This window comes from Daucus carota, chromosome 5 (assembly GCF_001625215.2).
Source record: "Daucus carota subsp. sativus chromosome 5, DH1 v3.0, whole genome shotgun sequence".
Lineage (NCBI taxonomy): Eukaryota > Viridiplantae > Streptophyta > Magnoliopsida > Apiales > Apiaceae > Daucus > Daucus carota.
Genome location: NC_030385.2, coordinates 39,497,751 through 39,550,130, shown reverse-complemented (window position 1 = coordinate 39,550,130; position 52,380 = coordinate 39,497,751). Strand labels below are relative to the sequence as shown.

General features: G+C 33.8%; 5 protein-coding genes and 2 non-coding genes across 16 annotated transcripts; 2 read left to right on the top strand and 5 right to left on the bottom strand.

The window, feature by feature from the left end:
- The first annotated feature begins 1,576 nt into the window (after nucleotides 1–1,576).
- Nucleotides 1,577–5,067, top strand: LOC108224021 (probable protein phosphatase 2C 23). The gene is made up of 4 exons (XM_017398541.2): nucleotides 1,577–3,411; nucleotides 3,512–3,625; nucleotides 4,335–4,599; nucleotides 4,690–5,067. Exons 1-4 carry the CDS (start codon nucleotides 1,798–1,800, stop codon nucleotides 4,803–4,805), a joined length of 2,109 nt encoding a protein of 702 aa, XP_017254030.1. The 5' UTR covers nucleotides 1,577–1,797; the 3' UTR covers nucleotides 4,806–5,067.
- A 9,036-nt stretch (nucleotides 5,068–14,103) lies between these two features.
- LOC108223566 (putative E3 ubiquitin-protein ligase XBAT31) lies at nucleotides 14,104–18,602 on the bottom strand. The gene is made up of 8 exons (XM_017397890.2): nucleotides 18,183–18,602; nucleotides 18,010–18,069; nucleotides 17,842–17,913; nucleotides 16,705–16,826; nucleotides 16,459–16,599; nucleotides 16,251–16,358; nucleotides 15,575–15,833; nucleotides 14,104–15,036 (listed from the first exon to the last, which is right to left on the bottom strand). The coding sequence occupies exons 1-8, from the start codon at nucleotides 18,360–18,362 to the stop codon at nucleotides 14,647–14,649; spliced, it is 1,332 nt and encodes a 443-aa protein (XP_017253379.1). The 5' UTR covers nucleotides 18,363–18,602; the 3' UTR covers nucleotides 14,104–14,646.
- Nucleotides 18,603–27,669: 9,067 nt separating this feature from the next.
- Nucleotides 27,670–28,963, top strand: LOC135152923 (protein TIC 214). The gene has a single exon (XM_064094211.1). It carries the CDS (start codon nucleotides 28,289–28,291, stop codon nucleotides 28,946–28,948), a length of 660 nt encoding a protein of 219 aa, XP_063950281.1. The 5' UTR covers nucleotides 27,670–28,288; the 3' UTR covers nucleotides 28,949–28,963.
- On the bottom strand, nucleotides 27,873–27,944 carry TRNAN-GUU (transfer RNA asparagine (anticodon GUU)). Its single transcript has one exon. It is a non-coding gene; the product is annotated as a tRNA-Asn (tRNA).
- A 2,089-nt stretch (nucleotides 28,964–31,052) lies between the features above and the next one.
- Nucleotides 31,053–35,679, bottom strand: LOC108221223 (factor of DNA methylation 1). 2 transcript variants are annotated; one of them, XM_017395120.1, is made up of 8 exons: nucleotides 35,617–35,679; nucleotides 34,046–34,934; nucleotides 33,487–33,668; nucleotides 33,072–33,161; nucleotides 32,676–32,963; nucleotides 31,978–32,202; nucleotides 31,500–31,745; nucleotides 31,053–31,305 (listed from the first exon to the last, which is right to left on the bottom strand). In XM_017395120.1, the coding sequence occupies exons 2-7, from the start codon at nucleotides 34,932–34,934 to the stop codon at nucleotides 31,515–31,517; spliced, it is 1,905 nt and encodes a 634-aa protein (XP_017250609.1). In that variant the 5' UTR covers nucleotides 35,617–35,679; the 3' UTR covers nucleotides 31,053–31,305; nucleotides 31,500–31,514. The 2 variants fall into 2 exon arrangements, with proteins under 2 accessions (XP_017250609.1, XP_063950272.1); XM_064094202.1 differs by having other exon boundaries at nucleotides 31,508–31,745.
- Nucleotides 35,680–37,680: 2,001 nt separating this feature from the next.
- Nucleotides 37,681–41,045, bottom strand: LOC108222223 (uncharacterized). The gene is made up of 6 exons (XR_010292409.1): nucleotides 41,011–41,045; nucleotides 40,850–40,926; nucleotides 39,554–39,680; nucleotides 38,766–38,795; nucleotides 38,574–38,683; nucleotides 37,681–37,942 (listed from the first exon to the last, which is right to left on the bottom strand). It is a non-coding gene; the product is annotated as an uncharacterized LOC108222223 (transcript).
- A 6,204-nt stretch (nucleotides 41,046–47,249) lies between these two features.
- On the bottom strand, nucleotides 47,250–52,067 carry LOC108220669 (probable protein S-acyltransferase 23). Of its 9 annotated transcripts, none has more exons than XM_064094203.1 (12): nucleotides 51,815–52,062; nucleotides 51,599–51,733; nucleotides 50,383–50,449; nucleotides 50,191–50,287; nucleotides 50,070–50,120; nucleotides 49,539–49,635; nucleotides 49,298–49,381; nucleotides 48,382–48,419; nucleotides 48,167–48,232; nucleotides 48,002–48,061; nucleotides 47,828–47,879; nucleotides 47,250–47,749 (listed from the first exon to the last, which is right to left on the bottom strand). In XM_064094203.1, exons 1-12 carry the CDS (start codon nucleotides 51,972–51,974, stop codon nucleotides 47,646–47,648), a joined length of 1,011 nt encoding a protein of 336 aa, XP_063950273.1. In that variant the 5' UTR covers nucleotides 51,975–52,062; the 3' UTR covers nucleotides 47,250–47,645. The 9 variants fall into 9 exon arrangements, with proteins under 9 accessions (XP_063950273.1, XP_063950275.1, XP_017249994.1 ...); XM_064094205.1 differs by having other exon boundaries at nucleotides 49,539–49,617; XM_017394505.2 differs by having other exon boundaries at nucleotides 49,539–49,647; nucleotides 51,815–52,056.
- Nucleotides 52,068–52,380: the final 313 nt, after the last annotated feature.

The following is a 52,380-nucleotide window of genomic DNA, read 5'->3' as shown; positions in this document are numbered from 1 at the left end:
GAAATCTTTGCGAAAAGTTACATAAAATAGACCCTTAAATCATGTAAAACAGAGTCAGAATGAGTGAGATATATTCAAACTTCATAACCAAACTTTGTCATTAATATCTCACTCATTTTGACTCTGTTTTACATGATTTAAGGGTCTATTTTATGTAAGTTTTCGCAAGGATTTCAAATATACAATTTGTTTTACAGTCTGAAATTAATAGAGAGTAGATCCAAAGTACACGAGTGTACCTTAGAGAGTAAATTAAAAGTACGAGGGTACCACTGGTAGAAGTCAAAAATGAGATGGTACCATTGAGAAAAGTCAATTCTATGAGTGTACCATCAAGAATTTCCCATAAAAATAAGACAAACGAAATTGTTTACTCAAACCTATGTTTCATACCCAGCTTTTCCTTTGGGTATGACAATCTCATACCTTGTAGGTTTGAGGTATGGGTTTGAAGGAGAAGAAAATCTAAGCAAAAATCAGGTATGAGTTTGGAATGAACGAACCAATACCTAATATTAGAAAGACGTGAACCAAACGACCTGGTTTGATATGCTATTTAGACTGGACTAAATTAGTACAAATGTTATTTAGCAAAAAAAATAAATAATAAATTAGTACAAATGTTTGTAATAAAAAAATTTAACTTTTTTTTTTTTTATAATTATACCAAAATCAACTCATTTTTAAACGTCAGCAGATACTACCGGGTGAGTTCTAACATATAGAAATTTAGTCAACATTGTAGTAAATCACTATCATATTGCTCCTGAACAGCGAACATTATATAAGCACCACCATAAAAAAATTTGAAAAATCAACCGAGCTGATATAAATATAATACAGGAAATCAGTAAGCAGTACTCCCTCCGTCTCAATTTATAGGTCCATTTTGGGAAAAAAATTTGTCCCAAAACACTTGTCCCTCTCTTCTTTCAATACAAATTTATCTACATATTAATTGTGACTTTTTTGAAACTCAACATTATTTTCATTTCTCAATGCACCAAAATCCTATATTTATTGTGATTTTTTTGAAACTCAACTATATTCTCACTTATCAATGCACTAATTAATGATACATGAGATAAGATTCTATCTAACCAACATTTTTTCTTAATATGCGTGTTTATTCCAAAATGGACCTATAAATTGAGACGGAGGGAGTAACAATCAACTGTTTATGCATCTACATATATTTGCAATAAATATACAAAACAATAAAGTCCTCCCTTGACATTTTTGATCCCAACCACAATCCCATTTTACATCCTTCCACTAAATTTCAAACTAGAGATAAGAAAATATCCAAACACAATCCCCACGCGCACCGCTCTAACGTTATTACCCACGCAACAACATGGTCAAATGTTCGCTCTTCTTGTCAGACTACGGGCCCACTTCTGACCGTACTGGCTCGAATCTGGGTTCGGGTAAAAAGAGAGTGTAGTGCACGCGCTGTACTTGAGGGTAAAAAGGTGTCGCTATCATAATGCCCAACACACTTGAGTTTATTTAAATGTTACCTATTGTCAACGCCTTTCCCCTAAATAAATTAAATAAAATAAATAGACAAGCTATAGATACAACTATACATACAGCAGAGTCTTAAAAAGCTAGTGTGTGAATGTGTGTTTATGATTTCAAAACCTGTATTTCGCAAAGTCAACGCCTCTCTTTCTCTTACTTTTCCTCTCATATTTCTCTAAATTCTCGGTGTTTTTCTTTGTGATGATTCTTGATTTTCTTCGTATTTTACACCTCCAGTGCGTGTAATCTGTGTGTTTTGTTGTTTTATAGATGGGTAATGGTGTTGGGAAACTCACGGTCTGTTTCACCGGCGGCGAGATTGTTCGCCGGAGAAAAGACCTCGCCGTCGTAATATCTGATCCACTAGACGATCTGGGTCACTCTTTCTGCTATGTCAGACCCGACCCGGATCGTGTTTCTTCCTCGAAAGTTCATTCTGAGGAAACGACAACTTTCCGGTCAATCTCCGGCGCCTCCGTCAGTGCGAACACTTCGACACCTCTATCTACTGCTGATCTGTCTTCTTACAATAGTATTGATCGGGCCTCGGCTTTCGAGAGCTCGACTTCTTTTGCTTCTGTTCCCTTACAGCCTATTCCCCGGAATTCTGTTTATTCCGGGCCTCTTTCCTCGAGTATGGGTCTGTCTGGACCGATGGAAAGAGGGTTCGTGTCGGGTCCGATAGAACGTGGATTTCTATCGGGCCCGCTCGAACTTGAGAAAAGCTCCTCTGGTGGTCAGTTTAACAGGAGCTTTTCTCATGGTAGTTTTGCTTTTCGTCGGAGATCACGAAAAGGATCATCGTTTGTGCGGACGGTGAAGAAGGCAATTTCGAAGACTATTTCTCGAGGGCAGAATTCGATTGTTGCTCCGATGAAAGTGATGGTTTCTTTGAAAGAACATGATTGGGTGAATGCTGGGAATGAGAAGAACAATGAGTTGACTATTAGTAGTGTGAATTTCAGCAGTGAAGGTAGTTTAGATGATGATGATTCATTTCAGAGTCAAAATTTGCAATGGGCTCAAGGGAAAGCAGGGGAAGATCGAGTTCAAGTTGTGGTTTCTGAGGAACATGGATGGGTTTTTGTTGGGATATATGATGGATTTAATGGTCCTGATGCGCCGGATTATCTTCTGTCTAATTTGTATCCTGCTGTTCATAAAGAGCTCAAGGGTTTGCTGTGGGATGATGATAAGTTCGATCTTACAAGTGATAAGAATTCTAAATTAGAAACAGGGGATGTGTCTTCTGTTGATGATACTTCTCGGGTTGTTGAAAATAGTTTATCAACGGATAAGAGTAAGGTTGGATGTTCGCGGGGAATTGAGGTTGAAAGTTATCCTGCTAGAAGCGGGGATGTGAATTTTGAGTTGAATCCAAGAAGAAGAAAGGGGAGGAATTCGAAAATTAGGTATAGAGGGGCTGCAAGGAAGTGGGAGGAGAATCAGAGGAGATGGAGGTGTGAATGGGATCGTGAAAGGTTAGATCTTGATCGGAGATTAAAAGAAGAGGTACATAGAAATGATGGAGGTGTTAGTCATAATGAGGTACTTAAAGCTTTATCTCAAGCTTTAAAGAAAACTGAGGACGCCTATTTAGGGATTGCAGATCTTATGCTTATGGAAAATCCAGAATTGGCTTTGATGGGTTCTTGTGTTCTTGTTATGTTGATGAAAGGCGAAGATGTTTATGTAATGAATGTTGGCGATAGTAGAGCTGTGATAGGTCAAAAGGCAGAACCGGATGTTTGGCGACAAGATTTGGAGAGGATTAATGAAGAAACATTGTATGATCTTGAGGGTTCTGATGCTGATATTTCCTCTACAATGCCAAGCCTAACTGCTTGTCAGCTCACCATTGATCATAGTACTAATGTGGAAGAGGTAGAGGAGCTTATAAATATTTATAGCTTAATATTACTGAAGATTGTAATTATTCTTCTATATTTTAGGGCTTTTGTTGAATTCTGGAATTTTTTTACAGGAGGTGCAGAGAATAAAAAATGAACACCGGGATGATGCTTCTGCTGTGACAAATGAGCGTGTGAAGGGTTCTTTGAAAGTTACTCGAGCTTTTGGTGCTGGCTTTCTTAAGCAGGTGTTGTATGTTATAAGCTTTCCATTCTAACAATAAGGATTAGTGAGAAATGTAGAGTTGCTTTCCTATCCCATTTGATAAACTAAAGTAGATTCCTTTATCTGTTTAAACATTTCATAGATATTTTTTTGGTGACCAAAATCTTATGGTCCTCTAAAGTACATAAAAGCAAGTTGCCTTTCTATTTTAGGAAGAATATTTCTGGAATTGGCTGGTTGTCAATGTCCAGGACCTTTCTGCAACATAGCATATTGGCTTATAATCTTGTTATATGCTTCGAGAAAAAGAACATGGGTCAGTTCAATTGGATTTTCTTTGTTAATTAGCTGGGGAAATGGTCCGAATTACTGTATCCTGCTTGTTAGCTAGAGTGCGCAAAATGTACCTCTACTATGAGTATAGAGGCTGTTTCTTTGAAACTAATCTCACCTGTCGCCATTTTCTAGCCTATTATCTTTCCTTTCACTGAGTGAATTTTTTCAGCCTATCATTACTGTAAAGTTGATGAACATGCACTATATACGCCATGTCGTATTCACTGTGTTGATGTTCTGCTACATGGTATATGCTTGTTAAAACATGTGAAAACTTCAATTGAACTATATCTATCCAGAACTGGACTTTAGCTGCACTAGCAAGAGTGTTCCAATCATATTTCATTGTATAATTTGCTGGATGACTAAAATCCTTTGTTTTCTCTCTTCTGTAGCCCAAGTGGAACAATGCACTTCTGGAAATGTTTAGAATTGATTACGTCGGATCATCTCCATACATCAGTTGTTTACCATCCCTATACCATCACAGACTAGGCCCTCGAGACAGATTCTTGATATTATCTTCAGACGGGCTGTACCAATACTTTACGAACGAAGAGGCTGTCTCTGAAGTTGAACTTTTCCTTGCTTGGTCTCCTGACGGGGATCCTGCTCAGCATTTAGTGGAAGAAGTGCTCTTCCGTGCAGCGAAAAAAGCTGGTAAATCACATTCCAACACAAACTAACTTTTATGCTCTTCCATTAACATCTCGCGGATGCTAATTTGCCATTGCACTTCTGCTGTGCTAGGTATTGATTTTCATGAATTGCTGGAGATACCACAAGGAGATAGGCGACGCTATCATGATGATGTTTCAATTATTGTTATTTCATTGGAAGGAAGAATATGGAGATCTAGCGTGTAATTACTAATTAAGGGAAATCTCCACAGATAAATCATATAAAAGAAATATGCAAAAAAGAAAAAAGAGGGGGAAATCCATTTTTGATGTTTTTGATCCTATAATCATCATTGTAGTGTACCAATTAAGATCTATTGGAGAGACTAGTTGTGCATTGTAAATGGTGATTGGATCTGTAAAGGTCTGAACTTGCTCTATGTTGATTATAAATTGTCATAACAAAAAACTGTAATTTCCTATAATAAATGACATTTTCTCAAAAGAATTCTTTTTTTTCTTTTCATTCCATTATAAGAGTTGCCTCAATGCTATGATATGATGTAGAGTTATATCATATTTGTAATTTTACATGTTCTGAAGCATCTACACAAACAAAGATATATGTTGTGTACATTGGTGTCAGCAAGAAAGCACCCGCTAAATGTGGTTGTTAGTATGGGCTTATGGTGCATATGCTAGAAAATCTGTTTTTTCATATACCAAAAAAATTAATATAAGCACCAATTTCAAGTTTTCGACCATGTGCAATCCTTTGTGCATAGTACAAGGAGGTTAAAAACACAATAAAGATTGTCCTAACTTCCAACAACATGACCATATATCTGGAAAACCCTCCCTTTGCAAGCTCTGGAGTTTGGTCATGCCAGAAGAGAACACGAAGAAGAGGCTGGTATCAGGCCTGTAATCGCTATCAACCTCCAACTTCTAACCAATTCATGGAAATTTCTGGAAGTAAATGCAGATTACAGGTGAATAGAGGGGTTGGGTAATAGTTATCAATAAGACCTGCCATTTTGTCATTAATCCTTGAACCAACTTCACAAGTTGTTCTTAAATTTATGGCTTCTTACATTAAATTCTGGTTTCAATAATTATCCCCAAGAAGGGGCAAAGTACATTCTCACTATATCAGTTCTTTAAATGGCTTGATGTCCTTCTATCCTACTAACTAATAACTACCCTACTGTGTGCTAAGTGATGATGACCTTCGTTCAAATTTATTTTTTGTTAGTCAAAGCAAATTTTGACTATTGCCTGAAAAATAATCACAAATTTCTACACTAGCGCTCTGATCTCGACCTCTTGTTATCACGACGAGAGAAAATGTATATCGAGTCTAGTAATCATTCTAATAATAGTTTTGGGCTTGTAAATGTGTCGATTTTTTGTCATTGTAATTTGCAGAACTCATAGAATTTGATAGAAATGAATATATGGCTATATCGCTGCAATGTTTTTCGGCTAGATAAAAGAGTCTGTGTCTAGTGGAGTTGATTACACTAAAAAAGTTGACATCACCATATCAATAGTCACCAGGGATCAAAAGCTGAACCTCCTACATAAGTTGGCATTGTCACAGACAAAAGCTTTGTTTTTTGAAGTTTTTGTCAAAGTTTTAATACTTGAATTGAATTCTAGTGTCTCATTATTACAACCCACTGAAATGGAGTCAGTGGTGAATTAGTTGCATCTAGATTGGATTAGTTATGCCATATTACATCATCACTCAAGAAATTATCTCATTTTATTTTTTAATTCTATGTTTTTAGTTTCATATGTTTGTCTTCTCGTATCAAATCTCAACCTTGGCAGCAGCAGCAGCAGCAACAATAATTGGTCATACAGGTGGCCATTTTCCAGAAATTCGAGAAACAATCTTTTTTTTTTAAAAAACTAGAAGATCAAGACTGCCTGTCTGCCTCTTGTTCACAATATATTTAGGTGGTGTTTTAAATGCAAACTACAAACTCGTGGTTTTGGTGTTACACGGACTAGTGATTTGTAGCACTGTAAAGATGATTTATAGTAATGCGTTTTAGCTGATTTGTGGACTGTGTATTGAAATTCATACACTAATACTAAACTTGCAGATTTACTATTAAGCTTGGAGAGAAAGAAATGAAATATACTGTACTTTGTTGTGTGTTTGCATACAACTGAATGAATGAATACAGAGTCTGGTATCGTTTATATACAAGTCTACTCTAACTGCATCGTGCCTTACTCTAACTAACTAGGTGTATATACAACTATATTGTATCTAATCATCTAACTAACTATTAGCTGTTGACAGCTCATGGTGGATGATGTGGCAGTTGTAAGTCACGAAACAATACACTTAAGTCTACTAGTGTATCTCTGTGTTGATCTATTATGTCACTGTGGTGAGCAGTAACAACATGTGCTTGATGCTGAGATTCACTATACTCAATATCCCCCCTCAAGGTAGGAGGGGAAGAAACCACTCCTAACTTGGATAAAAGAAGGTCAAATTGAGAGGCTGGCAGTATCTTCGTGAAGACATCAGCAAGCTGCTGTGTTGTAGGAAGATATGTAAGTTGAAGAAGGCCTTCCATAACCTTGTCGCGAGTGAAATGCATGTCAATTTCAATGTGTTTTGTGCGTTCATGAAATACGGGATTTTTTGCAATGGCTATAGATGACTGATTGTCACAATGCAAAGTGACTGGTTTCAGATTTGTGACTCCAAGTTCTTCAAGTAACCGAACTGTCCAAGTTACATCAGCTGCAGCAGAAGCCATGGCTCGATATTCACTTTCAGATGATGATCTTGAAACTGTGCTCTGTTTCTTTGATTTCCATGTTACAGGAGATGAACCAAATAATAGCACATAACCAGTGATGGAACGTCGAGTGTTGGGGCATGCAGCCCAATCACTGTCAGAATATGCTTGGAGTGTTAACTGGTCTGATGCTCGAAGTAAAATGCCTTGATGACATGAATGAGCAATATACCGTATCGTGTGTATCAAGGCTTCCCAGTGTGGAACTCGTGGAGCATGCATAAATTGACTAAGAACTTGGACTGAGTAATTAAGATCAGGACGTGTATTTGTAAGATAGTTGAGTTTGCCTACCAAAGAACGATATACTTCTGGATCTTGGATCAATGGTCCTGTATCATTATTCAGTTTGAGTGCAGCAGGTAATGGAGTAGCTACCTTCTTTGAAACATCAAAAGGCAAGTCGTGTAGAAGATCTTTAGTGAATTTTGATTGAGTTAAGACTGTCCCATCTGGTACATAATCTACCTCGATGCCAAGAAAATAGTGAAGAACTCCCAGGTCCTTAATACTAAAGGCAATATCAAGATGCTGCTTGATTGTTGTGATGGAATCAATGTCTGTTCCTGTGATGATGATATCATCAACATAAACAGCCATTATTGTAACATGTGCGTCGTGCCGCTTAATGAACAAACAACAGTCATTTTTAGACTTAACAAATCCCTGATCAAGCAATTCACTTTGTAGTTTGTCAAACCATTCTCTAGATGCCTGTTTCAGGCCATATAGAGATTTACGCAGACGACAGACAAGATTATATGGATTGGGAATCCCTTCCGGAACTGTCATATAAACTTCTTCAGATAAGTTGCCATGGAGAAACGCGTTATTCACGTCTAACTGGAACACTTTCCAATTCCTGCTAGCAGCAAGTGCTAATATGCAACGTATGGTGTTCATTTTAACAACTGGAGAAAACGTTTCTTCGTAATCAATTCCAAATTGCTGATTATACCCCTTAGCAACTAATCGAGCTTTGCAACGTTCCAAAGAACCATCAGACTTGAGCTTAACTTTGAATACCCATCTATGACCAATCGCTTTCTTTCCTTTTGGCAGAGGAACAAGATCCCAAGTTTTGTTTACCAATAATGCTGCAATTTCCTTGTCCATAGCTTCTTTCCAGAGTGGATGTGCAGATGCTTCTTTATAATTCTTAGGTTCAGTAAGAGTAGAATTATGGGACAAAAAAGCAGTGTGATGTTTATATGCAGTATGACACTGAAAATCTTTAAGATATTCAGGTTGCTTTCGAGCTCTGGTAGAGGTGCGGACAGGATCAACATGAGTGTTGATTTGAGTATTAGTGGAACAAGGAATTGAGTTTGTATGCTCAGAGTCAGAGGCACCAGAATTTTCAGAATTAAAAACATGAGAATTTTCAGAACCAGATGTATGAGGAGAGACAGTATGTGTAGGACTAGAAACATGAGAAGTGTCTGCATATTGATGCACTAAGTCAGAGTAAAAATCTGTGGTAAGTGTGGTCACAGTTGGCAAATATATGCCAGAGTTAACATAATAGTTGGGATCAAGTGCTAAATGATGATATGGAAAGTGTAGTTCATGAAACTGAACATCTCTGGATACAAATAGTTTTTGAGTTTTCAGATCTAGTACCTTGTATCCTTTTTGTGTTGGTGGATATCCAAGGAATACACAAGGTGAAGATCGAGGCTCCAGTTTGGATCTATCAACCTTGCAAGTGGCTACATAGCATAGGCAGCCAAAGGGCTTAAGAGTAGTATAATCTGGATCAGAACCATCATGAAGCAGCTTATAAGGGGTCTGATTGTTGATAGAAGAAAGTGGCATTCTGTTTATTAAGTATGAAGCACAAAGGACACATTCTCCCCAGTATTTGTCTGGAACTCTGGACTGGAATAAAAGAGCACGAGCGGTTTCCAAGAGATGTCTATGTTTGCGCTCGACCACCCCATTTTGTTGGGGTGTGTAAGCACAACTTGTCTGATGAGCAATCCCTTTAGTCTGCAAGAAAATTTTTAATCGACCCTCACAGAGTTCAGAAGCATTATCTGATCTTATGCATAAAACAGGTTTTTTAAGCTGTTTTTCTGCATACACAATAAAATTTTCTATTACTGAAGCTGCATCAGACTTGAATTTAATGAGCTGAATCCAAGTGAATCTGCTAAAGTCATCAACAATAGTAATGAACTGTGTACATCCATAATGTGTCTTGACCTTGTATGGTCCCCACAAATCAACATGTAACAGCTGTAAAATAGCAGTACTCTTAATATTGCTACTAGAAAATGAAAGTCTAGTTTGTCTAGCTAAAGGACAAATCTGACATATAGTATTTTCTCTAGCAGACTTTATGTCACAAGATGGTGGCAGATACTTCAATTGTTGATATGGAATGTGACCAAGCCTCAGATGCCAAAGATGAGCTTCATTTGTAGCAGTAAGACAAACTTTAGGAGACTGTGAGTCTATAGTGTAGAGACCATTTCTGAGCTTACCAAGAAGAATTGGCTGTTTGCTCTGAGAATGGCCCTGTAGAAAACATGAAGTGGTGTTAAATGTGATATCACATTTCAAGTCAGTACACAACTTGTGAACAGAAATTAATCTGAACTGGAAATCTGGCACATGCAAAACATCTTGTAGAATGATGTTATTGCCCAAGTCAACTGTCCCTATATGTTGAGCTTTAATTTTTCGACCATCTGGGACAGTAATACAATTGTCTGGACTGGCAAAGACAGTATATGAAGTAAAATTCTCCAAATAAGGAGATATATGATCTGTTGCACCACTGTCTAAGAGCCAACCAGAATCAAGACAAGATATCATACAAGTTTTACCTGCCAAAAGTGCTTGGCTGGAATCTGTGTCACTGTGGGATGCAATATCATGTTTAGAAAGCAGAGTCATTAGCTTGTTATACTGATCATTGGAGATTGAGTTTGATCCTTCTGTTCCAGTAGAGGATGTGACAGCAGCTGCAATCCTCCTTTCTTTTGGCTTAAAACCTGCAGGGTAACCATGAATTTTAAAGCACCTATCAATGCTATGACCTGGAACCTTGCAGTTAGTACAGTAATAATTTGCTCCTGATTTAGGCTTCCTGTCCTGGCTATTATTGTGCCCAAACTTCTGTGAGCAATTTCCAGAATACTGATTCTTGTTGTTTCCAGAACCTCTTTGATCTGCATAGAATGCCATACTTTCAGGCTTAGCAAGAGTCATTTCTTTGTGATTCTCTTCTTGTGCAATCAACCTATAAGCTTGATCAATAGTGGGAGGTGGAGACATCATCAAGATATTTGCCCTCACTGCTGAAAACTGATCACTCAATTTCATTAAGAACTGTATCAAACGATGTTCATGTGTCTTCTGTTGGACTCTCAAACTGAGACCACAAGCACAACTGTTCTGAAGAAAAGGATCTGCATCATCAAGATTATCCCAAAGAGTGGTAATAGCAGTATAAAATTCAGAAACACTCAATTTTCCTTGAGTGATCTCAGCCAGCTTTTGCTCAAGAGAATAAACTTGTGTGAGAGACACACTTCCAAACCTAGATTCAAGATTCATCCAGATTTCTTTTGCAGTTTTCTTAAAGAGAACACTCCGAGCAATATTATCATCAAGATTAAACAACAGCCAAGTAGCAACCAGAGAATTACAACGTTCCCAAGCCAAAAAATCAACATCATTTTCATCAGGCACCAATATTGTGCCATTGACAAATCCGAGTTTGTTCTTTACAGTTAAGCTAAGTAACATAGATCTCTTCCAATTAGCATATCCAGTACCATCAAATTTGACAGAAACAAGTTGAGTAGAAGTATTATCATTAGGATGAATGTAAAAAGGACTTGAAGGATCCTGATTTGCATTATATGCAGGATTTGTAGTTCGAGACATGATGAAATCAGACAAAATTGAAGAAATGTATATTCAGAGCAATAAATCGATCAATGAATCAGAACAATCAGTGAATCAAAGAATGAATCACTTGAGAAAGCAACAAATATGAAGTGTAGATGAAGCGTAAATGAACAGAAAACACCTGGATCGGAAATTATACTAGAGGAATTGCAGAGATGAAGATCTGAAGAAATTGCAGAGATGAAGATCGGAAGTCGTTTAGCCGAGATCGTCCTGCTCTGATACCATATTGAAATTCATACACTAATACTAAACTTGCAGATTTACTATTAAGCTTGGAGAGAAAGAAATGAAATATACTGTACTTTGTTGTGTGTTTGCATACAACTGAATGAATGAATACAGAGTCTGGTATCGTTTATATACAAGTCTACTCTAACTGCATCGTGCCTTACTCTAACTAACTAGGTGTATATACAACTATATTGTATCTAATCATCTAACTAACTATTAGCTGTTGACAGCTCATGGTGGATGATGTGGCAGTTGTAAGTCACGAAACAATACACTTAAGTCTACTAGTGTATCTCTGTGTTGATCTATTATGTCACTGTGGTGAGCAGTAACAACATGTGCTTGATGCTGAGATTCACTATACTCAATACTGTGGATGCTAAAATGATTTTTAGCGGAAAATGACCAGGCGTGTAAATTTGGAATTATTAGTAAATTGAGCAATTTGTATATTGATCTTCAATTAGTGTTATACTTTTACATCTATTTTCAGGTCTTGATTTCATCTGATTCCCCTGTTTCCAAACTGGAGCTTGTCATTGGTGTTTAAAGATTTGACAGAAGAGGGCAGGGGGCAACAGATGGAACTTCATGCACACCTTATGCGCATAACCTGAAGGCAATATCCAAGGCTTTTCTGAAGTAGATTGTTTCAGGATTCAAAAGATTCTTCATAGCAGGTTTCTTAGTTTGATGTCCGTTTGGGTGTGCGATTTGGTTCAGCACTTGGGATTTAATCTTTCAGCCTAAAATTTTAAAACGTAAATGTATGTGATTTTTGCTTAATAAATTTATAGCTTCAAAATTAAGTTTGATTAAAAATACTGGAGAACTTTCTCTCAGCCTATCAGGCACTAGATTGTAGTAGTCACTAGTTTGATTAAGACTTTAATGTAGGATTGAGATACGCAAAGATACTAATGTTCCTGGAAGAGTTGAAGACGGATCTATTCTAAAAGATGAATGGAGTTGATCCCGCAAAGTGTGTGGCTGTCATCAGCCAAGATATTCTATGTGAACCTCCTGAATACACAACATTAAGTCTCCGCGAAGAGGGATTAACAAGCACAAGGTCTTGGAAATCACATTACTCGCGCGATGTGATTGTACTTAGAGGTCAGAGCCAAACAATGAGAAAAATGTTTCTTTCAATTCTTTTGATAGCCAGCAGCCTGCTGGTTGAGAATATTGAAACTCCACGTGGTTTAAAAGAGAATGGAATATATGCCAGGTTTGAGTGAAAGGAATGCAATGGATACGTAAATAGATGATGTGAATGCTGCTGAATCTAGTCCTTGTATCTTCTTAGAAGAAGATTATCCATATAGTAGTGATGATCAAAGGACCCTGCATTGCAGTCATTTTATGATTAAATGACTGTTGAATTTGTACAGGAGACACCTTGCTTTGAGATGGACAGAGGATAACTCTTTACCATTGACTGTTGTTTGCCCTCTTGCAAAGGGTCAAATGCAATTGTCAAATAGAGTTAAGTTGGGTAAATTTAAAAAATAATAATTTTGAAAATAAATTTCAAATCAACAGTATTTAAAAAAAAGTATTTTTAAAAGGATAATAGTTTGAATACTGAGGGTTTGAATTCCTATCTTTCCGTTTTTTCAATATAAGAGCTTATTTTTGAAAATTTATAGGTTAATCTTTTATAATAAGTAACTAATTTTGAGGGGGGGAAAGTAATTATACATATAAATTTTTTTCCCAAATATATGTCCCTGAAAAACAAAAAACAAAAATGGACCAATGACTCGTTGGGTAGGCAGCTTATGACTGATGAGGAGGCCCGCTGGCAGAACAGCTGTAATGGTTTTGGAAACCAATTTGTCAAATTGTTTGCTAAAATAAATTTATCATTGTCAAATTCATTGATGGACCAATTAAGAAAACACAAATTTTATTAAGACTACCCATACTTCGTTTGCTTGACTGACCGGGTAAACGTTTCGTTGGGCCAAATGTCCTAGGTGTGTAAATTCTTGGATACACAGATAACTGCTTGGCTAAAAGAAAATATCTATGGGAGAAAGTCAATAGCAGCCAAAAAAATACAAAAACCCTTGTGGTCTCCCTCACGTAACCATATATTAAAAAAATTAGTATTTAGATAATTTAAAATACTATTCTGACAAATGAACTTCAACAAAATTTTTTGTAATTATATATTATTATTAGACAATAATAAAAAATGAAAAAACAAGATGTGATTAAATAAATGAAACTAATTATGTATCAATAAAAATAATTTAGAACATAATATGTGATGACATAAATGTCCAGGACATGATGGAACCCTCATTTCTTCCGAATGTCTTAATTTTTGATTTAAAACATCAATTAAATCATAATATAAATATATTGCTTTTTATATTTAACCAAATCATACCAATATTTATACACACCTTTTTGATAAAACCACAGGATCTAAAATTTTTGCGGTGGCTAGATCGAAGTATAATTGGATACAATATTAGCAAATTATCTTGATTATAATTAATACAAAGTAAACATTTAATAAAGAAATTACAAATCAAAATCCAGACTTCAAATCAAAGTACTGTCATTATTTCTTTTAAACAAAATAAATCTTGTCTATCAATTCAACATACAGGAAAGATCAAGAAAAATAAGCATACATTAACTTGTAATTTGTAAAAGGCTGCGGACATCGGAACCTTCTCCAAACCATGCTGATGCAGAAGCTTTCTCAGCTAGGTACAATCTTTTTATACAGGGTAAGAGTTTCGATACAAGAGGGGACGAATTTTCCACTCAACTTGGCTGACTCTTACAGGTAGGTTTGTATAACAGTATTTTCTAAGTAGCAGACATTGTAGAATGGTTCAACTTGTACTTTTCACAAGGAAGAGGATGTAAAGAATTTTTGGTTTTTCCTATTGAAGCTAACTAAAAGGACCTAAAAGCATTACTGCAAGACTAAGCAAGTACCAGACAAAGATTGTGAACACACCACGCTACAATACCTTTCGAATCATACTTGTGCGTATTCTCAATCAACAATGTCGACAGAGATAGGAGATCTATCTATACACGCACCCGTTTTTGTGTCAGAACATTCTTGGTGCTTAAGCTTTATCGACACAATCGTTTTCAGCAGCAATTCTTCCTGATCCACGAGTACCCATTCTGCCAAATGAACCTACAGCTGACAGGTTCTTGAAGCTGCTACTTCCCTCACTGCAATTACGGAATCTCTTTGATCTTTTGGGGTTCGAAGAAGCAAGTTCCTTAGAGTCGGTACTGTTCTCCACTTCAATCTTTATAACAACCAACTGCGCAATGGTGCTTCGGCAAAATGGGCAAACAGGAGCAGTGAGGCATGCTGTTGTTGGGTTGGGCTTGTTGTGGCAGCACAAAGCAAGTGTACAGTGAGCGCACATCTGGTGGCCGCAGTCTTGAACTTCAATTGTGCAGACTTGATCAAAGCATATGCAACATAGACTAGCATCACTGACCTGCAATATAATATTTTCATTAATACAACTTGACACTATAACATTTGTCTTCAAAGCTTTCAAGCCACTAGCTTGCAAATTGTTTTAATACTAATTTGTTTTTAGTTAGGATTTTATTGAAATAGTAGGCCAGCTGAAAGGGACCAACTGCCCATTACAATTCTGATGAGCTAATAAATTTCAAGTTGTTATTTAATATAATTCAAAGTAAGAGCTATTGAACACACACTTGTATAACAATAATAATCTTAGTTTCATCAACTACTAAGTACAAACCTGAGACTTTTTGCCATGAGCACATTAACAATCAACATGGGTCATTGCTACATACTCTTTTTAAAGTTCAACTTTCACACCTCAAATGTGAGGATAGGAAACTTAAGAAATCTTCAACTATTTTGGTCACCATCAAACTTGTAAAATTGAAAACATGAACAATACATACGTGATTTCCACATACAAATTTTGGTTAGACTGTAATACATATGCGATTTCTACACAAATTTTCAACATATACATTTCTCAATTAAGATATTACCTCTGAGATATCATCATCAGTTCCGGCATCAGATTGAGATGGAGATGGAACAGAGTATGCTACACCCTTTAAAATGCTTTTCTCCCTCTCCCTATTAATCTCCATTAGGGCCTTTTCTAATATATTTTTTGCTTCCTGATTAAGCTCACTGATGAATTTTAGAGGTGACGGCCAGACCATAGGTTCAGCAGATGTAGGATTCAGCAGAGCAGCACATTGCCTGTGCTTATGCTTTAGAGCAACTAGATATGGTATCCTCCTACAAATACAAACAAAAAACACCAAAAAGTTAATATGTATACTTTCAGTAAAATCCATTGTACAAGACAAAAAAAACTCAAGAAAGATGGCAACCACATGTTTTACACAAAAGAGCTAGCTTAGCATCCAATGAAGGAATAAAAGCTATATTATTCTCAAGAATAAGTGGCTCAGATCATATGAATATTAGATCAGATTAAAGAGAACTTTTAGCATTGAGCATCAGCATAAAGATTAGCTTCATTTGTGAGATCACTTTATTAAAGTTAATCAATAATATTCTTTAAGAAATGAATAAGCCGGTTAGGTCTATAATTAGTATATCCTTCTTGTCTTCGTAATCATCTATATTTATATAAACATGTAGATATTTCTAATATCTTAAATTTTTTACAAGGAGAGAATTAAGCAATACCCTGAAGAATCTCTTTGAAGCCGGTCTGCACCCCAAGCCAAAAGCTCACTTATGCAATCCAAAGAACCACCTCTTGCAGCTAAATGAAGTGGAGTGCTACCGGGGAAACTGTAAAAGCATAGCCTTTTAGTACAAACAGAAATAAAAGATAAAAACTCCAAAGATGTAAAATTAAAATCTGGTCCAAGAACATTATTTTAAGTGATACCTATATCCACCAGTTGAAGCACAAACTAGGGCTCCGCTGTCTAATAGAATATGAACACAATCAGGCCGTCTTTGACGGGCGGCTAAATGCAAAGGAGTTGCTCCTTTACCGTCTCTAATATTAACAAAACGAGCAAATCCCCTGAAAAGAATATTTAAAATTCATTCAATAGAAAGGTTAGTAACAAGTTAGGTACAACAATTACACTAATGAGAAAAACCACTTAATCAATACACATAAGCTCACCAAGAGAGAGCAACATGGGAGGTACGAGCCTCTGTAAGAATAGCTTCGAGACAATCAGAATGGCCATAATATGCAGCGTAATGCAAGCAGGTTCTTCCATTAAGCGAATCAAACTTCAAAATCTGATCAAAATTTTAAATTGGCAGTTAAATTCACTCATCCGTTTTATATAAGCACATAAGTCAAATTCCACTACAAACTTCACAAATCATTGGTCACAGCACCACAAATCACCTGTACTTCAAATCAATATATCAACAAGTTTATGTAATACAAATCACCGGTTCATAATTTGTCGGCTAAATTAGTTTGAACTTAGAGCAACTCCAGCAGCTTCTCTATTTGGAGTCTTAAACCAAAATATGAGGAATAAGGGAAAATAATCCACTCCAACAGTATCCTAGTGATTCCCTAAATCACTAAGATCCACTAGCCATGCCTTATCTTTAGGTAACCTCTCTCCTCTCCTAACTCTTATTTTAGAGCAACTCCAAGGGAACATCTCCCTTACCTATAATCAGCCTACGTGGACAAAAATAGGGATTTGAGAAAAACTTCTTCACTCCAACCATACTCTCCTTACCTAAATTTTTTAGGTGAGAGAAAACAAAACCCCTTATTTAGGGGATAAAAAAGCAAACCCCTATTTTTTCCACCTCATCTCCCTCTCTCATTTTCTTTACTTTTTCATTTTCCCTCCCTTTTTTATCTATCTTATCATAGTAAAAATTCTAATAAAATATTATTTTTTCAAATATAGGGATGATTATAGAGAATACCGTTGGAGGAAAACAAGTTTTTGCTTACCTATATTTTAAGTCATCATTATTTTATTATATTTTAGGGGTTCAAAATAAGTAACACCATTGGGGTTGCTCTTATAATAAATTTTGAATACAAACATGTTCTCTCTCTTCACCTATTGCAATAATGGCAACTTTTAATAATAAAATAGTATATAAGGAATGAATATAAGGAATATTGTTGGAGGTGAGAATAGCTATTATTATCTTAAGTCACTAGGATCCAATATTTTATATTATATTTAAGGAATGGGCTAAGATGCTGCTGGAGATGCTCTTAAACGATCACACACACACACACACATATAGGATCATAGAGGAGTAATGAACATACATTTGCCCCAGCTTGGATGAGCTTTTCCACACAAGAAATATTCCCATGCATTGCAGCCATCATCAAAGGAGTCTAAACAATCAACAATTAATTAAAAAATTAAAACTTCAATCCATTTCTTCATCAAAAAAGATCAAGAAAACATTAAAAAACAATAATAGTAATCACCTGCTTATTTCTATTCACCAAATCAGGATTCACAGATCTCTCCAGAAGCAAAGTAACAATCTGCAATCCAATCCAATCACAAAACAAACAAAACCCCATTTATAAAACGCAATCAAAGAAGCAATCAACCATCAATCTTGACACAAGTTTCAAGAAAGAAAGAAAAAGCCCACCTCGATCTGGCCATTAGCAGCAGCAATATGAAGAGCAGAGTTGCGATTGTACAGAGTGGATTGATGAATCATGGTGGGGTCAGTTTCCATGAGAGTTTCCACAGTTTTCAAGTCTCCGAACTGAACAGCACTGAAAAGACCATGCTCATATGTTGTCCTGCAACTCATCACCTGGCCCATGTTTGATTCTTCCCCTCTCAAGATTTCTCTCCCTACCAAAATATAGAGATATCAGAGAGAGAGAGGGAGAGAGATAGAAGGGGAGAGAGAGAGAGAGAGAGCCGCCTAAAAATGTGTAGTACCGGCGGGAATAAAAGAGTGGTATGTGTGTGAAGGGAGATTAAATAGTACAAGTACAATAGACTTGTAGTCGACTGGTCCTAGTCGTTGAGAGAGAGTAATAATATCTAGTGTCGCTTTGTTGAAGATTTAAGCTGCCCGAATAGATGAGCGGGCAGGGAACCGTGGAGTCCAATGGAGGAATCAGATTTCACACTCCCTTCCGTCTTAATTTTACCATTCAGATCTCGAGCTTTTCTCATTTATTTTATGGTTCTATGCTAATAGAATAACCGAATTCCATCCGTTTTTCTAGTAACATGTAATTTCATGATATAAGTGTCATCGGGGTTTTCCATAAATTTGACTAGTGGGTGCGTACTCACCACTAAGAGATCGTTTGGTTGACAGGAAATTCTAACCAAACACATTTGTGTTAATCCTGATATTTAATGTAGATAAGAAGTAGAAGTTACTATAGGAAATAACTTCCACTATGATACCAAACAAGCACTAAATTTGATTTATTTCTACAATATGTACATGATTTCACTATAAAAAAAAAAATCGTTCTTCATTACTCTTTTTTTTCTGCTTTTTATGTCGGTTTACTTTCGACAAATATTTTAAGATTTGTATTTAACTAAAATTTAATTCATAAAAAACATAACTAAGCATAATTATTGAAAGTGAATCCTATAAAAACAAAGAAAGTAATATTTAAATAATTGATAATAAGATGGATTGTTTTCGACAGATTTAAATGGCTGGATTTTATTTTATTTATTTAAAGCACATGCATCCCGTAATTATGGAGTATTTTTCTTGTTAGAGACTAGAGCTGATAAAGCAACTCAATCTCATATTGATATAATTTTATAAATATTCGTATTTTATAAATAAATCACCGAGTTTGCTAAAAAAGATTATCACGTATTATAAATTGTCACTATTTAAATCTTTTTCAGCCATTGTATACCCTAGAAACGGTAATATATTCGATTATTTTCGGCCGCTCCGGTTTATAACTTGGAGAGTAGAAACTTGTGAGGTTGTAACTCAATATTGAAGGGCAGGTCGGAGATATTTAACGGGCAGCTTGATAGTTCAAAGAAATACGAAGGTACAATAATACTATCAATTACTATAATAACCGTCAAGTAGTGACTCAGTAATTCAAATTATAAACTGGTCTTTTTCACGAATAAAAATTTCGTTCAACTTTCGTTCTAGGCTGCGAAATGTCTAAAGTTTGTTTGGTCATCAATCGTCTGTTTTCAATTCCTTGATTAACGTTTCTCACCTGTTGGAACTTAGCACCGATTATAATAATCTCCGCTAAGATATTTTACTAATAGCATGATGTCTTTTTCTTTCAGATAAAATTACCATGATTTTATAAATTATAGAATCAATCTATTTTTAATCTTTGTCCCGGCATAAACCAATTTGCAACCAAGTGGTAGGGGGAAAAGTATATAACAAATATAGCTGTGAGATGAAAAACATTTAAAAACACGTCATCAATAAATATAAACTAAATAGCTTTATTTGTCCAATGTTGTGTAATTTCGTTCACAAATAAGAAAAATGATAATGTGTTTATTTCATATTACATATCCACTAAGCAAATTTATGTTTTAAAATTTTAATTGCGTTGATCAAATAATACTTGAGATATGATTGATCTTGTATATATGAACTAAAAATATATGATATAAAGCTGATCTTGAAAATATAAATAATATAGAAAGTTGAAATGCATATCTAATTTAAAATATATATATTTTTAAAATAAACATGTAAATAGAGTGAGAATGATATTTCATATTTATGTTATTCGATGTCATAACATAAAAGCATTATAATTCGATGTCATGATACTACAAACTGGCCACAACAAATTTGCTCGACCAAAAATTAAATACGAATATTAATTAAATATGTCAGGAGTATCAAATATTCATGATATAATAAAAGAATTTCAACCATTGTGATTAGTTCTTTTGCTAAAAAGTTCAGATCAAATCTTGACGATGGTCAAATATATGTGGGTGACTGGTAAGTAATGTCACAGGCAGTAGATCAGACATCAAACATAATAATGTTTTTAATAAATAGTTTTAATTGACATATTCCTTATTTCTGACAAGTTAAATGTCATATTTGATACAAATTCATGGTCCATTTTATATATTTTAATTCTAACTAGCTTATAGCCCGTGCAAGGCACGGGAGCTTTTTAATTATTTATAAACTTTTTAAATATATTGTAAATGGTGTGAAAGAATTTAATTTATAAATAATAAATTTAAATTTTTAATTAACTAAAATTTGAAATTATGATTTGTTTGTAAGTCAAAACTATTGTAAAAATATATAGGATTTACTTTTCAGACTTGTTTCTGTAAAAAAAAAAAAACTTGTCACACCTGTTGGATCATCTGACAGTGGCGATTCGGTATTAAATACACCATCACACTCATTAATGGCTTCAAATAAACTATTGTGATCATGTCATTCCTTCTCTCATATGTATCATGTCAAAGTATTAAATTCTTTCTATCAAATTTTAATATATTTTGAGTAAAATATGTGATGTCAACTTCCATTAAATTATATTCATAAAAGTATTTTATATTAGAATTATTATAATGTGATTCAAATTTGGCTTATTAATTTCAAAATATATTTAATAAAAATAATTTTGTGACAGTGTGATTTGTATGATTCTACAATAAAACTGGTAGGAAATATTTATTTTGGATTAAAATATCCAGCTTATTAATTTTAAAATATATCAGATAATAATAATTTTGTGACGGTGCGATTTATCTGATTCTACAATTAAAACTGGCAGAAAATATTTATTTTGGACTAAACAAAATCATAAGCATGTGAAAGACAGAATTTGTTTTTGGTTCAGAAAAAGAATTATAAACATGCAAGTAGATATCAATTGCTTTATAGAATAGAAATTAATTTTGTTCTAATCTAACGGTGCTTATTTGTTCAATATACGATCCAACGGATGATAAGCTTTTGGACCATGCGACCATATTATCTCTCTTACGCTTATTATATATAAGTATTCTAATTAGGAATCCCAAACCAGTGTTCTAAAAATCCCCGATTTAACCGATAAATCCCCGATTAATCCCCTGCAAGGTCGGCCACCGATCCGATTTTTGAAATCCGATTAATCCTTATATATATTTCATAATCGAAGTATATGTGATAAATTATTAAAATTAAAATACTATATTACTTTAAATATGAATAATTATAGAGTTTATGAATATAGTAAATATCTTAGTTACTAAATAGCTAATATAATAATAACTAAATATTAAATAATATTTTAATATTAAAATAAACCCGATTTTAGCTCCGATTAATCCCCGATTTCTGATTAATCCTTGAATCGTTAGCTCAACCGATTAGCTCCGATTCCCGATTTCTATAACACTGATCCCAATCAATATAGCCCCAACAACAATCCTGCCAAAAAGTAAAAAACAACGAAAAATATTATATACATCCATGCTCTACGAATGTAATGAAAAGTAGAACGCGTGTTCTTGAGATATTATCTGAATTAATTTATTCGTCGGTGCACCAAATTTAGGCAATATTAAAATCTCCTCCTCGTGTATTACTGATGAAGTATCTACAAAATCGCGTAAATACCCAAATCCTGTCTTTAGTTTGTCTGTAATATTTATTTATCGTTGCATCTGTATGGATTATCCACTGGATCTATATTGCGCATTGGACTGCAGAAAAGTTAAAGATTCTTTTGATTCACATGTAAATTAAAATATTGTCCACCTAACTCCACCCTATCACATTATTATTAACATAAAATATGTTTATTTACTACTAACCATTTATAATTAATTACTTTTTATTGGCGAACCTCTAATAATTATTTTAATCCAGCTGGTGGTGATTCAAATTTTGAAAGAAGCTTGTCGCCTTGGAATCTGGTATTACTATAGTTATAAAGCAGAAAGATATATTTTTTTTCATATATGGATGGCTATAAACAGTCGTAAAATGAGGAGGCAAGCAATCATGAATGTCTTGCTTTTTCCTCCTATTCCGTGGTGAAAAATATCTAGCTCGCTTTAATAATAGGGTTGAAAAGTTTACATTAATTATAATTTTACTTCTAGAGAACGAAGCTGTAATTGGTTGGAGCCAATTGTATTTTGGAGGGGAAGTTTTCTTAACAGGAAAATATAGTATTTTGAAACAATTATTTATTAAAACATTTGGCATGATACTCTTGATAAAATACATAAAAGTTTTGTTTCTGAATATATAACATGAATTAGAAATTCATATATAGTAAAAATAACTTGGAACTTTTGGTTAGATTTTCTTTTTTCTTTTTCTTTTTGATTATCACCTTTCCCATCGAAACTAAATTGTTGTCTGTAATTGACAAAAAAAATAAAAATATTACGTTTTTTCTGTTAGATAAGTAAATCCAGACATTAGAATTAGCAAACAAACCAGCTGTGATGGACTGATATGTTTTTATAGAAAAAGCTAAAGAAACATTTCAAGAAAAAGTGCAAGAATATATAAAAAGTCGTAAAGACATATAATTTGAACATGATTTGTTTTCCGACCTTACCTCTCCTTTTTCTTGACTACAAAATTTGTATTAATTTTTTGCAAAAGTTATCCTATAATTAAACATCACTTATAATAAGCAAAAATGTAATAACATGTCCTCGCCACAAATATAATTCTCATTTTTATCTGCAAAAATTCAATTTATCCATATTAAAATTACTTTTTGTGATCTTTGTTGCAGGTGTCTCGTGTATACTGACCAACAGTGATACTTCACCCACCTTCTGGTAAGGGGTAGGACATGTTGCCGATTGTGATACACTATACTGTCTGGATTACGTACAAGTGTGTGATATTTTATTTAATTGTTTATTTGTTTGAATTAAATTCAAAACTTTGTGAAGATATTTTTGTTGCTTATGAAAGGTGGCATCTACTGATTAATATAGTTAAATACACGCAAACATATAGTAATTGACGTAGGGACTGTATGTTGAATCAAATTGTAAATCATCGACGAGTTAACATCAGAATGATGTCCACTACAACCACCGAAAATATTGTATAAAATTCGACGAGATACAGTAATTACATGTACATTCTTCTGATTTTGCTCAGTACAAATGCTTTTGGCAAATAATCAATGGGGGTAAGGTACACGTATAATTTGTATTTATCTACAGATATTTGAAAATGGGAAGAAGTTGCGTATGTGCAATTAATTATGCTTGACGTCGGTCACTAATTTCTTTTTATGTTTTTTAGTAAGCAATATGTATAACAAATTAACAAAACTACTTAAATATGCTACGGGGTATTGTAAGAGGTAGAGTGGCTTTGCTGCCACGATCCTATGAGATTCATCCCTGTGTCGATTAGATTTGACCAAAAAATTAACAAAATTAAAGTGCAGTTTTCCATAGAATGTATGTCAATTCAAATTTCATGTAAAGAAGATAAAAAGAAAATTGTTATAAATATAAAAATTAGTACGAGACTTGTGAAAAGGAGCTCAAAAGCAACAGGTAAAATTTGTTCTATCTCGCTCACCAGATAAACTACTCGCGTGTACCAGATAGATCTACAAAGAATTAAAATAACCCAATATAGTACTACATTCCATTTTTGTATAAAGATATATGGCTAAATTATTCATAACGTTGTTGATGAAACCGTTTAGCTTCACTCAAGACCAGAATCAACTCAACGATGAACAGGAAGGTAGGTTTTCTGGTACTATGACTGTATAGAGTATAGCATTTATATCGACGTAGAACGAATATAAGATGAATCTTATAATATTATGAAAAAGAAAACATGAATCTTATAATATAGATTCTCTAAATGATCTCGGTTTCTTGCGCAATTATTCTTTGAGTTCTACTTATTTAGTTATGTTTATACATTTTTTTTTTACTATTTGGCATAGGTTTTAAAAATATAAAACATAATTTTATAATTTATTTTTATTTTATTTATTTCAGAACAGAAACAGTTTAAATAATTTATAAAATTATATTTTATATAATAATTGTTAAAATACGTGCTAACTATTCCAAATATATACGAACTAATGATACTTACAGTATAGAGAAAATGATGGCGGTTTGGACCGATCTAGAACATTAAGGGGCTGTTTTGTTTGTATTAAGGGTGGGATTGGGATTGGGAATGGGGAATGAGAATGGAGAATATGGGAACGGGGGTTAACGGGAATGAGAATGATATTGGAAATCTAAGAGCTGGGATGGTACTCCCTCCGTTTCAATTTACATGTCCACTTTGAAGAAATTTTTTTGTTTCAAATTACTTGTCCAATTCAGCTTTCAATGCAAAATCATATTTCCAAAGTCAATTCTACTCCACATATCTCTTATTTATATTTCCTAGATCAATCTCACTCCACATATTTTGATCATTTAATGCAATTAATTTGTGAACAACCACTTTTCTTAAACTGTGTGATTTTTTTAAAGTGGACATCTAATTTGAAACGGAGGGAGTATGATTTAACCATCAAAGAGGACTAGGGTTCACATTACATAGAAATAAATAACCCAAACAATTATGCATGGGATTGAGGTTCCATTCCCATTAACCGGGCTAATTAACTATGAACCAAACACCCCCGAGTATTCCGAAGAAGAACCTCATCGTGTGTGAATTTGAGTCTGTAACTATTAATCATTGACATCAGTACCATTTCTAAAAAATAAGTTTTTTTCTTCCTAAAAGTGGAGTACCAAGTTAGCAGTATATGCTAGTAGTAGTATTTTTTCGATATTTATTTTAATCAGTATAATTAACTGGCGTGTTTACAAGGCAATTGACGCAACGAATTTCTTGCTACAGAGGTGCCTACATACTCTTTTAGAATATACTCCCGTAAAATTATAGTGGATCTTGGAGTATAGAATCTAAAGTCCATGACATGATGAATCCTGGGATAGAGATTCTCCAGCAAATTAGATTATGTTTCTTGTAGACAAAACTCACTTAATGGAGTATACAACACAAATAAATTGATGTGGGTTAAGTTGAGTATAGCCGAGTACTACGTTGTTTATATTTGATACACACATCACTAATAATTGACACCACCAATTGGATAATAAATATTCTCTTTTACTAAAATAAATAAATAAATCAATAATATTGGGCAGAGGTTTCGGCTTTCGCTCTGCATGAAACTGAAGTTGAATTCGGATTAATATAAATTAAATACATTGTAGTTATTTGAATAGTACCATGGGTTAAGAAGAGCGTAAGATGATTAGTTTAATAGTAACAGTACTAATTAAGAAGTTAAACACGCAATTAGATTGACTCGTTTGTAAAGTTTTCAACAAATGGATTCTTAATTCCGGCTATCATTCTGAAAGACAGTGAAAAGCTGCCTAGTTGTACCTGAGAGTTCTTTAGTTACATTTGTTTATATGACCATCACCTACGAGTAATTACTCCCTCCATCCCAATTTAGATGAACTCTTTGCTCATTTCACACGTATTAAGGAGTATTAAATGATAGTTCTATTTTCCATCTTTATCCATATTTATTGCATTGACTTTTGATAATAGTACTAGTTGGTATATTGAAAATAATAAATAAAAGAGGGTAAAGTTGGAAGATTATTAATAAATGTGCATTGAAAAAAGAGAGGTTCAACTATTTTGAGATGAAAAATTTTCTCAAAAAGGTCATCTAATTTGGGATAGAGGGAGTAATAATTATACATTAATCTAGTACTCCCTCCATCCCATTTTAAGTGTCCATTTCGCCAAAAAAAAATCCCAAAATATGTGTCCTACTCTTTAATCCATGTAACTTTATATTATTTCCAATATAGAATTAAATACAAACAACAAACCACTCATAAATGTATTTAGGGTTAATTATCAAGTTGGTCACTGAAGTGGGCTTAATGTATCAAGTTGGTCACTGAACTCAAAACGGTATCAAGATGGTCACTGAAGTGGCCATAATTATCGAGTAAGTACCTTGAAATATGAGTTCAAGTAGTAAAAATATTATTTATAAAGTTTTACACATTATTTTTAAATGTTACACAACCAACTAAAAGGTTATGACTTCTATTATTTAAAATAATTTATTTATATTTTATCAAGTTTATTTATTATTTATATTTTATTATATAGTTATATTCTTTGTTTTAATTAAAAATAAATAATAAATAAATTTGATAAAATCTAAATATATTATCATAAATATTAGAAGTCATAACCTTTTACTTGGTTTTGGTAAAATTTAAAAATAATGTGTAAAACTTTATAAATAATATTTTTACTGCTTGAACTTATATTTCAAGATACTTGTTTGATATTTATGGCCACTTCAGTGACCATCTTGATACCGTTTTGAGTTCAGTGACCAACTTGATACACTAACCCCACTTCAGTGACAAACTTGATAATTAACCCAATGTATTTAGAGGGGTTATGAATGTATAGTGTAATTTGAAGTGAAAAAAGGTCCAAATACATAGTAATTAATGAGGTGCATAATTAATATGTATGAAAACTAAGCTGATTAGTTGTGAATGATAATGATCAAAACATTACATCAATTGTTTCTTAATATATGTGAAATTTGTAAAGTGGACACTTGAAATGGGATGGAGGGAGTAGTATCATATCCAACTGTTAATCAACACGGGAATTGAATCATTCAACCAGTTTTACCACGTGATGAAAACGTGGGTTTCACTTTTCACCACCTACTGCAAATGTTGTTATTTTTAATAGGAGCAAAATAGATCCCATTCCTGCGATGTGTGGCATCGGGAAATCGGGGTCAACTTTGTTTAAGCTCGTGAATACTTGAAAGTTTAGTTTCAGTTGTCTCATGTTGGATTTTAAATCATAATATAAATCAGCCTCGATTTATTTGTTCGTTTCTCGTTCACGTAATTCCAAAAAATGATAATTAAGTATTATTAATCATTGATTAATCTCAATTTCGTAGTTCAGTGACTAAATTTTCAATTATTAATTAAACATATGATTAGTCTCTGATTATCCTTGTTTTGTGCATTCAGTGATTAAGCAGTGATTAAGTCTGATTTCCGAAACCATTCATTCAATTGGATAGTTGTAAATAGCCCCAGGGCTACGGAACAAAGGATTATCCCGGACCTACGCCGAGGTATTGTATTGACGGTGATTTTCAAATCTCGCAGAACAGGATGTGATACGATGAGATAGAATGCAATAGAAACAAAGACGGGGAAGGGATTACCTACTCTTAACGGTCAAAGCGAGCCTTTTTCTTTTATTCTTAATTCTTTAATTCAGAATGAATCAAATCTCCCCAGGCAGGATTCGAACCTACGACCAGTCAGTTAACAGCCGACCGCTCTACCACTGAGCTACTGAGGAATAACGAGAGATTAGATCTCATAGAGTTCATTCTCGTTCTCAACCCATGACCAATATGAGCTCGAAGCTTCTTTCGTAACTCCCGGAACTTCTTCGTAGTGGCCCCCTTCCATGCCTGATTTCATAGGAAACCACAAAGTGGCTCTATTTCATTATATTCCATCCATATCCCAATTCCATTCATTTAATATCCCTTTGTCATTTAATATCCCTTTGGTGTCATTGACATAACAGATGTCGTTTCTAGTCTATCTCTTTAGATTTCTTTTCTATGTATGGAAAGTTCAAAAATCATCATATAATAATCCAGAAATTGCAATAGAAAAGAAAAAGGGAGGTTTGTGATGATTTTGAAATCTTTTCTACTAGGTAATCTAGTATCCTTATGCATGAAGATAATCAATTCGGTCGTTGTGGTCGGACTCTATTATGGATTTCTGACCACATTCTCCATAGGGCCCTCTTATCTCTTCCTTTTCCGAGCTCAGGTTATGGAAGAAGGAGAAGAAGGAACCGAGAAGAAGGTATCAGCAACAACAGGTTTTATTACGGGACAGCTCATGATGTTCATATCGATCTATTATGCGCCTCTGCATCTAGCATTGGGTAGACCTCATACAATAACTGTACTAGCTCTACCGTATCTTTTGTTTCATTTCTTCTGGAAAAATCACAAAAACTTTTTTGATTATGGATCTACTACCAGAAATTCAATGCGTAATCTCAGCATTCAATGCGTATTCCTGAATAATCTCATTTTTCTATTATTCAACCATTTCATTTTACCAAGTTCAATGCTAGCTAGATTAGTCAACATTTATATGTTTCGATGCAACAACAAGATGTTATTTGTAACAAGCAGTTTTGTTGGTTGGTTAATTGGTCACATTTTATTCATGAAATGGGTTGGATTGATATTAGTCTGGATACGGCAAAATAATTCTATTAGATCGAATGTAATCAAGTTTCAGATATTTTTATTATCTACAGACTATAATCGATAAGAAGCGGCAAAATCATGAATTAGATTTTTTTTTAAATCTAAATGTATAAATATGCAAATTTTACTCTGAATAACTTTTTATTTCATTAAATAAGTTTACCAGAAACATGATCGATTATCATACCCAAAAAAGAGGACAGTGGTCTGATACTCTGATCGCTTCCCCATTCATAAAGGATGTGTTTTTTGTTTTTACTTGTATTGTTTCTCTGCCCCCATTCATAAAGGTTAAGTGTCACTTACTGTTTTGCTTTCAACTAATGGTGAACTCAGTGGCCCTTCTATCTGATTGTTGGAAGCCATTTTTGTGCTTTTGACATTGTTGCCTATGTGACAAGGTAGCTGCCATCTGCTTTCACTGCAAAGTTAAAAGTTTAATGTCAAGCAGATTTGTTGTTTAGCAAATTTATTACAATATACAATATGTTTTTCGAAGGACTGGAGCTCTAGAGCTCAACCAAGTGGTAGCTAGAGATCCTTCTTAAAGGCCTGATGACCAAAACCCTGCTAGCATTTGCTGCCAGACAACCTCGCTTAGAGGAGCCAATAGACCATCCCTCTCATTTAGATAACGAGTGAAGATCCCTTGCATTACCAATCGAATCACACCCCTATTCCATTGAGTACTTGGAATGTCTTGACTGAAAGTAGAATGGGATCAAATGTTAATCCAAACCTGTGCTGGAAACACAACCATCTACTGGCACCAGAGCATATATCATTCTTTAGCTTTTAGGAAATGCTTCAGATTTTGCAACTCCATGATGATAAGGATTTGTAAACACTGTCCTTGATGCTGGTTGTCCTGAACAGTCAAAAACTTTCCGAGATCAATTTAAAACACATTCAAAAATTTAAAACTGATGTTGTGTATGTTTATATATGGTAGCAGTTCACCTAGTTGAAGCTGTAAAACCAGTTGGAACTCTGGATATCTTTTCCAGTTTATCTGCAAACAAATTACGCAACATATATACTTGCTTACATCATGGATTTGAAAATTACGTGAGAGCTTCAGAGCAAAAAAAATGACAGTCTAGATGCAAATGTGTAGATAGTAGCAAGACCCACTCATTAGTTGTGATTGAAACATAAACAGTATAAGTGCCGCATCAGGAAGACAATCTGTCATTGAGCACGTATAAACAGGAACTGGTCAGGTAATTAACAAGTTGACCGAGCAAAAACAGAAAACAGTACCTACCTGCCACAACACTTGTAGTTGTAGAAGAGAGAATATCATAGTGCTATCAGCCAAAGTAGTAGAGAAACTGGGCTGCATAAGTCATAGAGTATATTTAGATGAGTTTTAATGCATTAGAGTCGACAATACAACTGCATGGAGAAGCAAGTCAACACACTAATAGTCGTAAGATCACAGTGTCCAGCATGCCAAAGGGATCCCATGAAGAAGGATAACATAGGTTTTCCACGTCTGTCAGACAGGTCTTTCTGTGATCATCACTTGTAAATTTGGGCCATGTCTTTTTAAGCCCCTATGTAAGTTTTAACCATTATTACAATGCGACCCCAGTTTCACTCTTTAACTGGACTGCGGTTAAAATATTAGGCCCTGTTAAAATATAGCCATGCTAAACCTTAGCCTCCATAACAAGTGGCTTCAGAAAAAAGAACAGAGTAACTTATTTCTGCAGGGATCACAGCTTCGTCAATTTTACTTTTCGAGGGGGAAAGAAAATATATATTTTACATTATGCCAAAATTCAGAATCAAAGGTTGCATTGGGTCGCATGAATTATAGGTCTAATGTTTCGATCATCCATTGTAAACTACACGGTTTTAATGAGGCATGCTGCAGTGCAGAAAGCCAATTTTCGGACCAGATATCATCATGTAGATCTGGGGAAATAATGTCTGCAAATTGGTAATGGTACTGCAATTCTTATTATTAGCCTAGTTATATCAACTTCTGCAGTTTTTCCACCAAGAATCAATGAATATGTAACTAAAGCAATGTGAGGAAATAAGAGAATATATAGCTCTTGTTTAATGAATGGTACACTATTCCAGAATATAGATATATATGTCTGATGATTCAAGTATAGAGAAAAACATAAATTACCAAACTAATTTCACAGGCAAAAGAAATTTAACTTAAGTTTATAGATTAGACACACCACAAAACGAAGATTGTGTTTTATCAAAGTTCCAACTGTTACATTTCAGCAGAGACCACAATTACTAACTTAATGCTAGCATATTCCACATCAGTTCATGAGTTTGCAGAAAGTAATAAACTTCATTGAACAATGCCCCTCAAAAAACAGTAGTAACCACCTCTGATGACAACTCTATCATTGAAACAACAGCATACCAGAAGCTAAGCGCTTGATCCACCTGCCAATAAATGTTTAGTAAAACTCAGAGAAAGATATTCCAACATGTATCTATGACTCGTAAATGTGACATAAAAACACTCAAAAATTTCGGTCTATAAAGGAACTGCCTTAAATTAATAGTTCCAACATGTATCGTTGACTCAACATGTATTCTGGGGCATGCATTTTACTCAATTATATGATAATAAATACCTGACTACCTCACAGTCATCCTCTTCTGTGCTTAGGTGTCTTTACATTCTTAATTATGTAGCTTATGACTTCCTTTAGTGTAGCTCTTCTATCTTCCTTCGTATTCCAGAGTTCAGGTACCACATATCTACCACTTGGATTGTATTCATTCATTTCCAACAAGGCTTTACAAACTGCTCCGTGTATTTCATTTCCCCATTCTTCTTTTAGATTTCTAAGCATTTCGTCATCTTGATCAACAATTTCCTGCCATAAAATATTCATTAATTACTGAGTTCAAAAGCCTTCATTCAGGATAAAAGTATAACATACATTTTTTAAGGTTCTAATACATGTAAAGTTAAAGGTTTCACATTACAACTCATTTGCAGTTCATGCATGTAGCGCCATACATGACAACCCATATGTGCAAAGATGATAACAAATACCCATGCAGTACACATATAAAACTTAGAACTATTTGAAATTACTGCATTACCTTTTCATTTCCTTCAACCTTGACAATTTTAATTGGATACCATGAGGGGTCCGTCATTTTGTCTTGCCATAAAGAGCACAGTTCCAAAGCCTTAACGTCAGCTTCATAAGGTGGAATTCGTGGAAACCTTTCTCTGCATTCTTGCTTGAAGACTCTCTCATCAAGTTCTCCCATTTTTTTTATTCTGAAATTTGTCCGTGTCCCAGACAAATTCTCTTTTAAGCCCTGTTCATTAAAATACATTAATTAATGACCCGTAAAATAACTAGGTGGCTGTCTGGCTGATAAAAACAAATTGTTAGATGAAGTCTCTCTCTACAATATCAGTTAAGTATATTTATCATCACATGCCGATCATCTGTTTTATTATAAATACATTTTTGTTTCAGCTGCCTTTACAAATACTTTCAATTAGTTATTCTACCATTATAATAATGTCAGTTAGGGGATCCTCGTCTGCACGAAGTCAACAGGTGAATTATCCGAAAACTTTGCAATTAGCCAACTATTACTACCATACCTCTTTACACTTGCATCAATTTTTAAAGTATGGATGATCTCAGTTCTCAAATGTAATGTTCACACCAACCAATTGTCCATCCAATTTCACCTCAGTTATTCAACTCAGCAATAAGTTCAGCACAGTAGTTTTTGTTTTATAAACTAGGCATGCAATTTGCGAAGGAAATATATTATACCTCAATCAATTTTTTACGAGCATCTTGCAGCTCATCATTACTCTGCCTTTCTTTACTAAGGAGAGTCTGGTTCAAAGTTTCCATATGATTTCTCTGTTCCTCTTTATCTTCTAATTCGTCTTGCATCTCTTTCATCCTACTATGAAGCGCATCATCATCTTCACTTTCTAGATGTTTCATAACTTGCAACTTCCTTTTCAATTCCTGAATTTCCATTTCCAACCTTATTTTTTCATCTAGCTCCCTCTCTAATCTCAGTGTTTCGGTCTGGGCAGCCTCGATTTCCCTCTGAATTTAGAGACCAAGGCAAGAAGTGATGTTATATCATCATTTCAATAAAGAGGATAGTAAATGTCAGAGACATAAAGTATCTGATGATTCATGAGGTGGACACACCTGGTGCTTCTCTAACAGCCGTAGGATATTTTCACCTGCCCTTTTCTGCTCCATCGAGGCTAGTTGAAGTGAACTGTTTCTCACATTACTCTGATGACAAAAGTTAAAAATCAGGAACTATACACAATAAACAAATCTAAGGTTTTTTTTTAGAAATTGCTACCATGTTTTTCGGCCTATGATGCTTAAACTTATCATTTTTGTTTGAATTCTTAGGTTTAAAAGTATAAATAAATTATATGTGCATTACATCAATAGAATTTTAGATAAAGACCGGTAACCAATTTAGTAAATATTTATCTGACATATTACAAAACTAATTATTTTGTATTTTATCTAAATTTCCAATTTTTTAATCAAATATTCATATTTATTCAACATAGCTACTAAATATAGTTGAACAATATTATCCTACCTTGTTCCTGTCCTCATCAAGTTTTTCCCGGTCACTTTCAGTCAGTATTTCACGCCTGTTAAGTTCCCTGCTCCATGAATCGAGTTGTTTCCTCTTTGCTTCCAGCTCTAAGTTCAGCAACTCTTGTTCAGCTATAACTTTTGTAATGTTTTCTTGGGATATTTGCTGCATCCTCCTTGTTTCTGAAGAGGTAGACAATTCATTGTGATTAAATTATGGGATTTTAATGTATTAGCTGGAAACAAAATAACAACAAAACAGTAGGTGCAAGGTATGGTCTATGTTGACTACATTGTTTCCAACCAATAAATGTGTCCAAATTTAATCTTTAATGTGAATACAGAAACATGGAATTAATTTTACAAAATTCTCAATTGTTTGCTATCAAGGTGAATCATCAAACCTTGGCAGTTAAAAACACTTGATTACAGTTCCATGACTGATGACACTGTAAAGCAATTATTTATAGGATCAGGAAATGCATGCAACCTACGAGTCAATGCAACATGTCCACACAAAACACACACAAGTAATAACACAATGAAAAGGGGAAAAAGACCTTCGGAAAATTCATTGTGCAATTTGGAATAGTCTTCAAGCAACCTATCAAGGGACATGCTCTTCTCGTTATACTCGATTTGCAGATGATCCAAATTTTCCGTTCTCTTATCAAGCTCATAGGTTAGAATTTGAATTCTGTTTTTTTTATCACATTCCCCTTCCCTAAGAACATCAGAAGTTGTTTTTAGCTCTGCAGTCTTGCGAAGATAATCACCAATGACTCCTGCCAACTCATAATCATCAGCACGTGCCAACCACCCAAACATTTGCGACCCTTTATGAGCTTCCTCTGATGCCCAATCCTTCTTGCTGCGGTGATCAGTTTGGAACGACTTCTCGAATTCCATAGCATTTGTGAACCCAACCCAATTATTATTAAACTTGACAATAGCTTCTCCATTAAGTTTTTCCCCATCACAAAACAACACAATTTCTTTCGGCTTGTACTTGCTAAACTTGTCCATCATGTACTCTTCACTAAAAATGGCTCTTCCCATGTCAAAACCTTTCACTATATTAACAACAATCCCCGTCCAAGGATTGCACAATAATTCATTTTCACTAGAATGTGGAGGTACTTCCACTTGAGCTGGTTGCTCAGCTTCATCTACTAGATCATTTTCCAGATACTGTGCTAGTGCAATATGACAGGCCTTTTTCTTAGCTCTTCTGTTGGAGGACCCTTTGCCTGCTCCATTTGCATGCTGGAGGAGGTCTTTGTACTTGTAGTCTTGTTTCTTCTTTCCAACACAGAAGGGACAACGGAAGCTGTCATTGGGTCCTTTTACTCTCAGTTTTCCACTCTTCAACAATGCGTATGGTTTTTCCTTGTATTCATATATCTCCGAATCACTAATATCCGACTCTTCACCAGAGCTAAAATCCATCTGAAACAAATTTCCAAAGCCACTTAAACAGTGTTGCAACAATCAAAATTTTCTCAAGTAACAGTGAGGTAAAAACATAAACCAAGACAAATCATTAAATTGATGACATCTATGAAGTTTACGAGGACAAGCAACATAGTCATTAATTCAATTTTTGCCTACTTATTCCTTGTCGTATCATTATTCGGACACTTTTCCTCTTTAGTTCCCTATTTTACTCCATATTTCCTGCTGTTCCCTTATTAACTCTAAGCAATAATAAGGAAAAGGTTCATCTTTTAAACAATTTCCTAAGGAACACAAAGTCTCTTCTTTAGTAATTGAAAATATAAAGTCCAAAATGTAAACTTCAATTCAAGGATTCATAACTGAACATCACAAGTCGGAAAACTAGTCTGGCATAAATCAGGGTAATTAGTAAATGCAATCCAAAAGCAAACACATATAATGAATCAAACCGAGTAAAGGACCTCAAAATACATGAAAAATGAACAGTACTAAATGCGCCTCAAGATGCAGTGATGCACCAATGTAAAAGGACTGTTCACTGTACACAAACAAAACAAGATCCTTATTAAAAAAAGCCTGTACTTTAAAAATAATCAACAAGTCTCTTTAAACAAACATGTAAAGGCTAAAACTGTTCATAAAGATGATTATAATTTACGATTTCTGTAAGTACCTGCTCAAATGATAAACAGGAATATGTAGCGGTCACTCTCCTCTTCTTGCACAGTGCACGCCTTGTATATTGATACTTCGCTACTACAATACATGCATATTTATATTGAGGCTTTAGGGGTATAAATTAGTAAAAAGAGGTGACTTTTCATTTTTATTGGCCCTTGCCATTCAACTTCCAAAGATACTGCTCCCTCTGACCGTGTCCGACGAGTATTTCAATTTCAAGATACATATTAAATATAGTCTCATAATTTATTTTTATAATTTTATATTTCTAAATAAAAATTTAAATGTTTAAACTTTTTTTTTTGACTAAAATGTTTAAACTTTTATTCGGGAATTTGAAGATGCATATAAAATATAGGTTCATAGCTTATTTTTACGATTTTATGTTGTCAAAAAGAAAAGAATTAAAATATATTTAGTAAACAATAAATTTATAAGGGAAAAATGAGTGACAAAAGATTTTAAAGTAAAATTTAGTGGGGTCACGTCTACTATAATCCAAAAATTATAAAAATTCATTGAAAAGTATGTGAGTAAATAAAATTTCTTCAAACTTAAAATACTTAGAAGTAGATTTTTAAAACGGTTATTGTGAAAATGATTTATTCTAAAATAAATAAATTAATGTAAAACTCTAACTACTCCAGCATTTTTTTGATTATTGATAAAATTATAAGATTTTGACTCATCTCATACAATCAACCCTCTATCAGTGGTGGTTCCATGCAAGCAAGTGGAGCCATATGAATCATTTTCGTATGCTAAAGATTATTCTTACAACACAAAATGTGAACAATAAAATTATTTCGGCTCAACTTTGAAAAAGCGAAATTTTTAAAACTCTGAAATCTCAGTCAATCAAGCCGCACAATTTAAAACTTAAATTTCATACATAAAAAAATATCACTTGATTAATGCACCACTGAAAATAGCAAACTAGAATCAAAAAATTTAAAGTTTAAATCGAAACTAGCGTAATAACCCGTGCAAGGCACGGGTCATTTTCTAATATCTATATTAATATTCACCCTTTGTATAAGGTACAAAAATTTTAGAACAATTTTGATTGTTATTAACAATGTGTCTTGTTTTTTATGTCCTAATTGCCACAAATGAATATTTTGAAATACTTTTAAGATTACGGTTTTTCTATGGTGTGCCCATGGGCACATGCTAAGCGCGGAAAATTTTGTGCTTGGATCATTTTGATTGGCTCATATCTCATGATAATGATGGACCCCCCTGCAAATACACCAACCACACCAATCAAAATCTCTCAAATACAAAAATTTCCGCGCTTAACATATGCCCATGGGCACACACTAGCCAAACCGTTAAGATTATTGTTGGCTTTTAAAGACCACGGGAGGAGTCATAAAAATGTCTTGAAATTGTAGCAGGCATTTGCAGTGTAAATCATTATGGTTTATAGTGAGAGCTGGAGACAAACATGTACAAACTATAAAAATCATTCTCGAAGTCCTAACATATAAATGTTGTCTTAGAGCATCTCCAGCACTGTCTTAGTGTCTTCCTTATATATATTATAAAATATTGAATCCTAATGATTTAGGACAAGATTTTGTATTTCAACTCCAACAATGATCCTTATAATTCATTCCTTGTTATTATTATAATAATAAATTTGGAAAGAGATTGATAAAAGATGGAAAGAAGAGAGAGAAAATAAGTTACAATAAGAGAGAGAAATGATTTTTTTATTAAAGAAATCAAATAAGGCATGGCTAGTGGTGCCTTATTAATAAGGCATGGAAGGAGGATCCTAGTGATTTAAAGCACCTCTAAGACACTGCTGGAGCACTAATTTATGTCAAATTCCTTATAATTGGATTTAAGACATGAAATAAGGAAGCTGCTGGAGTTGCTCTTAATAAACAAACTTTCCCTTCTATAAATCCCTAACAAATATGTTTTTTTTATTTTAGAGAACAGAAGCACTTCTTTCACTCTATGTTCAATAATCATACTCACTTTTCTCGAGTTGTGTTGTCGTGAAAAATATGGAGGGATGTCGAAGCATAGCACTCCCATTACATTGGTTTGCCTGTTTCTTTCTCGGAACAGTTCATAGGCTTTAACAATGTCTTTACTTTATGTTTTTACAAAAAGGGTTTCTATGACATAATTTCAATTCAAAATAAGCCAAAATTCCTTTACTGCGTAAATCCGTTGTACAGTTACCATCTAACACAAAGACAGATATATATTGAATATTACACTTTTACTTGTTCTTCCTCCACCTGTAGAAGCACAAACCAATCCTTGTTATTTTGACCACCCTTTTCTGGGATCTTCTTCTGTTTTCAACCAAAAAAAAGCAAAAAACCTCAATTTGAGAGAGAACATATGAAATAATCTCGCACGACATAACAATTAGTTTCAGCTTATTCAGCAAAGGTAAATTTTGAGCAATCAATTAATTAGATAATGTAAAGATAATAGAACAAGTGGCTCTATCTCTAAGAAGATGTGTGCTCCAATTCACCACTTTTAATAGGACATTGTAGTTGTTCACACTTTTTTGTTGTTTTCCCCTCTAGTGCCTTTAGTTCTAGGCAATTGATAAAAGTATAAAAGTTCTTTCTGAATTAAGGATATGTTATAGCATCCCCTTCTTTCTGGGACAAAGTATTTAAATTAGCTGCATTTTATGACTCATGTCTTTGTAAAGACACACAAGACAATACCAATTTTTTGAAAAAAGGTTATCTGTGTTGCTTGATTGCATGCACAAAGTGAACGAAATTTCTACGAATGACGGCTAAATGTGAGATAAATAATTGTTTTAAAATGTTCACAAAGATCCCTTAGTCCTAGCACTAAAATGTTAATGTTGAAAGTAATCACAAAAACAATGAAGTACTTCCGATGAAGTTGTTAATAGTCTTACAGAGAAATATGATTTTGCAGGAGTCGCGATAGTCTCACCTTAAAACACCCACAATTGGATACTGACTGCCAGCATAGTAGAGAAGCCGTAAGAGGTAGCAATTTTCAAATAACGAAGCATACTCCAATCTCTTATCACGGCCCATTGTCTAGTATATAAACAAAATCGTTACAAGTTGCCAAAAAAATATCAGGTACTAATCCATTTACTTGGCATCGAAATGTCCTTACTTGCATGATACCACTCGAAGCTGGTAAATCCTAACCGAAATAAGAAAAATGCTAGTCAGTTTCTTCCTTTTTACCAATATATGTAAGGAAATGAAGAACTTAAGTCGGTCAAAATGACGATGACCACGTGTGGTTGTGCTATGTTAATATATACATATGCTGGGGCAAGTGCTTAAACTGCCAAGATAGCCGTCTTTTCAACATGTTTATAAACGACGCTAAATCAGTTTCAAGATAAGCATACAAATTGCTAGAATTTGATAATTTCATCATGCTTCTTGGAAGACATGAAAGTTGAGATACACAAAGTGCATATATTGAGAATTACAGGTACACATACTTCTTTTAATTTTTTAAAATTCAATCTATAGATACCATACATTCTGGGTAGCCACCACAGAGAGCCTTAGATCCTACTTCTAAAGAAGGTTCTCTCATGGTTAAGGTTTTTTTTTTATATAAAGAGCGATTGCTAGCTAAAGTCAGAATCACCAAAGAGTTTTTTGGAGACTGGTGCATTCTCATGATAACAGAGAATCGGGGTAAAAGCCTTAGTGGCTGTGAACAAAGAACATATACCAGGCTCTTTAATCTTAGCTTGTAGACACAAAAACAACAATGGCAATAAGCTAAAATTGGACCTATCTCTAATACTCCTGTCTATGCCCTCGCAAATACATGGACTCTTGCAAAAGCTTTGATGTCAATGAACACTCAAATTCTTGTGATTTCCGTACCACACACTGGATAATACATGACTGGCCCAAATAAAAAAAAACAGAACAAACCTGCATTGCAATCTGTTGACTTTAATATAAGATTCACGAATCATGGATGATGGGCTCCCGGTGGGAGCCAAATACAACAGGCGGTTATCCAATGACCCTAACCTGATTCTGTGAGGCTCCTGAAGTTCTGAAATGCAACATATAGTGGCAATAAAGATCAAGATATGTATTATCCTAATTAAAAGATATGAAAAGTCAGTTATTACTCCCTCCGTCCCTTTTTAGTTGTCACATTTGGTTTTGAGCCGGTCAAATTGACCAAAATTTGACTAAAATTTATTAATATTTTATCAATTGATAGAATAAAAAAAATATGTCACCGGAAATAACTTTGTATCTATTTTAAGATGTAATTTTCAGTTTTTTGAAATAATGAAGGAGTGACTTATAATCTTTGGTAAATAATTGGTCAATTTGACCAACAAAAATAGAAATGTGACAACTAAAAAGGGATGGAGGGAGTACTATTTTAATTCCCATTCGCTTTCACTCTACTTTCAACACTCACTATAAATAGATAGCACAAAGTCTTTCACTACATTTCATTTACTTTCATCTACTTATGCTTCTGTTTGAACTTAGAACTGAGTGATGCTTTTATTATAGGGTTGGCTCATATAAGATAGTAATTTAACTATAAATCAAGCTTCATTTGATCTCTTGGTAGTCAAATATCATCTGTCTGGATTACCCTACTAACAAACATAGAAATCAAGGACCTGGACCATCTTGAGAGTAAAAGGGTAATGAAGAAAGGACGAGTCAAAAGCAAATGCATAATATAAATTCACAATGTAAATAAATTCAAAAAGAACTATGAAGCTAACCATTTTAGTGTTGGATCAGTGAAAAGAGGACCCTTCTTCATAAATCCAAGATATGTTTGAGTGTGAAAGTTGATCAAACAATAACCCAAACCACTTATAAATAATTGAATTCACACAAATGCACAAAATAAGCAATAACGTAAAAGGTATACATTATAAAATTATCCATAGAGAAGTGGACGGAAAGTAGGCTTAGCCGCCAGACCAATTTAAAGAATCATTGCAAAAATAATTAAAACAGACTATCAACCAAACTACTCCATTTCGTGAATAATATATGTTTAAAAGAGAGCTCGGCACGTATTTTAATATTTTTATAAAATCTAAATCTATAGATTATTTTAAACTTTTTTCCTTCTAAATAAAAATATAATATTTCGTTAGGGTGAGTTGAGACATAAAAATGTAAATTTATAATACATATTGCATCTTAAAGGGCAATTAAAATGCATAATCTGATAAACATTACCAGGGTCCAACCTTGAGCTTAGGATTTATAAGAATGACAGGTCTTTTTCCTGCAGCATCAGCCATAGCCTGTAGATCCTGCATTATTTAAACCTGATTCTTGTGAACATTAAGGCATTAATCTTAAAAGTATGAAAGCAATTTCTTGTTCCAATGTCTGACCCCAATTATACAATTTCCAACAGCATTTTGAGGAGCCAGTAATATGAACATGGTGTCTTCTTCAGCATCTTCTTTTACTCCTGCAGATTAATCTTATAAATATCAGATATGAGCACCAACACTTAACCCAAGCATGTTATGCATATAGTTGAGAGTTGAGACATAGTAGGCGGTGAAATGTCATTAATTCAAATTTTTTCCTAAATACCAAGAGTTATTATCTTGCTCACGAATGACAGAAAAATAGGCATACATAAGCATTCAGATTTAGACAAACCCGGATAGAACATTAATAACAAGAAGCAAAAAACTAATGTAATATTCAACAGAGTCTAAGATGAATAAAGGATAAGTCACAGCAAGCATATTGATCACCAACATCTGCAGGTCCCCGCAGTTGACAAACTGAAGATATAAAGTAGAGACCTGCAGCATTGCAATATTACTCATACTCTTTGATTCTCAGTTACCTATAGCACCAATGCTGATAAAGGTTCCCATGGCACCATATTCACCCCAGTCCATGAACTCCAAGATCTTACGAGTTCCTGCAAGCTGCAATGGCATCCCTGCTAGTGCACCCTCCCCCATAGACCCTTGAACACAAACTTACAGAAAGACAAAATAGTAACTTGATAGATTATACATGCACATTGCTTCACCATAAATAATAGCTTAGACAAACTATACATCTTTACTCGTTTTCCATCATCAGCAAATGATAGAGCTAGAACTCGAACAAGCTGACAAAATAGTGACCTTAGAATGGAGTATACAATCACGGCCAAAATGTAAAGCGATAAAAAAGTACCGGCGCAGCACGTGTTCAGGCACATGACGCCTTGACCCCAGAGATGGCCTGTTAATCTGCTCTGTTACAACATCAGCCGATGCCAGAGACGCTCGTGTTGGTGATATTTGTAATTCGACTAAAACCTAGTTGTCGGACAATTTAAACAGAGAAACTGTAAGAGATCGCGGAGAAAAGGAAGAGACGAGGGTATTGCTGAAATTTTGTGTAATTGGAGGGTATATATGTAATTTCACAGGCATTTTTGTTGCTCTTTTTACCCCTGGTTCTCTTTTAATATATAGAAGTAGATAAATAGTAATAGGACCAATGTGCTGATGCTGAGTACTTCGACATCATGGGTTGTATAACACAGCCTGTTCTTTTTGAGATTCTGAGCTTCCATCTTTATAGCATCCAGCAATGGCCTTCCACTCGTTACTGTTTTCGTATCCGTAATTTGTCCCGATTACATGGCTACAAGCCTTGCTTGTTAACCACCGTTGAACCAGAAAAACCGAGACCGATGCCTATTCCATAATCAAACATCAATATTTTTGGATCATACTCTTTAATTTTCTTGTTTGAAACCTGTTTGCGAGCAATGTACCTTGATGCATCACTCGACATTGCATGAATGAGAACATGTTCAGACCTTTTGGATTATTACACAAATTCAAGTTATCGGCAATTTTTTTTTATGAATTCAGAGAAAACGAAAAAATCTCAGACCTTAGGATATAAGCTTCCACCTGACTAAGAGCAAAAATAACTAATATCGCACTAGTTTTCTAAATTTTCTAAGTGAAAGACGAGTATATAATAACTAATTATGCACTAGTTTTCTGAGTAAAAAAAAGTATTATATCTTGAGGAAAAATGTCAAACTACTAGTAGGATAATATTGTGCAACGGTAAAAAATTACATTATATGTCTATTAATTTTTTTGACTGTGTTATTATTTTGGTATTAAATATTATCATTTTGGTATTGAAATGAACATTCTAATAAAGGTGAACAAAACTTTTTTATTATTAAAAGATTTAAATGTTTGAAAAAAATAGACTAACATGATATTTAATGGAATCAGTCATGTTATCGTATACAAAGAAATTGAAAATGAAGATCGAACTTAGAAAAATAGTTTAATTTAGGTGAAAAATTGATATAGTTATTATATAAAAAATGATTTTATAGTTGATTTTAACATAACTGATTCAACGAGTTAACTTGAACCAATTAATCACTATTAAAAATACTAGAGAATAAATAAGAGGGAAGATACTGTAAATTTTTGGGTCTTACGTGATTGGCTAGAAGGGGTTTTCCTTTGACCAATCAAGAAGGGTTTTCCTTTGACCAATCAAAACTTGTGGCCTCCATTTACGCTCGACCCCGACTTCCCATTCAGCTCCTTTTCGCTCGACCCCGACTTCCCATTCAGCTCCTATCCACACAAACCCTAACCCCTAAAAAAATATTGTGCATTTTACTAGCACACTAGCAATTTTGCTCGTGTTTCGCACATAAGAAAAGATTAAACTTGTTAATCACGGAAATTTAATGTGTAAAATTCTAAAATTATCCTAAATTAACATAAACTTTCTATATTGCTCGTGCTTCGTACACGAAAATTTAATGTAAAAAATTCTAAAATTATCCAAAATTATTCTATAGAGAGAAAATTGTAACATTTAAAAAGTTTATATTTACGTATAAATTTAAAATTATTTTCACTATTGATTAATTAAAAATAACAAAATCACTAATAAATATTGAGCGGCATAGTTTCACAAAATCTTGCATTCGGAGATGTGAATAACATGATTTAATTCAAAACAAAAATAAAATTACTCAATCAAGAACAAAACTAACGAAACTGAGAAAAAACTGTAAGGCGATAAACACACAATCCAATTACCCAGTTTTAAAGTATGCTGCGAAACAAAATCAGGATGGATCAATGTTTTGAAGGATTTCGAGCGGAACATGTTTGCGACCACCTACAGCGATGATTAATGATTAGTTTATCAATCATTCTCAAATTTTGAATTGTGAATTTTTCCGCCAGAAGAAAAGGAGTGCGTGTATACACGCCATGATTTCCGCCAGCAGTTATGCCAGGAAACCGCAGACGACTGGGCAAAACCCAGTGAAACCCTCTGACCCGATAGTAAGCACCTCCAGTACAAAATTGTATAGAAAATATCCGGGTCAGATTCGATGGGTTATCAAAAGATCCAGAAAAAAGGAAAACACTTATATGCCCAAAAAAAATAGTGTAATGCTAAAAAAGAGGGAGAGTAATTTCAGTTAGTGCTAGCAACTATTAAGAATATATTGAATTGAATATTGAAATATTGAATATTGATTGATATTGATTGATTGATTGATTATATATGACCTTAATACCATTCGAGCTGACGTTGCTACTACACACCATGCCTAAATATATAAACAATCAATCTCACACAATAATCAAACTTACACAAATTGACATAAGTAATATAACTAAATATGTAGGGTAAATATATATTGTATCATATAATAACAAAAAATAAATCGCCAACAATACATGTAGAAAAAAATATACGAGTATTTTTAACAACATAAAGGCAAAATAATATACAAGTATACAACAAAATCCAAAACTTAAAAAAAGTAATGTAAGTTGTTATTTAGTGAGCAAAGATAATGAAAAGATAATTTTAACCTTCTTTAGAGAGCAATGTAACCGCAGAAAGAAAGAGACACTTTTTTAGGATTTGCACTCTGAGTATTTTATTAATTATTACCTATTATGTCTATAAGTAAGAATATGTAGAGTAAATATTTATTGTATCATATAATAACAAAAAATAAATCACTAACAAAACATGTAGAAAAAAATAATTGTATTTTTGACTTCTACTAGTGGTACTCTCGTACAAAAAAGAATTGGCTTTTCTCAATGGTACCATCGCATTTTTGACTTCTACCAGTGGTACCCTCGTACTTTTAATTTACTCTTTGTGGTACACTCGTGGACTTTTGATTTACTCTCTATTGATTTAAGACTGTAAAACAAATTGTATATTTGAAATTTTTGCGAAAACTTACATAAAATAGACCCTTAAATCACGTAAAATAGAGTCAAAATGAGTGAGATATTAATGATCAAAGTTTGGTTATGAAGTTTGAATATATTTCACTCATTTTGACTCTGTTTTACATGATTTAAAGGTCTATTTTATGTAAGTTTTCGCAAGGATTTCAAATATACAATTTGTTTTACAGTTTGAAATCAATAGAGAGTAAATTAAAAGTACACGACTGTACCATAGAGAGTAAATTAAAAGTACGAGCGTACCATCGGTAGAAGTCAAAAATGTGATGGTACCATTGAAAAAAAACCAATTCTACGAGGGTACCATCAAGAATTTTCCAAAAAAAATATACAACTATTTTTAACAACACAAAGGCAAAATAATATACAAGTATACAACAAAATTCAAAATTTAAAAAAAGTAACGTAAGTTGTTGTTCAGTTAGCAAAGATAATGAAAAGATAATTTTAACCTTCTGTAGAGAGCTATATAATCGCAATGGACCGCAGAAAGAAAAAGACGGTTCTTTAGGATTCGCACTCTCTGAGTATTTTATTAATTATTACCTATTATGTTTATATCTGATCCAATGAAACCACCCAAAGTACTTTCATGGAAGTATATGTTAATTAGTATATAGTTAAACAACTTTATTTATTTAAAAATAAAAAAGTAATACAATCTATATTTAATAGATACGTGTACTCGTGATGTCGGGACTGAGAAGTACTATTTAACTCTTACATCACTTAATCTTATATCCATCCTCAAACAGTGATCCAAATTCTAAACAACGATTTTTTATTTCATTTCAGACGAAAAACCTAATTTCGGAAACACGGATAATAGTTTAAGTTAATAAATAGACAATATATTTATACACATGTTATATGTGTATGCATGTGTGTGTATATGAAGAGTCAAGAGAGACGGATGCTTATCAAGAGAAAAGAAAAGTCTTATCTTTATCATTGGTTTATATTGTATTCGATAGTCTAGATTTCGTTAAAAAACAAGGATGTATTATTTTTTTTTTAGATTATAAGGGTAGTACAAAAGCATAGAAAATACACAAAAAAATACATATTTAAATTTATTACCTTGTATCATAAATTTGATGAGAGTTCTGTTAGAAAATTAGTGTGTAAAATATATTAACAATTAGTATATTAAAATATATAAACAAGAATAAAATAAACCAGAGTGATAAACAAGAACAGTGTAAAACAGAACAATATATTTACTCTAGATGCAAATATGTTATAACCCTAATTACATTAAATTAATATGTAAAACAAATTTATAAACATATATACAAACATAATATATCATGCAAATTATGATGTAGTTTACAACAAAAAGAAAGAACCTTTTTATTATGAAGTATGCTGCAGAAAGAATCTGATCCCAGTTTTGCAAACTGTGTCCTTAAAAGCAACTATGCCTCTCCACCGGTGCTTCAGGGAAAGATGGCAGTGACTTCCCAGGATTGAGCGGTTTTACGTTTTTAAGAATTGTAAGCACTACAGATTCTTAGACACCAGCGAACTAAAAACTAAAAGAATTGTATGTATTGTGACTATTGTATGTGTTTTCAACATGTCTTTAAGATGTGTCTCTATGAAAAGAAACTTGATATCCTTTCATATTCCAACGGACACTACTATTCTTTCAACAGACACCATTATTCTAATAGTCACAACCATTCAAGTTCATATTCACTTAAATTATAAGAATAATACTACTATTATTCTAACAAGTTCTTCATTTATAAACTTTTTACGTTTATCAGATATCAATCATTAATGAGTTTAAAAGCGTTTTTTTTTTTTGCCATGAAGTAATGAAAATATTTTGTATTACTCTTGGACCGCGGGAATCGAAAGACCAACAAAAAAATCGTACAAAAGTAAAAAGAAGATACGTTTTCAATACTTTAGTGACAAAAGAATATTTTTGAACCATAATGGTAAATGGGTATATTTGTGCAAACCTGATGGATTGAAAGGTTATTAAAGCCTTGGCTAAAATAAACTTGAGCGGGAAGCGTTATTGCGCTCTCCTCTATCTCAATTTATCTTCTATTTCAATCTTCTTCTTGTGTCTTCTTGCACACATCCATTTCTAGGAAATTTCAGTTTTCGGGCTTGTTTCTTAAACCTACTTTGAGACTTTAATTTAATTAATTAATTTGTAATTGCACATGTAGATGGAATTTTGTTCGAAATTAGGATATATTGGTTTATCTTTTCATTCTGGGTTATAAAGAAAAATATAGGTTTGATTTGTTGGAAGCCATTTTTGTGCTTTTTACATTGTTGCCTATGTGACAAGGTAGCTGCCATCTGCTTTAACTGCAAAGTTGAAAGTTTAATGTCCTTGTTTAAGATATAAAATTACAAAGTACTTTAATACATTTCATTAAAATTTATCTCAACAAGTATATTGTTATTTAGCAAATTTATTACAATATACAATAAGTTCTTCACAAGGACTGAAGCTCTAGAGCTCAAGTAAGTGGTTGCTAGAGATCCTTCTCAAAGGCCTGATGGCCAAAACCTTGCTAGCATTTGTTGCCAGACATCCTCACTTAGAGGAGCCAATAGACCATCCCTCTCATTTAGATAACGAGTGAAGATCCCTTGCATTACCAACTGAATCGAGTACTTGGAATGTCTCGACTGAAAGTAGAATGGGATCACATGTTAATCCAAACCTGTGCTGGAAACACAACCATATAGTGGTACCAGAGCATATATCATTCTTTAGCTTTTAGGAAATGCTTCAGATTTTGCAAAATTCCATGATTATAAGGATTTGTAAACACTGTCCGTGATGCTGGTTGTCCTGAACAGTCAAAACCTTTCCAAGGTCAATGTAAAAACACATTCAAAAATTTAAAACTGATGTTGTGTATATTTATATATGGTAGCAGTTCACCTAGTTGAAGCTGTACCACCAATTGGAACTCTGGATATCTTTTCCAGTTTATCTGCAAACAAATTACGCAACATAGCATACATCATGGATTTGGAAATTATGTGAGAGCTTTAGAGCAAAAAAAAAATGACAGTCTAGATGATGCAAATGTGGTAGATAGGAGCAAGAACTAACCCACTCATCAGTTGTAATATTGAAACATACACAGTATAAGTGCCACATCAGGAAGACAATCTGTCATTTAGCACGTATACACAGGAAGTGGTCAGGTAATTAACAAGTTGACCTTCGTATTCAATTACAAGAAAAACAAGAGCAAAAACAGAAAACAGTACCTACCTGCCACAACACTTGTAGAAGAGAGAATAGCATAGTGCTACCAGCCAAAGTACTAGAGTAACTGGGCTGCATAAGTCATAGAGTATATTTAGATGAGTTTTAATACATTAAGAGTCGACAATGGAACTGCATAAAAAAGCAAGTCAACACACTAATAGTCGTAAGATCACAGTGTCCAGCATGCCAAAGGGAACCCATGAAGAAGGATAACGTACCTTTTCCACGTCTTTGTCCGCAGTATAAGATTTTGCAACTGAAAACATAAAGGAAAACTGATTCAATTACTCTTACAAACTACACTCCAAAGAACAAAATCTGTACACATCTGTTCGCTAATAGTTGAAGCAACAAGGATTAGGTCTTGCAAGAACTTTATCCCCAATTTTAAACCACTGCGCAAACATATTTAAGCAAAGGTGATGTAAATGGTGTTGCAAACAATAAATTATCATCATTCCCACAATTTCACTTCTGGGCTCTTAATCTCTTATACGACAAATCAAACTAGAAAACAAATTTAACCTCAATACAAAACTGTAATCTCATGACTTTCTGTACGGAAAATGAAAACATATTCACATTTCAGTCTTACAAAGGAAGAAAAGGGACCAGAAGTCAGACTTATGAGGAGCGTTTAGAAGCTACATAAAGAATGGAGTAAGATATAATAACTTGCATGCATTTTCTTAAGTATTCTTTGGTGAATCAGACCTCAGAGTCAAATTTTCAAGACTTCTAAAAAGGCATGGACCAAGTGCATGCTGGATCAGACATGTATAGTAATAACTAATAACAAGCATTGTGAATTTGTAGTATTCAGAACTTCAAATTGTGAATGGGTCAGTGGACCTCTTTTTTGGCGTTGATAGGTAACTTCTTTTCATTTGTACTTGTGTGGGTTTAACATAGTCTATTTGTTGATGAGTATGCTACAAAGTAAATGGTGCCTATTAAATTGTTTGACCTACTACCTATTAATTTGTTCTAATGAATTTAACAAATTAGATTTGAATCACTGGTAGAGGCTTCATGTTTAAGAGAATATAGGATCTTTCTTCTAGTTGGAGTAGTTTGAAATTATTACTATTACATAATATACATAGATAAGTTGGCTTAAATAATCAAGCTTACATTGTGATAAGCAAGCAATGTAAGAAGCCTCTGACAAAATAAATCCAACCAGGAGAGTAATAAAGAGAACACGATTTTTTTGACCTACACACAAAGATATAAAATTTACAAACGTATCATCGACATACAAATTCAAAGTGCATCTCCAGATTGTAAAACTCGTTTTGATGAAATCAAAAAGAAATGAGGAACAAGATCTGCCAGAAAAGAAGTACCCTTGCACACTATTGTTAGTTGTTACCTATGCAGTTTCCAAAGGCAGGACAATGGTGGTCAAATCCCTTTACATACACCTTGCACATTCTACAAAACCTTATCCTCTGCAGTAGAGTAGATTCCTGACCATTTTTCTATAAATATATTGCGATAGCACATACAACAGATATCTTTATTAGCAATTCAATATATAATCAATGCATATTATACTAATAGCAAGAAAACACGAAATAGTTATTTGCTAACCATGTTTTCCATTCAGAATATCAGAGTAAAAAATAGCACACTTTAACTATTTGCAAGATATCATATGCATTTACATATAACATTTTTTAACACTTAGTGTAGCATAAGAAACAAAGAACAAATATCAAGCAAGGAAACCAAATTATTTTCTCCCATCTGATCTTGATGCTAAATGTTTTAGCATGTCACAATATTTTTGGTCGTAGTATCAGGTGGAACAATTGCTTCAACTTATGTGGAACAGTCTTATCACTCTGATATAATATAACATCTCTCACATTCTAGGAAAGTTAGTTTATGCCAGATTTACCTCATTAGAAGCGCAGCCTTTGTACGTTTCACAGCTTGCGAGCTCGGACTCCTAGACAAGAAAGGAAGATATAAATATAATGTTTTCTATATTCTGTGAGGAGATTCTCAACACTTGCAACCTGCAAGGGTGTTTCAACATCTAGCAATGGATCCGCAACAAGTTTTTCAGGATTGGAATATCCATATGCAACATAACCTGGGTCACTAGACAGAATTCTGCCACAAAAACATGCTTCTTAGGATGAGTAAGCTTCTGCAGTTTGCAGAGTGATTGAGAAAAATAATAATTGATTGTACAATAATAAGCTAACCTACATAGACCAAGCAGAAGAATGACAAGCTCTGAGTTGAATACAATATCCAATTTATATGAAACCCCTGCATATATAAGATACAGTTGGGATTTTAAGTATGCTCAACATTTTGTTTACACAGAAAGACAAACTTTGACAAAAATTAAAACCACCTCTATAGAGAGGAAAAATAAAAAGTTATACAATTTTTGTTATGTATATATAAAATAGACTTTTGTTGTATTGTATATCAACACATAATTACTAAATATCAACTAAAAAAGTATGATTTTCTAAGATATTATATACACGAAGCACCTCTGTTAGTCTGTTTACATAAAAATTTTAGGGTAAAAGCTTTTAGTGATAAAAAAGGGCTCAAAGATGGCTACATCAATGGCTTGTCAAGACCTGGATCCATGTTTCCCCTGATATCTTCTCAATTGCGAAAATGTACCGAGAAGAATTCTACATCCTTTTCATGTGTGCATGTATAATAGACCCGTCAATTCGTTCATGTCGTGTACTAAATGCTAAACCCAAACACGACATTTGTGTATATTTGTGTTGGTATACATTCTTGTTGTGTTATCGTCTCATACTATTTAAAGTAAATAACTAAATATATAAATAAACAACTATATATATGAAAAATGTTCCGTATACCTTTACAAATATACATATTTATATTATATTTGGGCCCTGGTCAGGACCTTTTAACTAGCCTGACATTTTCTGGTCGTTGGATGAATATCCAACAGACAAGATTATAACAAAATTTTAATACTTCCAGCATCGCGGGACGAGTAAAATGACCCCATCTAGCGGTTAAAAAGCGCTGGATGTATGTTATAATCCTGGCCGCTAGATATTCATCCAACGGCCAGGCTAGAAAATGATGTTAAAAGGTCCCTTCCAACTGCCAAGGATAAGGACCCATTATATTTACATATAATATTATAAAATAAGTACATTTATACAAATTACTATACATATAATCATTGATTATTTAAATGGGTAAACGCAATCCGACGCCTTGGTTGTGTACCTCCAGGGTCGTGTACTTGAGCTAAAAACACAAACACTAAGTTTTCGACACACACATATTACCGTTACCTATAACAATGAGGCAATAACATTACCGTATATATTAGCCTATCCCGAATCATGAAGCAACAGATATAGATATTGAGCTGAAAAATAGTACCAAATTTACGGAAGGCAATAAAATTACCTGGTCTAATCACAATGAGATACACAATCCAAACATACAATATGTTTATAACAACAAAAGCAGGAGCTGAGCCACGCACCCCAAGAAGCTTCTTGCAAGCCCTCCCCAAACCCACAACAAGAAGCATCACCCCAGCTGAAAATAACAATAACCCACTTCAAGATTTTCAAAACCAAGCCTATACATACATAGTTATACACACAACAAAACACATACCTGAAATAGAAAGGAGGGTTAGAAGAGGAAAAGAAGGCAAAAAGTGAGCAACCAAGAACAGAGCAGAGTGAATGAATAGCACGGAAACCGATGAAACTGTGCTCTCTATTGTGATCAGCTTCTCTGCCACCATTTTCATCTTCTTGAATTGATGATTCATGGCTGACTTGAATTGAATTTACCTGATTTTTATTTTCTTTTTGAATTATTTTTTTGCCAAGATTTTCTTTTTGAATTTTAATTCACTTGTAGAGGCCCAAGTTGAAAAAGATTGGCCCAAGCTGATCATTGTTGCTTGGTTGTAGTCGTCCCTAGCTTCCTTACGGACATATTTGGAGCCCACTGGGCTTTATTTATTCACTGTCTCGAATTTATGAATTTTGATAGCTTCTCTGCATTTTTTTTAAGATCGCTCATTTTTGTTGAAAAATTTTGTTCATTTATAATTTTTTATTAGCGTTAGTGTTGGTGTTTTTCTAAATATTAATATATTTAGCAGTTTAAAAAGTAAACTGTGGGTCGATTTAGCTTTGGTGTATCGAATGTAGTCATTTAGATGTAAATTA

Excerpts from the sequence above, each read along its gene's own strand:
- LOC108224021 (XM_017398541.2), top strand. The coding sequence starts at position 1,798 with ATGGGTAATGGTGTTGGGAAACTCACGGTCTGTTTCACCGGCGGCGAG. Across the intron at positions 3,626-4,334 it reads GTGCTGGCTTTCTTAAGCAG|CCCAAGTGGAACAATGCACT; the intron begins GTGTTGTATGTT and ends TCTCTTCTGTAG. Across the intron at positions 4,600-4,689 it reads CCGTGCAGCGAAAAAAGCTG|GTATTGATTTTCATGAATTG; the intron begins GTAAATCACATT and ends CTGCTGTGCTAG.
- LOC108223566 (XM_017397890.2), bottom strand. The coding sequence starts at position 18,362 with ATGGGCCAGGTGATGAGTTGCAGGACAACATATGAGCATGGTCTTTTC. Across the intron at positions 17,914-18,009 it reads TGGTGAATAGAAATAAGCAG|ACTCCTTTGATGATGGCTGC; the intron begins GTGATTACTATT and ends TTGATTGTTTAG. Across the intron at positions 16,600-16,704 it reads TCCCATGTTGCTCTCTCTTG|GGGATTTGCTCGTTTTGTTA; the intron begins GTGAGCTTATGT and ends TATTCTTTTCAG.
- LOC135152923 (XM_064094211.1), top strand. The coding sequence starts at position 28,289 with ATGATTTTGAAATCTTTTCTACTAGGTAATCTAGTATCCTTATGCATG.
- LOC108221223 (XM_017395120.1), bottom strand. The coding sequence starts at position 34,934 with ATGGATTTTAGCTCTGGTGAAGAGTCGGATATTAGTGATTCGGAGATA. Across the intron at positions 33,669-34,045 it reads GCACAATGAATTTTCCGAAG|AAACAAGGAGGATGCAGCAA; the intron begins GTCTTTTTCCCC and ends CTACCTCTTCAG. Across the intron at positions 32,964-33,071 it reads GGCTGTTAGAGAAGCACCAG|AGGGAAATCGAGGCTGCCCA; the intron begins GTGTGTCCACCT and ends CTCTAAATTCAG.
- LOC108220669 (XM_017394505.2), bottom strand. The coding sequence starts at position 51,974 with ATGAATCATCAATTCAAGAAGATGAAAATGGTGGCAGAGAAGCTGATC. Across the intron at positions 51,734-51,814 it reads AACCCTCCTTTCTATTTCAG|CTGGGGTGATGCTTCTTGTT; the intron begins GTATGTGTTTTG and ends TGTTATTTTCAG. Across the intron at positions 49,382-49,538 it reads TGCCTTTGGAAACTGCATAG|GTCAAAAAAATCGTGTTCTC; the intron begins GTAACAACTAAC and ends CTTTGTGTGTAG.